General features: G+C 39.3%; 1 protein-coding gene and 2 pseudogenes across 1 annotated transcript; 1 reads left to right on the top strand and 2 right to left on the bottom strand.

The window, feature by feature from the left end:
• Positions 1-22305: 22305 nt before the first annotated feature.
• LOC127238168 (olfactory receptor 5V1) lies at positions 22306-23253 on the bottom strand. The gene has a single exon (XM_051206633.1). The coding sequence runs from the start codon at positions 23251-23253 to the stop codon at positions 22306-22308; it is 948 nt and encodes a 315-aa protein (XP_051062590.1).
• An 11912-nt stretch (positions 23254-35165) lies between these two features.
• Positions 35166-36493, top strand: LOC127238082 (guanine nucleotide-binding protein G(I)/G(S)/G(T) subunit beta-1-like; annotated as a pseudogene).
• A 15625-nt stretch (positions 36494-52118) lies between these two features.
• LOC127238125 (tRNA wybutosine-synthesizing protein 5-like) lies at positions 52119-53236 on the bottom strand (annotated as a pseudogene).
• Between the last annotated feature and the right edge of the window lie 18853 nt (positions 53237-72089).

The following is a 72089-nucleotide window of genomic DNA, read 5'->3' as shown; positions in this document are numbered from 1 at the left end:
AGTACAGAAAGCCAAGCAAAAACAATTAACCAGGTAAAGGAAACAGTTCAAGACTTGAAAACTGAAATTGAGAAAATAAAGGCAACACAAACCGAAGGAATGCTGGAAATTGAAAAGCTGGGCAAAAAATTGGCAACCGCGGACACAAGCATAACCAATAGAGTTCAACAGATGGAGGAGAAAATCTCAGGCACAGAAGATAAACTAGAAGAAATAAATTCATCGACCAAAGAAAATCATAAATCCAACAAATCCTTAACACAAAACATCCAGGAAATGTGGGACACCATGTAAAGGCCAAACCTAAGAATAATAGGCTTAGACGAAGATGAGAAAGCCCAGCTCAAAGGTGCCGAAAACATATTCAACAAAATCATTGAGGAAAACTTTCCAAATCTGAAGAAGGACATGCCCATGAAAGTACAAGAAGCATACCGAACCCCAAATAGGCTGGACCAAAGGAAAAAGACCCCTTGACATATAATAATCAAAACACCTAGCATACAGAATAAAGAAAGAATATTAAGAGCAGCAAAGGAAAAAGGACAGGTAACATATAAAGGCAGACCTATAAAAATTACACCGGACTTCTCCATGGACAACCTCAAGGCCAGAAGGTCCTGGATAGATGTTCTAAAAGTATTAAGAGAACACGGATGCCAGCCTAGGCTACTATATCCAGCAAAACTCTCAATCAATATAGTCGGAGAGAACAAGATATTTAATGACAAAACCAGATTTTCCCAATATGTATCTAAAAATCCAGCCCTACAGAAAGTATTGGAAGAAAAACTCCAACCCAAGGAAGGTAACTACGCCCACAAAAATGGAGGCAACAGATACTCCAATTACACCAGAAACCTAGGGTGAACCAGAACAAATATATTCACAATACCGCTGCCAACAACAAACCTAAATCAAAAAAGCATCAACAATCAATTGTCCTTACTCACCCTCAACATTAATGGTCTTAACTCACCTATGAAAAGACACAGGCTCACAGAATGGATACGAAGACAGAATCCATCCTTCTGCTGCATACAAGAAACACATCTTAGCTCCAAAGATAGACATTACCTCAGGGTAAAGGGTTGGGAAAAGATTTTCCAATCAAATGGAAATAAGAAGCAAGCAGGCGTAGCTATCCTAATATCTAACAAGTTAGACTTCAAACCAAAATTAGTCAAAAGAGATGAAGATGGTCATTTCATATTCATCTCAGGAGAAATCCATCAACACAAAGTCTCAGTTCTCAACATCTATGTCCCTAATACAAAGTCACCCATATTCGTAAAAGAAACACTACTAAAACTCAAAGCTCATATAAAACCTCACACTCTTACAGTGGGAGACTTCAATACACCACTCTCAACACTAGATAGGACCACAAATCAGAAACTCAACAAAGAAACAAAAGAATTAACAGAAGTTATTTCTCAACTGGGGTTAACAGACATGTATAAAACATTCCATCCAAACACAAAAGAATATACCTTCTTCTCTGCTCCACATGGTACCTTCTCTAAAATCGACCACATACTAGGTGACATAACAAACCCCAACAGACACAAGAGAATAGGAATAGTCCCCTGTATCTTCTTGGACCACCATGCTTTAAAATTAGAATTCAACAACAACACAAATAGCAGAAAACCTGCAAACTCATGGAAACTGAACAATGTGCAATTGCACCACTCCTGGGTCAAAGAAGAAATAAAGAAAGAAAGACTTTCTAATATTCAACAACAATGAGGATACAATATACCCGAACTTATGGGACACCTTGAAAGCAGTGCTACCAAGGAAGTTCATTGCACTAAGTGCCCATATGAAGAAAACAGAAGATAGTCACATAAGAGAATTAACAGCACAACTGAAAAATTAGAACAGAGAGAAGCGAATTCACCCGGCAGGAGTAGATGTCAGGAAATAATCAACTTGAGGGCTGAAATCAACAAAATAGAAACCAGGAAAACAATACAAAAAATCAATGCAACGAAGAGTTGGTTTTTTGTGAAAATCAACAAGATAGACAAACCTTTATCCAAATTAACGAAAAAGCAGAGACAGAACATGAAAATTAACAAAATCAGAAATGAAATGGGAAACATAACAACAGACACAGAGGAAATCCAGACACTTTGAAAATCTGTATTCCAAAAAACTTGAAAATTCAAAGGAAATGGACAATTTTCTGGATAACTATCACTTACCAAAATTAAATCAAGAACAGACAAACAACTTAAATAGACCTATAACCCGCAATGAAATAGAAGCAGTCATCAAAAGCCTTCCCACGAAAAAAAGTCCGGGGCCAGATGGATTCAGTGCAGAATTCTACCAGACATTCAAGGAAGAACTAATACCACTACTCCTCAAACTGTTCCACAAGATAGAAACAGAAGGTTCATTGCCAAACTCTTTTTATGAGGCCACAATAACTTTGGTACCCAAACCTCACAAAGACACAACTAAGAAAGAAAACTACAGACCAATATCCCTGATGAACATCGATGCAAAAATACTCAATAGAATACTGGCAAACCGAATTCAAGAATACATCAGAGAAATCATCCACCATGACCAAGTAGGCTTCATCCCTGGAATGCAGGGATGGTTTAACATATGAAAATCTATCAACGTGATCCACCATATAACAAAAAAGAAAAAGAAAAACCATGTGATTATCTCCCTAGATGCGGAAAAAGTCTTCGACAATATTCAACACCCTTTCATGATAAAAGTATTGGAGAGGTCAGGGATAACAGGAACATACCTAAACATAATAAGAGCAATACACAGCAAACCAACTGCCAACATCAAACTGAATGGAGAGAAACTTAAGCCAATTCCTCTAAAATCAGGAACAAGACAAGGCTGTCCTCTCCATATCTCTTCAATATCGTACTAGAAGTTCTAGATAATGCTATAAGACAACAAGCAGAGATCAAGGGCATCCAAATTGGAAAGGAAGAAGTCAAACTGTCTCTATTTGCAGATGATATGATAATTTACATAAATGACCCAATAAACTCTACCAGGGAACTCCTACAGGTGATAAACACCTTCAGCGAACTAGCAGGATACAAGATAAACTCAAAAAAATGAGTAGCCCTACTTTTTTTAGATGACAAAGAGGCAGAGAAAGAAATCAGAGAAACATCACCCTTTACAATAGCCACAAGCAACATAAAGTATCTTGGTGTAATGCTTACCAAACAAGTAAAAGACCTATATAATAAGAACTTTGTGACTCTAAAGAAAGAAATTAAAGAAGATACCAGAAAATGGAAAGACCCCCCTTGCTCTTGCTTAGGTAGGATTAACATAGTAAAAATGGCAATCTTACCAAAAGCAATCTACAGATTCAATGCAATCCCCATTAAAATCCCACCACAATTCTTCACCGACCTAGAGAGGATAATAATCAACTTCATATGGAAAAACAAAAGACCCGGGATAGCCAAAACAACGCTATACAATAAAAGAACTTCAGGAGGCATCACCATTCCTGACTTTAAGCACTACTACAGAGTTATAGTACTGAAAACAGCCTGGTATTGGCATAAAAATAGACAGGTAGACCAATGGAATCGAATTGAAAATCCTGATATTAATCCAAACACCTATGAACACATGATTTTTGACAAAACAGCTAAAATTATACGATGGGGCAAAGACAGCATCTTCAACAAATGGTGCTGGCACAATTGGATGAGGGTGTGTAGATAGACCCATGTCTGTCGCCATGCACAAAACTCAAGTCCAAATGGATCAAAGACCTCAACATCAATCCAGCCACATTGAACCTCTTAGAAGAGAAAGTAGGAGGTACCCTTGAACAAATTGGTATAGGAGACCGCTTCCTGAACATAACTCCAGGGGCACAGACACTGGAAGAAACAATTAATAAATGGGACCTCTTCAAACTTAGAAGCTTCTGTAAGGCAAAGGACACAGTTGACAAGACCAATCGGCAGCCCACAGACTGGGAAAAGATTTTCACTAATCCTATATCCGACAAAGGGCTGATCTCCAAAATATACAAAGAACTCAAGAAACTAGTCAACAAAACACCAAATAACCCTATTAAAAAATGGGGTACAGAACTGAAGAAAGAATTCTCAATGGAGGAAATCAGAAAGGCTGAAAGACACTTAAGAAAATGCTCCACATCCTTAGCTATCAGGGAAATGCAAATCAAAACAACTTTGAGATACCATCTTACCCCTGCCAGAGTGGCTAAAATTAGAAACACTAGTGATGACTTATGTTGGAGAGGATGTGGAGAAAGTGGAAAACTCCTCCACTGCTGGTGGGAGTGCAAACTCATACAGCCATTTTGGAGATCATTATGGCGGTTCCTCAGGAAAATGAGAATTAGTTTACCACAGGACCCGGCAATCCCCCTCTTAGGCATATACCCAAAGGATTCACATCCATGCAACAAAGACATCTGTTCAACTATGTTCATAGCAACACTATTTGTAATAGCAAGAACCTGGAAGCAACCTAGATGCCCCTCAATTGAAGAATGGTTAATGAAGATGTGGCACATCTACACAATGGAATACTACTCTGCAGAAAAAAATAATGGTATCTTGAAATTCGCAAGGAAGTGGATGGCACTTGAAGAACCCATCCTGAATGAGGTAACCCAGTCTCAAAAAGAGGAACACAGTATGTACTCACTCTTATATGGATTTTAGACCTAGATCAAATGATCACCAACCTATAATTCACATCACCAGACGAACTAGAATACCAGGTGTATTCTAAGAGATTCGTATAAAGTCCCTCACAGAACTGGAAAGGGACAAGTCCCCCACAGCTCAGGTGAAATGGGGGAGGACAGCGAATGGAGAGAGAAGTATCAAAAAATGAGGGAAGGAGAGGAAGGCATATGTGACCAGGAGGATTAAGCCTGGTTAGGAATAGAAGATAGGAAAGAGAGAGAGAGAGAGAGACAGAGACAGAGAGAGAGAACATAAAAGAGGGAGCCAATATTGGTTTGAAGATAAAATTGAACACAAAGAAAGGTCTAGAGAACTACAAGACTGTTCCCATCTAACAATCTCAGCTTCCGTGGAAAGGCTATCATAAATGCGCTTCCCAGAGAGTGAGATCAACAACTAAATTCTCCATGGAGCCCTCAACTAATACCTGTTGAAAATAGGAGCAAACACCCATACATAAACACTGAGTCAAACTAGAACCCAGAAGCAGATGGAGAGGACAAGACCATGCGGCAGAAGCACATAGAGACAGCTTACCTGAACAAGGAGGAGCTAACGGCCACTAGACTGATAGCTGGGAAGCCAGGATGGGACTGACTCAGCCCCCCTGAATATGGGTCTCAGCCAGAAGGACTGAGCAGTCTAAGAGAACTCAGACAGTGGAGCCAGGATGTATCCCTGGTGCACAAAAAGACTTTGCAAACATATCCCCCATGGAGGGATAACTGCCTTATTCTAGAGACAGGAGAGAAGCCCTAGTCCCTACTTCACAGGACCTGTCAGATCTACATGACCCCAACTGGATGGCATTCCCCTACATATGGAATTAGGGTGGGGGAATGGGAGGGGAGGGTGTTTAGAGTGCATGTGAGAGGGCAGAGAGGGCAAAAGGGAGGGAAGGAGGGAGGAAGGGAGGGAGGGCTGTAGGGAGGGAGGGAGTAAGGGAGGGAGAAGGAACTGGGATCGACATGTAAAATAATAAATTTTAAAAAATGCTTTGACTCCAAAATTTAACTTGAAAGACAAGTTACTGGGGAAAAGGATTTCTATTTTTGTTTCCACAGAAAATGAAAAGATGTGGATTCCCTCCAGACTAATATGGTTTGATCATGCCAGACCGCCTGAAACACTGTACAAGCTAATCCTACATTCAAAACAGCTGGACAAAACAGCCCTACAAACTACAGCCAGGATATCTGAATCTTCTTCGAATCCCCCAAGACAGCGCCCCTTACCAGCAGGAAGTAGTTTGGAAAGAACGACGCCCAAATTCCCAAATATTGTGTATAAATGTTTGTTTTCATTTAATTGGACTTTGTTATATAAAATTAAATTTAAAAAAAAGACAAAAAAAAAAATGCTTTGACTCCAAAATTTAAGTTGAAGGACAAGTTACTGGGGAAAAGGATTTCTATTTTTGTTTCCACAGAAATTAAAAGATGTGGATTCCTTCCAGACTAATGTGGTTTGATCACGCCAGACCGCCTGAAACAGAGTACAAGCTGATCCTACATTCCAAACAGCTGGACAAAACAGCCCTACAGACTACAGCCAGGATATGTGAATCTTCTTCGAATCCCCCAAGACAGCGCCCCTTACCAGAAGGAAGTAGTTTGGAAAGAATGATGCCCAAATTCCCAAATATTGTGTATAAATGTTTATTTTGATTTAATTGGACTTTGTTATATAAAATTAAATAAAAAAATGATGTTGTTATTTAATAAAAAAAAAAGATCAAAGACAGAATCTCAGGTGCTGAAAATACACTAGAAGAAACAGATTCATGTATCAAAAATAATCTTAAATCCAACAAATCCTTAACTCAAAACATCAAAGAAATGTGGGACACTGTGAAAAGGCCAAAACTAAGAATAATAGGCATAAAAGAAGGCAAAGAAGCCCAGCTCAAATGTGCAGAAAACATATTCAATAAAATCATTGAAGAAAACTTCCCCAATCTGAAGAAGAACATGCCCATGAAAGTATAGGAAGCATACTGAACACCAAAAACTGACCAAGAAAGACCCTTGACACATACTAATCAAAACACCTAACATACAGAATAAAGAAAAAATATTAAGAGCACCAAAGGAAAAGCAACATATAAAGCCAGACCTATCAAAATTGCACCTGACTTCACCATGGAAACTCTCAAGTCCAGGTCCTGAATTGATGTTCTACAAGTCCACAGATGACAGCCCGAGCTACTATACCCAGAAAAACACTAAATCACTATGGACGGAGAAAAAAAGATATTTAATGAAAAAGCCAGAATTTCACAATACATATCTATAAATACACCCTTACAGGGAAGGAAAACTCTAAACCAAGGAAGTTAACTATGCTCACAAAGACATAGGCAATAGATAATCCCACTTAACCAGAATCCAAGGATAAAGCAAGGCAAATGTATTCACAATGCCACCAACAACAACAAATCTAAAACAAAAAAGCATTAACAATAAATTGCCCTTACTTTCCATCAACTTTAATGGTCTTAACTCACCTCTAAAAGACACAGGCTAACAGAATGGATACAAAGACAGAATCCATCCTTCTGCTACATACAAGAAACACAGTTAAGCTTTAAAGACAGACATTACCTCAGAGTAAAGGGTTGGGAAAACATCTTCCAATCAAATGGACACAAGAAGCAAGCAGGTGTGGCTATCCTAATGTCTAACAAGTTAGACTTCAAACCAAAATTAATCAAAAGAGATGAAGACGGTGATTTCATACTCATCACAGGAGAAATCCATCAGCACACACTTTCAATTCTGAATATCTATGCCCCAAATACAAAGGCACCCACAATTGTAAAAGAAATGCTACTAAAATTCAAAGCTCACATAAAACCACACATCATAGTGAGAGAATTCAACATCCCACTCTTACCGCTAGACACATTACCAGACAGAAAATTAACAAAGAAACAAATGAACTAACAGAAGTTATGTCTCAATTGGGTTTAACAGACATCTATAGAGCATTCCATCCAAACAAAAAAGAATATACCTTCCTCTCTGCTCCACATAGAACGTTCTCTAAAATCAACCACACTCTAGGCAACATAAGAAACCTCAACAGATACAAAAAAAATTGGAATAGTCCCCTGTATCTTATCAGACCACCATGTTGGAATTCAACAACACAAATGACAGAAACGCTACAAACTCATGGAAACTGACCAATGCGCAATTGCACCATTCCTGGGTCAAAGAAGAAATTAAAGACTTCCTTGAATGCAACCAGAATGAGGACACAGCATAACTGAACTTATGGAACACCTTGAAAGCAGTGTTACAAGGGAAGTTCATTGCACTAAGTGCCTATATGAAGAAAACAGAGGACAGTCACATTAGAGAATTAACAGCACAACTGAAGGCCTTAGAACAAAAAGAAGCGAACTCACTCTGGAGGAGTAGATGCCAGGAAATAATAAATTTAAGGGCTGAAATAAATAAAGTAGAAACCAGGAAAACCATACCAAAAAAAAAATCAATGGAACAAAGAGTTGGTTTTTTGAGAAAATCAACAAGATAGGCAAACCTTTATCCAAACTAACAAAAAAGCAGAGAGAGAACATGCAAATTTAAAAAAAAAATCAGAAACGAATAGTGGGACATAACAACAGACACTGAGGAAATCTAGACAATTTTAAGGTCATACTTTCAAAACCTGTACTCCACAAAATTTGAAAATTCAAAGGAAATGAACAAATTTCTGGATAACTATCACTTACCAAAATTAAATCAACAACAGATAAGTAACTTAAATAAACCTATAACCCCTAATGAAAAAGAAGCAGTCATCAAAAGCCTCCCAACCAAAACAAGCCCAGGACCAGAAGGCTTCCTTAGTGACTTCTATCACACATTCAAGGAAGAGCTAATACCAATACTCCTCAAATTGTTCTGCACAATAGAAGGAGAAGGTTCATTACCAAACTCATTTTACAAGGCCACAATTACCCAAGCCACACAAAGAAACAACTAAGAAAGAAAACTACAGACCAATATCCCTCATGAGCATTGATGCAAAAATATATATATATATATATATATATATATTGACAATGTCAATAAAACACTGACAAGTTTAATCCAAGAGCATGTCATAGAAATCATCCACCATGACCAAATAGGCTCTATTCCTGGGGTGCAGGGATGGTTCAACATATGAAAATCTATCAATGTGATCCACCATATAAACAAAACAAAAAGTAAAACCATATGTTCATCCCACTAGATGCTGAAAAAGCCTTTGACAAAATTCGATACTTTTTCATGATAAAGGTCTTGGAGAGATCAGGGATAACAGGAACATACCTAAACATAATAAGAGCGATATACAGCAAACCATCTGCCAACATCAAACTGAATGGAGAGAAACATAAGGCCATTCCTCTAAAATCAGGAACAAGACAAGGATGCTCTATCCACATATTTCTTCAATATTGCACTTGAAGTTCTAGCTAAAGCAATAAGAAAACAAAAAGTGATCTAGGGAGTACAAATTGGAAAGGAAGAAGTTAAACTATCACTATTTGCAGATGATATGATAGTTTAAAAAAGCAACCCAAAAAAAGAAAAAAGAAAAAAAAACTCTACCAGGGAACTCCTACAGCTGAAAAAAACCTTCAGCAACTAGCAGGATGCAAGATAAAATAAAAAAAAAAATCAGTAGCCCTACTATATACAGACGACAAAGGGGCAGTAAAAGAAATCAGAGAAAAATCACCTTTTACAATGGCAACAAACAACATACAGTATCTTGGAGTAACACTTACCAAACTAGTAAAAGACCTATATAGCAAGAACTTTGTGTCTTTAAAGAAAGAAATTAAAGAAGATACTAGAAAATGGAAATATCTCCCATGGTCTTGGATAAAAAGAATAAACAAAGTAAAACTGGCAGTCTTGCCAAATGCAATCCCTATCAAAATCCCAACACAATTCTTCACTGACCTTGAAAAGACAATAATCAACTATATATGTAAAAACAAAAGACCCAGGATAGCCACAACAACCCTGTACAATAAAGGAATGCCAAAAGGCATCACCATCCCCAACTTCAAGCTCTACTATGGAGCTATAGTCCTATAAACAGCCTGGTATTGGCAGAAAAATAGACAGGTAGACCAATGGAATCAAATTGAAAATTCTGATATTAACCCACACACCTACAAACACCTGATTTTTGATAAAACAGACAAAAGTATACAATGGGAAGAGGAAAGCATCTTCAACAAATGATGGAGTGTAAAAGACTGCAGATAGATCCACGTCTATCGCCATGCACAAAACTCAAGTTGAAATGGATCAAAGACCTCAACATAAATCCACAATGAACCTCTTAGAAGAGAAAGTTGGAGGTACCTTGATCAAATTGGTACAGGAGACTGCTCCCGAACATAACTCCAGTAGCACAGACACTGAGATTGACAATTAATAAATGGTCCCTCCTCAAACTGAGAAGCTTCTGTGAGGCAAAGGACACAGTTGACAAGAACAAATGGCAGCCCACGGATTGGGAAAAGATATTTACCAGTCCTACATCTGATAGAGGGCTGATCTGCAAAATATACAAAGAACTCAAGAAACTAGTCAACAAAACACCAAACAACCCTGTTTTTTAAAAAATGGGATATAGAAATGAAGAGAGAATTCTCAATAGAGGAAATCAAAAAAGCTGAAAGACACTTAATAAAGTGCTCAACATCCTCATTTATTAGGGAAATGCAAATCAAAACAACTTTGAGACACCATCTTACTGCTGCCAGAATGGCTAAAATTAGGAACACCAATGACAACTTATGCTGGAGAGGATGTGAAGAAAGGGGAACATTCCTACACTGGTGGTGGGAGTGCAAACTTGGGCAGCCATTTTGTAGATCACTATAGCAGTTCCTCAGGAAAATGGGAATCTGTCTACCATGGGACCTGGCAATCCCCCTAATCTCCCTCTTGGACATACATCCAAATGATCCACATCCATGCAACAAAGATATCTGTTCTACTATGTTTGTAGTAGCATTATTTGTAACAGAAAGAACCTGGAAGCAACCTAGATGCCACACAGCTAAAGACTGGATAAAGAAGATGTGGCATATTTACAAAATGGAATACTACTCTGAAGGAAAAAAAAAATGGAATCTTGAAATTCTCAGGCAAATGGAGGGAACTTGAAGAAACCATCCTGAGTGAGGTAACCCAGTCACAAAAAGAGGAACATGGTATGTACTCACTCATATATGGATTTTAGACACAAAGCGAAGGATCACCAGCCTATAATTCACACTGCCAGAGAAACTGAGATATAAGGAGGATTTTTTAACATATCGATGATTCATACAAGGTCCCTCACAGAAGGAGAAAGGGACAAGATCTCCTGAGCTTATTGGGAGTTAGGGGGGACAGTGAGTAGAGAGGGAGCTAGGACAAAGAGAAGGGGAGGAGAGGAAAGCACGTGGGACTAGGAAGATTCAATCAGGGGAGGAATAGATGAGGAGAGAGAGAGAGAGAGAGAGAGAGAGGCCATAAAAGAGGGAGCCATTATAGGTTTGAAGAGAAAATTGACTCTAGAGAAATGTTCAGAGACCTACAAGACTGACCCCAACTACCAATTTGAGCAACAGTGGAAAGGCTACCATAAATTCCCTTCCCTGATAATGAGATTGATGACTAACCTATCCACCATCATAGAGCCCTCATCTAGTAGCTGATGGAAACAGAAGCAGACATGCACAGCTAATCACTGAGCCAAACTGGAATCCAGATGCAGAGAGGGAGGACAAGACCAGGCTACAGAAACCCATAGAGACAGCTGACCTGAACAAGGAGGAGCTAATGGGCCCCCAAACTGATAGCTGGAAATCCAGCATTGGACTGACTCAGACCCCCTGAACATAGGTCTCTGTTAGAAGGCCTGAGCAGTCCAAGGAACCTCTTACAGTGGAACCAGGATGTATCCCTGGTACAAAAAAGGACTTTGGGAGCATGGGCCCCATAAAGGGATACTCCCTTAACCTTGAGGCAGGAAGGAGGCCCTAGTCCCTACTCCAAATGTTTTGATGATTTAGATGGCCCCTCCATGAAGGCATCACCCTACATGTGGAGTTGGGGTGGGGGGAATGGAATCATAGGGTGGTCTAGGGGGTATGGAAGGATGGATGAGAGTAAATAAGGGAGGGAGAGAGGGAGGGAGGGAGGGAGAAGAAACTGGGATCGATATGTAGAATAAAAACAATAAATAAAACAAAAAAGAAAATCTATCAATGTAACCCACCATATAAACAGAGTTTTAAAACCCATATTATAATCTCACTAGATGTTTTAACAAACCCTTTGACAATATCCAACACCCCTTCATGATAAAGATTTTGAAGAGATCATGGATAACAGGAACATACCTAAACATAATGAAGGAAATATACAGGAAAGCAACAGCCAACATGAGATTAAATCAAAAGAAACTCAACATGATTCCTCTAAATTCAGTTAGAAGACAAGGTTGTCCACTCTCTCCATGTCTCTTCAATATTGTACTTTAAGTTCTAACTAGAGCAATAAGACAACAAAAGGAAATCAAGGGAATAAAAATTGGGAAGGAAGAAGTCAGACATTCACTATTTGCAGGTGATATGATAGTTTATATAAGTGACCCAAAAATTCTACCAAGGAACTCCTACAGTTGATAAACACCTCCAGCATAGTGGCAGGATACAAGATTAACTCAAATAAAGTAAGTAGTAGCCCAGATAGATGATAGATAGATAGATAGATAGATAGATAGATAGATAGATAGATAGATACACACATACATACATACATACATACATACATACATACAAACATACAGAAATTATGATAAATGGGCTGATAAAGTAATCAGAGAATCATCACTCTGCACACAAGCAAAAGAGCTGTATGACAAGAACTTTGAGTCTTTAAAAGTACAAAGTTGAAGAAGATACCATAACATAGAAAGATTTCCTATGCTGTTGGGTAGGTAGAATCAACACAGTAAAAATGGGAATCTTTCCAAAAGCAATCTACAGATTCAATGCAATCCCCATCAAAATCCTAGCACAATTCTTCACAGATCTTGAATAGTATTCAAATTTACATGGGGAAAAAAGGATAACCAAACAACCCTATACAACAAAGGAACTTCCAGAGGAAACACCATCCCTGACTTTAAGCTCTACTATAGAGCTATAGTAATGAAAGCAGCTTGTTACTGGCATAAAAACAGACAGGTAGACCAATGGAATCTAATTGAAGACATCGATATTAATCCACACACCTATGAATACCTAATTTTTGACAAAGAAACTAAAATTATACAGTGACAAAAAGAGAACCTCTTCAACAATTGGTACTGGCATAACTAGACACTGACATGTAGAAAATTGCAGATAAATCCATATCTATCACCACAGATTAAAACTAAAGTACAAATAGATCAAAACCATCAATAAAACCAACCAAGAAGAGAAAGTGGGAATGAATTGATACAGGAAACCATTTCCAGAATATAATACCTGTAGCATGGACACTGAGATTGACAATCAATAAATGAGACCTCCTGAAACTGAGAAACTTCTGTGAGCAAAGGACACAGTCAAAAAGACAAAACAATGGCCTCAATTCACTAATCAAAAGAAACAGGCTGGCTTTATGGATCAAGAAATAAAATCCATCTATTTATCTACAGTAGATAAGTAGCAGGGGAGCCTGCCCTAGGATTGGCCCACCCAGAGTCTGCCAGCATCCTGGTCCAGCCTCCAACCACAGGAGGAGTCTTGCCACCACCCACTGGAGTAGAAGAGTCATCAGAGTATTGAACCTCCTTGCACCCACTGGTAGAAAACCTTGGTCCGTATCCACCAGAAGAGGGTGAGACCCTAACAGTATGCACTAGAAGAAGAGATGGGTAGATGACAGTACAAGAATACAGTCAACAACAGAAAGATCATTATAAAGCCACCATAATCTAGGGACTCCAAACCAGCAAGACCTGAACATCCCAACACAGATAAAGCAGAAGAGGACTGTAAAAACAACTTTATGACAATAATAGAGACCTTCAAAGAGGTAATGAGAAAATCCCTTAAAGAAATTCAAGAAATGGAGAAAAGACAAGCCAAAAATTATATAAAAAAAAAAAACAATTTAAACAGTGAAGTTTTGAAAGCTGAAATAGAAACAGAGAGAGAGAGAGAGAGAGAGAGAGAGAGAGAGAGAGAGAGTCTGAGAGACCATCATACTCCTGTCAGAATAGCTAAAATTGAAAGCACAAATGACAGCTCATGCTGGAGAGGATGTGTAGAAAGGGGCACACTCCTCCACTGTTGGTGGCAATGCAAACTCCTACAGTCACTTTGGAAATAAGTATGGCAGTTCACAGGAAAATGGGAATTAGTCTACCATAAGATCCAGCGATTCCACTCTTACACATATACCCAAAAGATGCACATTCATACAGCAAGAACATCTTGCTGTTCATAGCAGCATTATTTGTAATAGCCAGAACTTTGAAGGAATCTAGATGCCCCTCAACTGAAGAATGGATGGAGAACATGTGACACATTTACACAAAGGAGTATTACGCAGCAGAATCTTGAAATTTGCAGGCAAATGCATGGTCACCTCCTGAGTAAACTTCCTGAGGTAATCCAGTCACAAAAAGACAAACATGGTATGTACTCGCTCATACATGGATTTTAGACATAGAGCAAAGGATTAACAGCCTACAATTCACACTGCCAGAAAAACTAAAAAGCAAGCATGACCCTAAGAGAGACATACATGGTCCTCTGGAGAAGGGGAAAGGGATAAGATCTCCCAAGAAAATGGAAGCATGGAAGGAGGGGAGAGGAAGTTAGGAGAAAGAGAAAGGTAAAAGATGAGGGGAGAGATGGACATGAGAGAACAGGAAGATTGAGACAGGGAAAGAATAGAGGAGAACAAGAAAAGCAATACCATAATAGAGGGAGCCATTATAAATTTAAGATGAAATCTGGCTCTAGGGAAATGTCCAGAGATCTACAAGGATGAACCCAACTAACAATCTAAGCAATAGTGGAGAGGCTACCTTTAATGCCCTTCCACGATAATGAGATTGATGATATCCTAGAGCCTTCATCTAGTAGCTGATGGAAGCAGAAACAGACACCCACAGCTAAACACTATCCGAACTCCTGGAATCCAGTTTCAAAGAGTGAGGAGTGATGAGCAAAGGGGTCAAGACCAGGCTGGAGAAACCCACAAAATCAGCTGACCTAAACAAGGAGCTCAGGTACCCAAGTGTGATAGCTGGATAACCAGCATAGGACCAACCCAGACCCCCAGAATGTGGGTGTTAGTTAGGAGGACTGGGCAGTCTATAGGGCCTCTGGTAATGGATCAGTATTTATCCATAGTATACGAATGGACTTTGGGAGCCCATCCCATATAGAGGGATACTTTCTCAGCCTAGGCCCTGCTCCAAATGATTTCACAGACTTTGAAGACTACCCATGGAAAGCCTCATTCTCCCTGGGGAGCATAAAAGGGATGAGCTTGGGTTTGGTGGGGGTGGTAGGGGAGGATGGGAGGGTGAGGGAACTGGGATTGATGTGTAAAACAACCTTGTTTCAAATTTAAAGTAAAAAAAGGAAAAAGAATGATTATGGGGGGAAGCAGCATCAGAGAGAGAGCACAGTGGCAGCCCTCACCAGATACACAGCATCAGAGAGAAAGAATATTGGTATGCTTTCAGAAAATTTTTAAGAAGTCCCTCTGGGAAAGAGCTCCTATGTCTCAGGCAATAACAAGTCTCATCCTCTGTATAAGACACTCCACCACATCATCAACCACTGGAGCCCCAGACTCACCTGCACCTAGAGCAGCAGTCACCAGAGGTGTGGCCCTGCCTGCAGCTAGAGAAGGGAATACCTGAGCCTTGGGTCCACCTGTCCCTGGAGCATGATCACCAGAGGCTCTTCCCTGACTGTACAGGAAGGAGCAATCAACAGAGCCAGAGCCACCAACTGCACCAATTGAAGGAAGAGGGACCCCTGAAGTGCAGGTTCCACTGGTACTGATTGGAGGAAGACATAGGTAGACAACAGGGCAACAATACACTCAACAACATAAAGAGAAATGCAACACCACCAGAAACTGGTGGTTCTACAACTTCAAGACCTGAACATTCCAACACAGGTGAAGCAGAATAAAACAACCGAAAAAATAACTTTATGAAGATTAATGAGGCTATTAAAAAGGAAATAAAAAATTCATTTAAAGAAATGTAGGAAAAGACAAACAAAAATTAGAAGAAATCAACAAATCCCTTAAAGTAAACCAAGAAAAGACAATCAAATGGGTGAAGGAAATTAAACAGGTGAAAGACTTAAAAACTGAAATAGAGGCAATAAAGAATACACAAACTAAGAGAATTCTAGAAATGGAAAATCTGGGTAAAAATAATCAGAAACTACAGATGCAAGCAAAACCAACAGAATACAAGAGATGGAAGTCAGAATCTCAGGTATTGAAGATATGATAGAGGAAATAGATTCATTGGTCAAAGAAAATGTAAATCCAAGAAATTTAACAAAGGTGGAGGTCAACATGTAGAAAAATGTAAATAGATTCATATCTGTCACCATGCACAAAGCTCAAGTCAAAATGGATCAAAGGCTTCAACATAAATCCAACCACACTGAACGTCATAGAAGAGAAAGTGGGAAGCAACCTTGAATGTATCAGCACAGGAGACCACATCCTAAATATAACACCAGTGTGATATACATTAAGATCAACATTTAATAAATGGGACCTCCTGAAACTGAATAGATTCTGTAAGGTAAAGGACATAGTCAACAAAGCAAGCCTCTTGTGAAATATTATTTTAAGGTGTGTGATTTTTGTTTATGCTGCATTGGCTTAACTCTATGAAGCTGTGTTAATGTGCCTGTCTAAAACACCTGGCAGTCCAATAAAGAGCTGAATAGCCAAAATAGAGTCAGGAGCAAGGATAGGCAGGGCTGGAAGGCAAAGAACATGAATAGAAGAAGAACTGAGAAAGAAAGAGAGCAAGGAGAGAACATCAGGGTCCAACCACCCAGTCAGCCACAAAGTGAGAGTGAAAGTAAGATTTACAGAAGAGAGAGATAAAATCCCAGAGGAAACGATAGATGAGATAATTAAAGATAAGAAAAGCTGGCTAAAAACAAGCTAAGCTAAGGCCAGGCATTCTTAACTAAGAATAAGCTCCCTGTGTGATTTACTTGGGAGGTGGCTGGTGCCCACCCCAAAATGTAAAAGAGCCAAAGAAATAAAAACCACTTAATATGACATAAAATAGCAGCCCACAAACTGGGAAAAGATCTTCACCAAACCCACATCTGACAGAGGGCTGATCTCCAAAATATATTAAAATTCAAGAAACTGGACACCAAAATACCAAATAATTCAATTTAAAAATACGGTACAGATCTAAACAGGGAACCCTCAACAGAAGAAACTCAAATGATCGAAAGACATTTAAGGAATTGAATTGCTCAAAATCCTTACCTATCAAGGAAATGCAAATCAAGACAACTCTGAGATGCTGTCTTTCACCTGATGATTGACTTCTGGAGAGGATGTGGAGAAAGGAGAACACTCCTCCATTGCTAGTGGGAGTGCAGGCTTACACAGACATTTTGGAAATCAGTATGGTAGTTTCTCAGAAAATTGGGAATCAATCTACCTCAAGACCTAACAATACCGTTATTAGATGTATATTCAAAGGATACACATTCATACCACAGAAACATTTGTTCAACTATGTTCAAAGCAGCATTTTTCATAATAACCAGAACCTACAAACAACCTAGATCCCCTCAATCTAAGAATGGATAAAAGCAGTAAAAATAAAAGACAGTAAAAGAGTACTAGTCAGCAGTAAAAGACAATGACATCTTGAAATTTGCAAGCAAATAGACAGAACTAGGAAAAAAAACATCCTGAGTGAGGTAACCCAGACACAGAATAGCAAATATGATATGTTCTCACTCATATATGGATATTAGATATAAAGCAAAGAATAACCAGACTACAGTCTACAACCTCAGAGAAGCCAGGAAACAAGGAGAACCCTAAGAGAAATATATGCGGATCCACCTAGGAAGGGAAAATAGACAAGATCTACTGAGTAAATTGTGAGTGTGGGAGGCAGGATGAAGATGAAAGGAGAGAGGGTAGGAAGGAAGGGAAGTGGGTAGGAGAACATGAGGAAATGGGAAGGTCAAGTTGATGAAAGGACATTGAAGGATAGCAAGGAAAGAAATATTTTGATAGAGGCAGCCATTATGAGATTAGTGAGAAATGTGGCACTATGGAAATTTCCAAGAATACACCAGGATGGCCCAAGATAAAACCCTAAGCAATAGTGGAAAGAGGGACTGAACTGCCTTCCTTTGTAATCTGATTGAAGACTACCATAATTGTCAGCATAGAATATTCATCCAGTAACTGATGGAAGCAAACTCAGAGATCCAAAACTCACCACTCATCCAAGCACTCATGGTCTATTGAGACAGAGAGAGAATCAAAAATATGAGCAAAAGGGTCAAGGCCGTGATAGGGAAACCCACAGAAACAACAGACCCAAACTAGTGAGAGTTCACTGACTCCACACTGATAGTCACAGAACCTGTATAAGACCAAACTAGACCCCCCCCCAAATGCAAGTGATAGTGGGTGGATTGGGCAGTTTATGAAGCCACTGGCAGTGTGTCCAGAATCTATCTCTAGTATATGAACTGGCTTTTTGGAGCATATTTCCTATGAGAGATACCTTGCTTAGCCTAGATACATCAGGGAGGGCCTTGGTCCTGTCTCAGTGTGGTGTTGGGACAGATTTCATTGACTCCCCCATGGGAGGCCATACCCTCTCTGAGGAGCAGATGGGGGATTGGGTGATGGGAAGGTGGAGTAAGTGAAATGAGAGAAGAGAAGGAGAACTGAAATTGGTATGTAAAATTTTAAAATAAAAATTTAAAAAGTGATTATATGGAGGGTTAACTAACATTATAGAACTTTAAGAAATCTGTATGTAAACCTGCTACTACAGAAACTTCCCAAAATATATACCCATAAAGAGTTTAAATGAAGCTACCTTGTCATGGGAGCAGCAGAATGCCCCAAATAGACAGCATTGACCATCATATATAAAGTTACAGAAATTAGTTACGTATTACTGGAGTTGTTGGTCATTTGGGTCTCACGAATCCCCAACATTGCATGTTTTAATGGCCTGGGTTAGCTTCCAGAATTGATGGTGAAACCCTACTATTCATGACATCACATACTTGAGTCATGGACTATGGAGAAGTAAAGTTGTTGCTGACCTGGAAGCTTCATCCCTACTGGTGAGCTTTCATGGTACTATAATGTGCTATGCATACTACCAGCGAGAAAAAGAAATCAATCTTAGCCAGTGTCAAATATTGTGATATATTTAATGTCCAACAGTGCATACACATTTGCCCACTGGTGAAATAGTGACATATTTGTTTTGAGAGTAAACAAATACCCTCTGCTTGAATTTAGGGACAATTTCATAAGACAGAGTCCACATGTAGCACAACTATCAGTGAAAAATTCTTGTGCCTAGAGAGTTCAAAACAGGCATAGTACTAAAACAACTCCTAATTTTGCTATACTAATATATTAGGGTATCTCTTCAACCCCCTTGTGTAGTGTTTCTTTGCAGCAGATAACTCTTCACACAGACACCCACAACTGCCCAACATGCTGGTAATAAAAGATTTGAGTATGTTTAGCTAACCCTAAATGGGGCATCTACATTGCAGCCCATCCTTTGAAAACTCAGGGATCCTGGCAGAAAAGAAAATGAAGCGATTTTTAAGGGCCAGAGTCAGTGAATGACTAGTAAAATGGTGCTTTTAGAACATAACTAAACAATTCCACGTGTGAATCCACAGTGATTGTGACAGTATGAACATCATAGGCACAGAATCAAAAATCCAAATATGGATGAAGATGGTTAGTTATGAAATCCCACACCTAGCTGAGGAGATATTGGCAACTGATGACTGGTAATAAAGGGGAAATCCAGCTGTGCATGGTGGACCACACCTTTTATCCAAGTACTCCAATTACAGAGGACACATTGGTCTACAAAGCTAATGCCAAGTCAGCTAGGAAAGTTACACAGAGAATCCAGTCATGAAAAACCAAATAAAAAAGAAAGAAAGGGGAATTTGTATTGCAGTTAAATAAGGATCAGGATAAACAAATAGGCCAAATAGATGTTTATTCAGGGAGAAATAACTTACAACCTAGACAGATGAACACCAGGAAATTCCACCCGATGTTCTCCTGTCCGAATCATGCCAGCAAGAGAGCTTTTCCTGGCTCTTCCTCCGACCTACTTCCACAAGTCACTTCCGCCAATGGCTCCACCCCCCAATGGGCGTGGTCAGTGCCACAGAAGGACTATCTCACTACAAAGTTGCTTTTCAGTATTCTTCAGGGATGTGGCCCATAATAAGTTATCCATGTTCCATTAAATCGTTCTGCACCATACACATATGGCAAGATTAAATGGAGTCAGCTAGGAGAATGAGGCATGAACTTGATCAAAAAACATTGTGTGCATATATAAATTTCTCAAACAATAATAAAAATATTATAAAATAAATATTTTAAAAACATCCTGGTCTATTTCTTTGGACTTAGTGATACATAGCTCACAAGTCACATGAAGAGAGGTCAAAATGTCTTCAACAGATGAATGATTAAAATTCATAAACATAGTTTAACATAATATTATAAACATAATATAAACATACCATAGGATGTGCTATGCCTAGAGAAATGTCATCTGTATCAACATGAATGGCTATAGATGACTAATCTTAATGCAATAATCAAATCACAGAAGGATAAATAATTCATGCTGTAACTTATATGTGGAATCTGAATGAACCAAACTCAAAGAAACAGACAAGAGGAATGTTCATTAACAAAAGGTAGGACTGTGAAGAAAAAGGAGGATTTATTGTTTAAGGCTCTGAAAACATAAAAAAGACATCTACATCAGGCTAGTCAGTACTCTTGTAGTCTCTCACTCTCTTGTACATAACCAAAATCCTCCATCTCCATTCTGAACTAAAACTATCTTGTGATAAATGCTACTGTTAGAGGACATTTTTCTGCTTCTGGGAAAGTTTAAAAAACTTTATTTATCAAGCTTAATATAGACACTCAAAATATATGTCAAAACATACATATGTGTTGCTATGCCAGGAGGCAAGCAAGGGGAGAAAAGAAGTATAAAATACTCTCTTTAGCTGAACTCAAGGCTGGATATTGGGAGTGGTGTCCCATGGGCTTGTGTTGTATATAAAATAAAACTGCTTTCTGGCTTTCAGCCTTGGGAATCACCTCCTTTTTTCATTTTCTGCATCCACAGATGCTCAATTTATCACATTAAATAAGATTTCTCACCTACGAGTGGCATTTCAATAATATATATATATATATATATATATATATAATCAAAAATTCATTCCTGGGAAAAAAATTATTTCATGAATTCTCACCACAAAATGTGAGATATTTGAGGGATGGAGCATGTTAATTAATAAAGTTTAGTTATTTCTGTGTTTTAACTCCTTAACAGTTTATAATAATTTGTCACTTAAAATTAAATTAAGGAGGTTTAGAGAGATGCATCAGAAATTAAGAATACTGACTACTCTTCCAGAGGACACATGTTCAATACCCATCACACACATAATGACCTACAAAAATTTTAAACTCCTGTTCCTGAGGATATAATGCCCACCTGTGACCTCCAAAGTCACTGAATACATATGGTACACTGAATACATAAACACCTGCACGCCTAAAAATAAACCAACATTTAAATTTAAAAATAAATAAAATTAATGGTGGAAGTTAAAAGCACTTGCTACTATTACAAAGGACTAAGGTTTTGTCCTGACATCCACATGGTGATTCACTGTTATCTAACTCCAGTTCCAGGAGATCCAATGTGATGGACAATGTGAACATTAAATTTTCACAAGATGTACATATGTACAAGCAGGCAAGGCCCATGGGCAAGGCAGATCTCTGTGAGTTCAAGACCATCCTGGTCTAAAAGAACAAGCAGGCAAGGCCCTTGTGCTCATAAATAAAAGTCTTTTAAAAATAACAAAACAAATACAAAAATAATGAAGATCTGTAACTACATGGATAAAAGTAGATTAGAAACAAAAAGAAACAGGTATTACATATGTAAAAATAATCATAGACATACATGTGAGTATAGATGTTGCTACAAAGTAGCAATAGATATTGTTACTTAGATAACCTACTAATAAGTGATATCCTATTCAGCCTCAAAAATTTTTATTTTCAATTACAAATTTTAAAGTGAATAGAAATGTGAATAATATGTGAATTTAGCATGTTTGTGATCACTTTCTTTACATACATTGTTTTATTATTTTGATATCTGCTTCCATGTATTTATTCCAAGAAGAGTTTGAGAATGTCTTACATCATGCTTTCTGTGAGCATATCCTATGATGAAAAACTTTTCTGAGTGCTCCTTTGACTTCTGTGTTTCTCAGGCTGTAAATAATGGGGTTTAACATGGGAGTAATGACCCCATACAACATAGAGACGAGTCTGTCTCTGGCAGGAGAGTGTTGACTGGAAGAAGGGCGGATATAGGTAAAAATTGTTGTGCCATAAAACAAGAAGACTACAAGAAGATGGGAAGCACATGTGGAGAACGCTTTGCGCTTCCCTTCCACTGATTGGATCTTTAGAATGGTGGACACAATGTATATGTAGGAAATCAAAGTGATCAGAAAAGCACCAACACCAAAAATCCCTCCTACCACCAAAACAAGCATTTCTGCCATGTAAGTAGAAGAGCAAGAGAGGGCCACCACAGGTGGGATATCACAGTAGTACTGGTTAACTCGATTGGACTTGCAGAAAGACAGGCTAAAAGTAGACATTGTGTGGAGAAAGGAGTTGAGAAACCCAGCGGCCCAGGTTCCAAACAATAGCTGTACACAGCGAACCTTGGTCATGATGAGGGAGTAACGCAGTGGGAAGCATATGGCCACATACCGGTCATAAGCCATCACGGCCAGCAAGAAAACTTCAGTCCCAGCCAGGGCCACCAGGAAATAGAGCTGTAGAGCACACCCAACAAACGAAATGCTGTGATCCTCTGTCAAGAGATTCTTGAGCATCTTGGGGACGGTAGCTGATGGGCAGAATATATCTAGCAGGGACAGATTTGCCAACAGGTAATACATGGGAGTTTGTAGCTTTCTCTCAGTCACTATGGCCAAGAGGATGGCCCCATTTCCCAGCAAAGTGATATGATAGATGAAGACGAAGGCCACGAAGAGAGGGTAACGCACCTCAGGGAGGTCAGAGAGCCCTATGAGAATGAACTGAGTCACTGTGGTAAGATTGTAGACATCCATCTCCTCTCTCTGAAAAGATATTTCCAAGAGAAATGAAATCAAAGAATGAAGAAAAGTCAGGGTTCGTGATGCTGAGAAAAAATGGGACAATAGATGAGTGTAGGTGAAGAATTGTCTTAGCTTTATCTCAATGATTAGTTTCTGATCATGGTGAACGGTCTTTTACATGTGTTTTTGGATACACTTTACAAGTATTTTATCGAGCATTTTTGCATCTGTGTTTGTAGGAAATTAGTCTGTAAATCTTTTACTTTGTTGACTCTTTTGTGGTTTGAGTATCATAACTGTGGCTTCATAAAATGATTTTGTCATTGTTCTTTCTGTTTCTTATTTTGTGGAATAATTTAAGGAGTGATAGCACTTACATTAACCATTATTTGAAATTCTGGTAGAATTCTCTGTGCTAAAACCATTTGGTGATGGGCTTTTTTGAAGAGGGTGGGGGTTGGAAGGTAATGACGGTTTCTAATTCACTGGGAGTTATGGGTACATTTCAATTATTTACCTGATCTTGATTTGACATTGGTAAATGGTACCTACTAAGACACCTACTCATTTCTTTTAGCTTCTGAAAATTTGGTGAAGTAAAGTGTATGCTTATGATTCTCTGGATTTCCTCAGTGTCTGTAATAATGTGAATTTAATTTTTAGGAGTTCTAAAACTTCTGTGTATCCATACTATTTCTGAACAAATATACAAAACAAAATCCCCATTCCATCTCAAAGGAAATACACTGAGTAACTAAAAACCCTTGAAAATTCATCTCTTCATTGATCCTAGAGAATTCTTAGGGTATTTTTTTTATTTAACATTTCATTAAATGTTAATCTACTTTTCAAGTTTCCTAAAACCAGACATTCTGTCAATGTTTTAATATGCTTGGTACTACTTCAGTCTACACTAAGGTAGAATTAGTCCATTACACTATTGCCTACTTCATATACTCTATTATATAATCATCATGTTATATATACATATATATTCAGTGGTAGATAAAACTTTAATACTAGGAATTATCAGATTTATAGGCAACCATATCAACAATGGAATCAGGAATGTATAAATGACCCATATACTCTACTTGGAAGAAATAAATATAAAAATGTTTCCATAACTTTAACACTATATCATTAAGATATGAACAATAGCACTTTTATTAATGCATGCATCATAATGCTATGAAGCAGACTGGAAGAAATTAGTCAAAAGCCAAAAATTACTATTTTTGTTTAATTTGTGGTTTTTGAAAAAGTTTTTTCTATAACATTATATATTAGACAATTCATAGCACAAACTGATTTAAAAAAATAAAATAAAAATTTATATTTGACATTTATAACCCTACTTCTATTTATTTTGTCTGGTGAAAATTGTAAGTTAAAATGTACAGAAAAATAATATAAATAATAAATAGTGACTTTATCCCCAAAGTGTACAAATTTTTTCACCTTTTACTCCATATAATGCATCTCTATATTTAGAAGATTACGACCAGATAATTGTGAACTTGAGGCCACCCTGAAGTACAAAGCCCACTTCAAAATAAATAAAAAGGGAGAGGACTATGGTGTGCTCATTCTAATTGCTCAAACAACAACAAGTTTGCTCAAACAACAAGTTTGGAATATATTTCAGAGAAAACAGACTCTTCAAATCTTGAAATGTAACAAAGAAAATTATTACAGCAATTACAAAATATGTGTATGTCATTATGAAGCTGATGAAAGCTGTTCCTGAGTAAATAACAATGACAAAGACTGAAAGAAAAATTAATCATAATTAATATTTAATTAATTATTAGGGTCTCAGAATTTTCAAGACCTGATGGAACTCAAATTTCATCCTATGTGTTAATCTTTGAAATACAGAACAGATGAAACTAAAATAAGACACTTTTATTGCAATAGCAACATCTTCAAGCATAATAATTCACTTTTTCCTCACAAAAATGGCTCTTTACAACAAGAACTATGAGAAATATATTTTTGAACATTCTTATTAATAAATCTACCCTATTCTTGAGATCATATAATCAATATATACACAACTAAACCTGGTAACACATTTTCATTAATTTTGCACATTATTGTTTCAGTGTATTCTATGAAGCTAATGATGTTTGCTGCATAGAATATAGCACTTGCTCTCATGTAAAGGCTCCATATAGTTATTAACCTTTTCATTCTAATATAAACATAATTTATTCTTAATAATCCATGATGTAATTAAAACGGAAGAGATTTTATAAATAACAGTTCTCAGAAACAGTTTCTAGAATCTTATGTAAGGATCAATAGTTTCTAGACTAGAGAATTAGGCAAGCTTTATTAAGTTTAGTTTCTCTAAGTGTATTTTATGGATACTTGGTATAATTGGTAATTTTAAACATATGGGTGGGAATTAATAAAAGGATTATATGGAAGGCATTACATTGTTATTGTAAATTACCTTGAATTCAGACTTTCTTACCATTACTGACATACAACTTTGCATATGGTGAATTCTAAAATTACTAAGCTGGAAATTTATCTCTTTAAAATAATCAAATTTCTGCAAATAAGAAAATATAAGGAGATATTATTTAGCAAAAATAGAATATATGTACTTTAAATCATAGCACTTTTAAGACTTATTAGCACATGTATCAATAAAAATAAAATATTACATTCAACTTAAATTAAATGAAAACATTTAAATTAAAATATGTTACCATTAAATAGTTTCAGCAAGGCAAAGCAGATGATCCAGGAACAAATTATATCAGTAGACAAAAAAGAAGTCAACACTTGTTCTTAGGACTCACACCAGGGGTTAGTCCATAATTTATATTATTCCCACTGTCCCCTTAGGGAAGCAAGATAATAAGAACTCTAGAGAAAATCATCACATAACTACCAACTTAGTAATAGGGTCACAGAGATAATCAATTAGATGCAAATTTTAACATAATTTTATATTATGAGTGCCATTTTTGCTCCTTGCAATGGTTCATGAAATCTACCCACCTGTAATGAACTTGGCCAATGCCAAATAATTGTAGTGAAAAACTTATTTTGTTGTTTCCAACAGTGTTTTCTGCAGATAACAATGACTTTTCCTGATATTTGGACTTGCTTCATAGAGCATGACAAAATAGAAAATAGTAACCACATGACCAAACAAAAGTAAGGAATACATTGGTGATAGCAAGCTACTTTTTGTGATGACAAAAATCCTTCAATGAACATATCATCACATTTTATAAAAAATCTCTTTCTATTGTAGACCAAAGAAAATGTTACATTTATTCATTAGCACATAATATAACTTGTGAAGACTGTGTGCCTTTACATGAGGAACATTAAAGAGCAGAGAACTTCTGTGTACATAGACACAAACACACTAGAATATGCAACTTACATCTGGACACCTAATGAATTGCACATTGATATTAGCTAAATATATAATACATAGACAAAAAAGTATGTAAGAGAGACATCTGTAGTTATTGAAACCAGTTAAATACATACATGTGAATGTTATAAGATTCCTATTTTCCTATGACTTTTCAAATGAAAAAGGATAATTAAAAAGACAAATATTAAACTAATGATGGATGTTTTTCTCTATTGTGTGCTATTGACCTCTTTGTCAAAAACCATGTAGAAGCATGAACTTACATCAAAATCCTCAACTCTTTTTCATATGTGTGTGCATGTACACATATGTATACACATACATGTGTGTATATAGTGTATGTATATATATATATATCAAAATTTTTATATTTTTACTAGATAAATTAAAATGTTTTACATACAGACATGAGGTATTTAATGATACTGATATCATCATCTAGTAATCATTTTAACATTAACATTATTAAAATGTGTAGGGTAAATAGAAAACAACAGGAGTACATCTTTTACCTAAGTACTCAAGAGACAGAAAGATACTCCATACTTTCAGACATTTAAACACTTCTCCACAGTGGGAGGTATTATTTGAAATATTTAGTAAATGCCATCTTACTGGAAGAAATATGTCACTGGGTGGATCTGAGAGATTAAAGCCTCACACAACTCCAAATTCCCACACAGCTTTATGGGTTAGGTTGAGGAGATGAGCTTTAAGTTCTGCTTCAGCTGTAATGCTTAACACTTTCTTCTGTGCCTCCCTATCATGCTGGATGCTAATTCCCTCTAGAACTAAAAGCTAAAATAAACTATTTGATAATTTGTATATGATACAGTGTTTTACCACTATAACAGAAAAGGAACAAACACATATCCATGTAGCTTAGTTCAAGCGACTTAGTTCAAGGAATCAAAAATAACTTTGATATAAAAAAGATTTAACCTAGTCTTAAAACAGGAATCTTCTCCACATGAGTGCATAGGTGCCATCAAAGTAAAGGTAGACAATGAAAGACTTACACATATTATTTATATTTTTCAGATTGGTTTCCTTCAGAATAATCACTGGGCCTCTACTGGAAGGCCCCTGCATCAGGAGAGACCTCCTAGAGAGCATGGATGACCAAGAGCTACAGACATAGAACTACTGACACACCAAAGCACACCGGAAAAGTAGCATAGAGACAGAGAGACACCTCACCTGCACCCACTGAAAGAAGCGATGGGAAGACAGCAATACAAGAAATTACCTAACAATAGAAAGGCAAGTATAATACCACCAGAATCTAGGGAATTCACAACAATACCCCAAAGCTGAAGAAGCAAAAGAGAACAATTTAAAATATATCTTCATAATAGTGAGAGGCCTTCAAAGACCATATGAGACAATCCCTTAAAGAAATGGAGGGGAAAAAAATGGAAGCAATGAACAAATTTCTTAAAGAAAGTAAGAAAGGCCAAGAAAAAACAATTAAACACAGGAAGGAAACAGTTCAAGACTTGAAAACTGAAATAGAGACAATAAAGAAAAAAGCCAAGTAACATATAAAAGCTAACCTATCAAAATCACACCTGATTTTTCCATGGAAGCTCTAAAGGCCAGAAGGTCCAGGTCAGATGTTCTTCAAATACCAAGAATCCACACAACACAGCCCAGGCTACTATACCCAGCAAACTCTCAATCATTATAGACAGAAAAAACAAGATATTAAATGACAAAGCCAGAATTTTACAATATGTATCTACAAATCCAGCCCTATAGAAACTTCTGGTAGGAAAACTCCAATCCAAGGAAGTTAAATATGTTCACAAAGACATAGGCAATAGATAATCCCACTTAACCAGAACAAAAGGGTAAAGCAGGGCAAATATATCCACAATACCACAGCCAACAAAAAAATCTAAAAGAGGCCACTGATCCTGCTGCTCCTGTCTCCTGTCCCCATTGAGAGCACCCTTGGAGCTCTGATACACCCCCACCTATCTGCACCACGAACCTGCCCCCCCTGCCCTGCCCTACCCTGCCCACGGTCCTGCCGCTCTGGTTGAGCACTGGAACAGAGGGTGGATGGAGCCAACAGTCCACCCTACTTCGGAGACTTCTGAGAGCAACTCTGAACAAAGGAGACATGACTATCCACGCGGGACCACCCGAAATTTCCACCTGCATGGTCTCTGACCCCCACCTCCAGTCCTCTGCTGGAGTTCCGGGCCCTGCCCAGAGATCCACCTATCTCTGCGGGACACTGCCCACAGGGGAAGTACCATAAAGAGAAGGGGAGACCCCACCAACACCTACTGGAAGAACCTATGGGAAGAAGGCAATACAAGAAAGCACCTAACAACAGAAAGACAAGCATGACACCACCAGAATATAGGGAATCTACACCAACTAGAACAGAACTCAATAAAAAAGCAGAGGAAGCAGAAGGGAATGGCTTAAAAATTACCATCATAAAAATGATAGAGGCCCTCAAAGAAGATGTGAGAAAATACCTTAAAGAAATGGAGGAAAAAACAAACAAAAAAGTGGAAGAAATGAACAAATTCCTTAAGGAAAGCACAGAAAGCCAAGAAAAAATAATTAAGCAGGTGAAGGAAACAGTTCAAGACTTGAAAACTGAAAAAAAGAAAATAAAGGCAAACAAACTGAAGGAATGCTGGAAATAGAAAAGCTGGGTGAAAAGTGGGCAACTACAGGCACCATGACCAATAGGCTTCATCCCTGGAATTCAGGGATGGTTTAACATATGAAAAAAAAATCTATCAACGTGATCCACCATATAAACAAACAGAAAAGAAAAACCATATGATCATGTCCCTAGATGCGGAAAAAGCCTTCAACAAAATTCAAAACCCTTTCATGATAAAGGTCTTGGAGAGGTCAGGGATAACAGGAACATACCTAAACATAATAAGAGCAATATAAAGCACACCAACTGCCAACATCAAACTGAATGGAGAGAAACTTAAGCCAATTCTTCTAAAATCAGGAACAAGACAAGGCTGTCCTCTCTCTCCATATCTCTTCAATATTGTATTAGAAGTCCTAGCTAATGCCATAATACAACAAAAGGAGATCAAGGGGATCCAAATTGGAAAGGAAGAAGTCAAACTGTCTCTATTTGCAGATAATATGATAGTTTACATAAGTGACCAAATAGACTCTACCAGGGAACTCCTACAGGTGATAAACACCTTCAGAAAACTAGCAGGATACAAGATAAACTCAAAAAAATCAGTAGCCCTACTTTTTTTTTTTCAGACGACAAAGAGGCAGAGAAAGAAATTAGAGAAACATCACCCTTTACAATAGCCACAAGCAACATAAAGTATCTTGGTATAATGCTTACCAAACAGTAAAAGACCTATATAATAAGAACTTTGTGGCTCTAAAGAAAGAAATTAAAGAAGATACCAGAAAATGGAAAGATCTCCCATGCTCTTGGATAGGTAGGATAAGCATAGTAAAAGTGGCAATCTTGCCCAAAGCAATCTACAGATTCAATGAAATCCCCATTAAAATCCCACAACAATTCTGCACCAACCTTGAAAGGATAATAATCAACTTTATATGGAAAAACAAAAGACCAATGGAATTGAATTGAAAATGCTGATATTAGCCCACACACCTATGAACACCTGATTTTCGACAAAACAGCTAAAATTATACAATGGGGCGAGGATAACATCTTCAAAAAATGGTGCTGGCACAGTTGGATGAGGGTGTGTGGAAGACTGCAGATAGACCCATGTCTGTCGCCTTGCACAAAACTCAAGTCCAAATGGATCAAAGACCTCAACATCAATCCAGCCACATTGAACCTCTTAGAAGAGAAAGTAGGAGGAACCCTTGAACAAATTGGTATAGGAGACCGCTTCCTGAACATAACTCCAGGGGCACAGACACTGAGAGAAACAATTAATAAATGGGACCTCTTCCAACTTAGAAACGTCTGTAAGGCAAAGGACACAGTGGACAAGACCAAACGGCAGCCCACAGACTGGGAAAAGATTTTCACCAATCCTATATCTGACAAAAGGCTGATCTCCAAAATATACAAAGAACTCAAGAAACTAGTCAACAAAACACCAAATAACCCTATTAAAAATAGAACTGAACAAAGAATTCTCAATAGAGGAAATCAAAAAGGCTGAAAGACACTTAAGAAAATGCTCCACATCCTTAGCTATCAGGGAAATGCAAATCAAAACAACTTTGAGATACCATCTTCCTCCTGCCAAAATGGCTAAAATTAGAAATGGCAACTTATGCTGGAGAGGATGTGGAGAAAGGGGAACACTCCTCCACTGCTGGTGGGAGTGCAAACTCGTACAGCCATTTTGGAGATCAGTATGGCGGTTCCTCCGGAAAATGGGACACGACCATGACTCTTCTTCAAGCAGTTTATTCAGGAACCTTGTACATCAGCTTCTGCTCCTCCCAGCCCCAGCAAACCCTTAAATATGCACTCACTGCCCAATCAGCTCATGCCACCTGGTGATCCCAGATAGGCCACAGAAGGAAGAAGCTCACTAGATCCATCAAGCACTTCCAAATAAGGCTTGTTTACAGCTAAGCTCAGACTACCTGGCATCCAGCCAGGCTCCACCTTGGGGCTGTGGCTTCCCACAGTTCTCCCTTTTTTGTTTAAAAGGCAACAGGCAAGGGAAGAGGTCTGATCTCTGATAAACAAGGGACATTGTAATGGCCCCATGCCCAGTTATCAGCCAAGCTGGTGCCACACCCATCCGATATCTTTTCTCAGAGATGGGATTACGATACTATCCCATATGCAATCAGACTTGCCCTCCATGAAGCCGCTAATAGCGGGCCTCAAGTGCAGTACTACATCTTGCATCCTGAGCGTGATGACTGCTTAGCTTTTAAGCACAGTTAACCAAGCCTGAGGTGATTGTCCTGCGTCCAGGGCTGCGAAAGCTTGTGTAATCGTGGCTTTACTTCTGTGCTGTGTAACCCTCATCCTGCAGATACACCATAAAGCAATGAGACTGACTAGGATAAGCATCCCTCCCAGGGCAAAACAAACATTTCCCTCTACAGGACTAATATCCTTATCTAAAGGCAAAAGGGGTAAATTTAAACTTAAATTGCTACTTAAAAATCTGGGAAAAACTTGGGCAGAATGCCTAATTGGTGTGGGTTTAGGAAACATCGACAGGATCCCCCATCGTGGATCCGCTTCCATCTTGTTGACCAGTACCACCATCATGATCATCAGCATCAGGTGCATCACTCTGCTTGTTGACCTTGCCGTCTTCAGAGGCAGAAACTCTCCTGGTCAGTCTTTCAGGAATCCACAAAGGTTCTGACTGATCCTGTGGATAAACACAAACAGACCCTCTCGCCCATGATAACACAGGGTCAAGACCCTTTCATAGTCAAGAAATGACATCTTACCATTTTACAAATCCAGCTACCTCCAAATCTTTAACCAAATTAACAACATAATTGGAATCACAAATTAAATTGAAGGCTTCAGAAACTTTCCTGAAAACCTCTAACACTGTTTGAAACTCCACTATTTGAGGTGAGCCTGGCATAGACAGATAATTGGGGCTGCTTCTCCAATTACATACGTGCCACACCCAGTCTTAGAACCATCTGTAAAAATGGTTACTGAACCCTCAATGGGGACTTTATGGTTAACTTTTGGGAAAATAACAGGATGTTCCTTTAAAAAGCTCAAAATGGGATGCTTGGGATAGTGGTTATCTATATCTCCATCAAAACTACATTTTAAAATAGCCCATTCAGTCTCAGCCAGAAGGACTGAGCAGTCTAAGGGACCTCAGACAGTGGAGCCAGGATGTATCCCTGGTGCACAAAAGGACCTTGTGAACACATCCCCCATGGAGGGATAACTGCCTTAACCTAGACACAGGAGAGAAGCCCTAGTCCCTACTTCACATGACCTGTCAGATCTACATGACCCCAACTGAATGGCATTCCCCTACATATGGAATTGGGATGGGGGGATGGGAGGGGAGGGAGGTTAGAGTGCATTGAGAGGGCCAAGAGGGTAAAAGGGAGGGAGGGAGGGAAAGAGGAATGGAGGGAGAGAGGGAAGGAGAACTGGGATCGACATGTAAAATAATAAATTAAATTTTAAAAAAATGCTTTTACTCCAAAATTTAAGTTCAAGGACAAGTTACTGGGGAAAAGGATTTCTAGTTTTATTTCCACAGAAAATGAAAAGCTGTGGATTCCTTCCAGACTAATGTGGTTTGATCAAGCCAGACCATCTGAAACAGAGTACGAGGTGATCCTACTTCAAAACAGCTGGACAAAGCAGCCTTGCAGACTACAGCCAGGATTTCTGCACCTTCTTAGAATCCCCCATGACAGCACCCCTTACCAGCAGGAAGTAGTTTGGAAAGAATGACACCCAAATTCCCAAATATTGTCTAAAAATGTTCATTTTCATTTAAATGGACTTGGTTATATAAAATAAATATATATTTAAAAAAAGAAAAATTTATGATTATAACATATGGTGAGACAGAATATATATGGTATCATTCCAAATGGGAGTAATGAAAACATAGTGAGAAAATAAGTTGCTTTACCAAAGCAAGACTGAAACTCAGCAGGGAAATCTCCAATTGGATATCTAATGTCAAAGAGATTAGATGACTCCCTGCTTCAGGAATGCTGCTTGCAACATACTTCTCTCTCTTGGCCTAGTTCTATTCTCTATACATCTCCTTGACAGTTGCCTCTTATCTCTGACATCTCAAACATCTTGGGATCTCTTATTTTTTATTTTACATATTTTCCCAGTTCCCTCTCCATCCCTCTCTCCTTCTCTTCCACCCTTCCATGCCCCCCGACCAACCTCCCTTCCCATCCACTCCACACTCCACATGTAGAGTGATGCCTTCCTGGAGTGTTCATCTAAATCTGTCAAGTCATTTGGAGTAGGGACTAGGCCCTCCCTACTGCTTCTATGTTAAGGGAGAATCTCCCTCCATGGGGAACATGCTCCCAAATTCCTTTTGTGCACCAGGGATACATCCTGGTTCCACTGTAAGAGGTGCCTTAGACTACCCAGGCCTTCTACCTGAGACCCATGTTCAGGGGGTCTGAGTCGGTCCAATGCTGGATTCCCAGCTATCAGTCTGAGGGCTCATTAGCTCCTCCTTGTTAATGTCAGCTGTCTCTGTGGGTTTCTGTAGCCTGGTCTTGTCCTCCCTCTCTGCATCTGGATTCCAGTTTGGCTCAGTGTTTAGCTGTGGGTGTCTACTTCTGTTTACATCAGCTACTAGATGAGGGCTCTATGATGTTGAATAATTTAGTCATCAATCTCATTATCAGGGAAGGGCATTTATGGTAGCCTTTCCACTGTTGTTCAAACTGTTAGTTGGGGTCAGTCTTGAAGGTCTCTGGACATTTCTCTAGAGTCAGTTTTCTCTTCAAACCTGTAATGGCTCCATCTTTTCTGCTCGCTCTCTCTCTCTCTCTCTCTCTCTCTCTCTCTCTCTCTCTCTGCCCCTCCCCCCTCTCTCTCCCCTTTGTCTATTCCTCCCCTGACTCAATCTACCTAGCCCCACTTGCTTTCCTCTCTCCCCGTTCTCTTTCTCTTAGGCCCCTCTCCACTCAGCGACCCCCCCACTCCCAATATGTTCAGGAGATCTTGTTCCTTTCCTCTTCTGTGAGGGACCTTGTATGAATCTCTTAGAATTCTCCTTGGATCCTAGTTTTCTGTCAGTGTGAATTATAGGCTGGTGATCCTTTGCTCTATGTCTAAAATCCATATATGAGTGAGTACATACCATGTTCCTCTTTTTGTGACTGGATTACCTCATTCAGAATGGTTTCTTCAAGTTCTATCCATTTGCCTGTGAATTTCCATCTTGGGATCTGAAACTCAATCCAGGTTTCACTTTCACAGCATCACACATGGTCTTTGGGGGACTACACATTATAATTCTCCTGCTACATACCTGGCCTCTGATGCTCTCCTTAATTACTAAGGAAATTTCCACAACTCCTTTATTCATTTTCCTTCATGACTCTAATGCCAGAACCATGTGGATGACACCACGAAGTTCTGCTGCTTGGTATAAAGCCTGGCCCCTTTGAGTCATATTTGTATAAGCTTTTCTTTGTGGTTGCTTTTTTGTTATTATGATACTTTATTTTCTAATTTACCTTTTATTGATTCTTTGTGGATTTCCCATCATGCATCTCCATCTCATTCATTCCCCTTCCCCCTACACCTGCCCTCTACCCCTGCAGCATCTCCCCAAATGGAACACAATAAATTTTAAAAGAAAAGAAAATTTTCGAGGTGAGTGTGGCCCTGGTCTGTGAGTGGCGCCGGCCCTTGGCTGAGCTGGGCCTGGCTGGGCCGGGCTGGGCCAGGCCCTGTGTCTCTTCTTCCTGCCCGGGAGTCATCAACAGCCCGAGTCATCCTGCCCTCCAGGATAGACTTACATGTGTGTGAAAACAGACCAGGAACACTTCTGAATTAAGAGCTTGAATTCTGAAGATGAGTGAGCTTGACAAACTGTGGCAGGAAGCCTAGCAACTGAAAAACCAGATTAGAGATGCTAGTAAAGCAAGTGTAGATGCGACTCTTTCTCAGATCACAAATATTGATCCCGTAGGAAGAATCCGAATGAGAACCAGAAGAACGCTGAGGGGGGCATCTGGCCAAGATTTATGCCATGCACTGGGGTACAGACTCAAGGCTCCTTGTCAGCGCCTCTCAGGATGGGAAACTCATCATGTTGGACAGCTACACCACAAATACGGTTCATGCCATCCCTTTGCACTCTTCTTGGGTCATGACCTGAGCATATGTTCCTTCCGGAAATTATGTGGCCTGTGGTGGCCTGGATAACGTCTGCTCCATTTACAATCTGAAAACCTGTGAAGGGAATGTGCATATGAATAGTGAGCTGGCTGAACATACAGGTTATCTGTCCTGCTTCCGGTTCCTGGATGACAATCAGATAGTCACCAGCTCTGGAGACACCACATGTGCCCTGTGGAACATTGAGACTGGGTATCAGACAACAACATTTACTGGACACACTAGAGATGTCATGAGCCTGTCTCTCGCTCCTGACACCAGATTGTTTGTCTATGGTGCTTGTGATGCTTCAGCCAAGGTCTGGGACATCCGAGAAGGAATGTGCGGCAGACCCTTACAGGACATGAGTCTGACATCAATGCCATATGTTTCTTTCTCAATGGCAATGCCTTTGCCACTGGTTCAGATGATGCTACTTGCAGGCTGTTTGACCTCTGTGCAGACCAGGAGCTCATGACCTACTCCCATGACAACATTATCTGTGGGATCATATCAGTTTCCTTCTCAAAGAGTGGCCAGCTTCTCCTTGCTGGGTACGATGACTTCAACTGCAATGTCTGGGATGCACTCAAAGCTGAAAGAGCAGATGTTTTAGCTAGGCATGATAACTGTGTCAGCTGCTTGGGGGTGACTGATGGCATGGCTGTGGCAACAGGGTCTCGAGACAGCTTCCTCAAGATCTGGAACTAAGGCCAGTAGCAGAAGGTGGATACCATGGTGACTAGGAGACCATTCCAACCTTGAAGCGGTACAGCAATAGCATATCCTATCCAACCATACTAATGTGGACACCCACACCTCCCCTCAGAACTTCAAAAGGGCAAGGTCTTTTTTCCTCCACTTATTGCTGAAACCAAGAGCATAACTCCCATTCAGAGAAGGATCTCTGTGCTATAAACTAAAACAAATTGTGCATTCCTTCCGGGGCCATTGTTTTTGTTTTCTTTTTTGTCTTGGGTAAATTTTAAAAGGAAATACTACAATAAAAATGTTAACCAGAAGGTTAAAACAAAATAAAGAAAACAAAAACTTCATTGTGGAGGCTGTAGTGTGTGGCACAGTAAGTCACACAGTACACCCTTTTATCCATAGATCTTTACTTGCAAGTGTTCTTTGTAATGAGTCATTGGACTGGTTTGAGGCCTCTGGTTTCTGCTACCCTATTGATGCTGAACCCTTACTGGGACTCCTTGATATCCTGTTGTTGTCCTGTGTCATAGAGAACCTGCAGCTTCTGGTCTGCAAGACTTGCCCTTCATTTGCTCCAGCAGATCATAGATAGGGTGGATGTTGGGATGGGCTAACTCAAAGCCCTGGCTCTGAGCCTGGGTGATTACTGGACTGGTCAGCCCATCAGCTCTTCTTCATCCTCACCACCAGGCTCAAGCATCACCCCAGCTAACTCAATCTTTGCAGCAAGAAGCAAGGGATGGGGCTGGTTCTCACACTCTCTGGCTGGCTCTTCTACACCCACAACAATTCTACTGTATTGCCCAAGAGAGGTGCAAGGGGCACTCTCCTGTGTACTACAGCTGGTGAGAGGCAGGGCTAGCTCCCTCCCTCTCACGACCTCAGGGCCAGCTCTCCCACCTTCCATGCATGCTGAGGTGCAAGGGGGAAACATCTCTCCTCTACCCATGAAGCTGTAAGATAAACAAGTAGTGGAGCCAGCTCTCCCATGCGCACATTCTTGGGGCTGGCTCATCCCCACCTCTGCCAATAGGGTCAGCTCTACCATGTTGCCCAGACGAGGTGCAGAGCCTACTCTCCTGAATGCTGCAGTTGGTAAGGGGGAGAATCAGCTTTGCTGCCCACAGCAGATTGCAAGGAGCAAGGGAGGAGGACATCATACCTTTGCCCACATCACCACATGACAGACTAAGCAGCAGGGAGGGTACCAGTTATCCCACTCTCACACCTTCAGGGCCACCAACAGGATCAGCTCTGTCTTGCTGCCCAGGCAAGGTCCAGGATCTGCTTTCTCCAGTGTGGAGCATGGTCAGTTCACCCTAGTTTGAAACCAATGAGGGATGAAACCAACTCCATGCAGCCCTATCCTTTCTGTCTTTTGTGGTAACAGGTGCCACAGACATCAACACATAACACAGCTACAACTGGGGCCCAGCAGCAGCAGCCCAGGCATCATCATAGCCCAGGAGGACAAGACATCACATGGCCCAGAGGGCCACATACCTCACCCCATTCTTCAATGTCTTCACCACTTTAAATTTGTCTCTCTCCACAGGACATGGGCCATTCTGTTTCTCTGTTTCTCTTTTGTACCCTACCACATATTTTATCACCATAATAGTGCTTGGACCACCCAGAATAGGCAGGCCCATGCTTTCACCTCTCCTCCCAGGGCAGATAGCCCCATGCAGGCATGTGGGTATTCCTGTGGTTGCTTTTTAAGGACAGAAAATTCCTCTGGCCTTTTCCTTTCACAAGTTGCAAGGCTAGATGGATAGAATCTTGCCCGGAGAGCACCATTCCCTTTATTGCATTTCAGATCAGGCCTCTCCTTGACTCAACATGAGCTGTAGCTCCAACAGTCTGCTGTTCTTTTTCTCCTTAACCTGTACATTTTTTTTATTATTTTTGCCTTGCTTATTTGTTTTCACTGTAGACCTTCATAAAAATGACTACTAATAATCATGTGACATTGTCAATGTTAGACTGTCTTGAAGAACCCTCTGCCAAGGAAGTTAACCAATACTTCTCAACTCAGCCTCAGGAAAACTCTCAGGACAAAAGAAGAAAGAATAGTTTCCAAGTTGCCAATATTGTTCCCCTCTGAAACCTCTTCAGCTAGGTCTCCATATTCCACATTGCTCTGTTTGCCAAGCTCCTGCTACAAAGTCCCACTAAACCTCACTTACATTGTTGAACTACCTCCCTAGTCCAAAGTCCCAATGTCCTATACATTCCTTTAGCAATCAGCATGGTCAATTCGGATACAATAGTAACCTGTTATCAACTTTTCTATCTTTTCTATGATAAGACACCATGAGCAAGGCAAGTTTTAAAGAAAGCATTCAATTTGGAGCATATTAGTTCATAGAGTTAGAGACTATGATGATGGAGCAAAGGCTCCAGGAACAGCTGAGAGCTTACATCCTGATTGGAAGAGACCAAGGAGACAACAAACACAGCATGTGATGCTGGATCAGATACAATTATTACAGGGACAAGTGTAAGATAAACTTCCAGTATCTAGCCGTAACATCCCTTTATTGCAAAAAAGAGACCAAAATATTTAACACTGACTACAGCAGAGTGGCTGCCCTAATAGAAAGCAACATTTCCATTGTAAATGTGGCCTTGTTGCAGAGAACATTCCACAGGAACTGAAAGGAGCTCTCAGTTGATGGCCAAAAGAAGTAATCTACTACTCTATAGCAAACTGAAAGATGGAAGAGAGGGAGGGAGGAAAAGGGAATGGGAAGGAATTATATACTCAGTTTGTCAAAAAAAATGATAAAATTTGGAGAAAATTATTAAAAATTGTTTAAAATTGATCATGGACTTGGCCCTCAATATAAAATGTGCAACATTTGCTATATTTGCAGCAATTTCCTACATTATTTGTACATCAATATACAATATTTGCTACTAACAACTTGTTTTATCACAGACATTGTGGCTGCACCTGAATCTACTATTGTTTCAGCTACTGACTATGGCTCTGTAATCTCTGTCCCAGAACTCAGGCCAAGGCCCAGTGGGGATTTTACATCCCACCAGAACCTCCTCTTGTCACTTCAGCCAAAGTAATTTTAACTAAATTTCTATCATTCTTTTTACCAATAAAGACTTGGAAATCAGATGCTGGAGTGAAAACCTACTAGCTCAGTGCATCCAAGCTGACTTTGCTCTTTAACTGGCTACCCAACAAGAGAGTATCCTACTGCCTAAAACCAAAACCTAACACCACAATCACAGTTCCTCCCTACTATTTCCTGTGTATCTCTTTATCCATCTTCTGGACTTCTTGACTCTCTATGATTACTTATTATCAAATAGTTGCTGGCTCCTCCTCCTGACCCAATGTTGACTCTGTTTATTACCACATTCTCAATGTTCACAGGTAATCAAAAATCCCACATTTCCCCCTTTTTCTTTATACTAAAACTATATATAATGAGAACAATAACCAAACAAAATAACATTCACAATGTCTAGTCCATATTTCTTTGGCAACTTTGAAGAAAGTAGTCTATTATCTATCCTATCTTGGTAAGTCTAAAGTTTTGTACCTAAATCACTTTCTATTATAATTTGTGTTACCAAGCTAAAAATATCTTTTTAGACATTGAAACATTTTCTAAGATAAACAACTTAAACTTTTATGTCTCTCACCTTTTATAACCTTTATATCTCTTTAGTGAGTTTATTTGTCTTAATTTGGCAACAAAGAAAACAGTAAAACTATAACTATCTAGTCTTAAACTCCATCAGAGACCTGAGAAAAATAAAATGCTACCTGAGTAAACTGTAAGTGCAGAACAAGCAACTTCCAAAACTACAGAAATGACAGACAGATAGCTGCCTAGACAATCACTCAAGGATCCTCTCAAAATGTTGAGGTATCTGTCTTCAGCATATAGACCCAGAATATCTGACAGACTTTTCTGTGAAGCAGAAATGTTGAAGGACTTCTCTACCATGCTTGGCAAAGTTTGGCAGTCAACTTCCTTTGTGTCCTGCTTTTTCAGTTTGGACAGCATACTGTCAGCAGTCAATATAAGGGCATTTTTTCTTGCCCAGTAACTAGCTTTGACACATTTGTTTTTTTGTTTGTTTGTTTTGTTTTGTTTTTATATAACAAAGTCCTGCTAAATGAAAAGAAACATTTATACACAATATTTGGGAATTTGGGCGTCATTCTTTCCAAACTACTTCCTGCTGGTAAGGGGCACTGTCATGGGGGATTCGAAAAAGATTCAGATATCCTGGCTGTAGTCTGTAGGGCTGTTTTGTCCAGCTGTTTTGAATGTAGGATCACCTTGTACTCTGTTTTAGCCGGTCTGGTGTGATCAAACCACATTAGTCTGGAAGGAATCCACATCTTTTCATTTTCTGTGGAAACAAAGCTTAAAATCCTTTTCCCCAGTAACTTGTCCTTCAACTTAAATTTTGGAGTCAAAGAATTTTTTTTAATTTAATTTCTTATTTTACATGTTGATCCCAGTTCCCTCTCCCTCCATCCCTCCCTCCCTCCCTCCCTCCATCCCTCCCTTCCTCTTTCCCTCCCTTTTAACCTCTCTGCCCTCTCACATGCACTCTAAACACCCTCCCCTCCCATCCCCCCACCCCAATTCCATATGTAGGGGAATGCCATCCAGTTGGGGTCATGTAGATCTGACAGGTCATGTGAAGTAGGGACTAGGGCTTCTCTCCTGTGTCTAGGTTAAGGCAGTTATCCCTCCATGGGGGGAAGTGTTTGCCAGGTCCTTTGTGCACCAGGGATACATCCTAGCTCCACTGTCTGAGGTCCCTTAGACTGCTCAGTCCTTCTGGCTGAGACCCATATTCAGGGGAGCCCGAGTCAGTCCCATGCTGGCTTCCCAGCTATATCAGTCTAGTGACCGTTAGCTATCTGTATGTGTTTCTGCCGCATGGTCTTGTCCTCTCCATCTGCATCTGGGTTCTAGTTCGACTCAGTGCTTATGTATGGGTGTTTGATCCTGTTTTCAACAGGCATTAGTTGAGGGCTCCATGGAGAAGTTAGTTGTTGATCTCACTCTCCCGGAAGGGCATTTATGATAGCCTGTCCACGGAAGCTCAAATTGTTATTTGGCAGCAGTCTTGTAGTTCTCTAGACCTTTCTTTGTGTTCGATTTTATCTTCAAACCAATATTGACTCCCTCTTTTACGATCTCTCTCTGACTCTGTCTCTGTCTCTCTCTTTCCTATCTTCTATTCCTAACCAGGCTCAATCTTCCTGGTCGCACATGTTTTCCTTTCCTCCCCCTCATTTTCTCCTACTTCTCTTTCCATTAGCTGCCCCCCCCACTTCACCTGATCTCTGAGGGACTTGTCCCTTCCCAGTTCTGTGAGGGACTTTATATGAATCTCTTAGAATACACCTTGTATCCTAGTTCCTCTGGTGATGTGAATTATAGGCTGGTGATCCTTTGATCTAGGTCTAAAATCCATATATGAGTGAGTACATACTGTGTTCCTCTTTTTGAGACTGGGTTACCTCATTCAGGATGGGTTCTTCAAGTGCCATCAACTTGCCTGCGAATTTCAAGATACCATTATTTTTTTCTGCAAAGTAGTATTCCATTGCATAGATGTGCCACATCTTCATTAACCATTCTTCAATTGAGGGGCATCTAGGTTGCTTCCAGGTTCTTGCTATTACAAATAGTGTTGCTATGAACATAGTTGAACAGATGTCTTTGTTGCATGGATGTGAATCCTTTGGGTATATGCCTAAGAGGGGGATTGCTGGGTCCTGTGGTAAACTAATTCCCATTTTCCTGAGGAACCGCCATAATGATCTCCAAAATGGCTGTATGAGTTTGCACTCCCACCAGCAGTGAAGGAGTGTTCAACTTTCTCCACATCCTCTCCAACATAAGTCATCACTGGTGTTTCTAATTTTAGCCACTCTGGCAGGGGAAAGATGGTATCTCAAAGTTGTTTTGATTTGCATTTCCCTGATAGCTAAGGATGTGGAGCATTTTCTTAAGTGTCTTTCAGCCTTTTTGATTTCCTCTATTGAGAATTCTATCGTCAGTTATGTACCCTATTTTTTAATAGGGTTATTTGGTGTTTTGTTGACTAGTTTCTTGAGTTCTTTGTATATTTTGGAGATCAACCCTTTGTCGGATATAGGATTGGTGAAAACCTTTTACCAGTCTGTGGGCTGCCGTTTGGTCTTGTCAACTGTGCCCTTTGCCTTACAGAAGCTTCTAAATTGGAAGAGGTCCCATTTATTAATTGTTTCTTTCAGTGTCTGTGCCCTAGAGTTATGTTCAAGAAGCGGTCTGTTATACCAATTTGTTCAAGGGTACCTCCTACTTTCTCTTCTAAGAGGTTCAATGTGGCTGGATTGATGTTCAGGTCTTTGATCCACTTGGACTTGACTTTTGTGCATGGCAACAGACATCGGTCTATCTGCAGTCTTCTACACACCCTCATCCAATTGTGCCAGCACCATTTGTTGAAGATGGTGTCCTTGCCCCATTGTATAATTTTAGCTGTTTTGTCGAAAATCAGGTGTTCATAGGTGTGTGGGTTAATATCAGCATTTTCAGTTTAATTCCATTGGTCTACCTGTCTATTTTTATGCCAATACCAGGTTTTTTAGGACTATAGCTCTGTAGTAGAGCTTAAAATCAGGAATGGCGATGCCTGCTGAATTTCTTTTATTGTATAGGTTTTTTTTTTTTTTTTTTTTTTTTTTTGGCTATCCTGGGATTTTTGTTTTGCCATATAAAGTTGATTATTATCCTCTCTAGGTCGGTGAAGAATTGTGGTGGGATTTTAATGGGGATTGCAGTGAATCTGTAGATTGCTTTTGGCAAGATTGCCATTTTTTACTATGTTTATCCTACCTATCCAAGAGCATGGGAGGTGTTTCCATTTTCTGGTATCTTCTTTAATTTCTTTCTTTAGAGCCACAAAGTTCTTATTATATAGGTCTTTTACTTGTTTGGTAAGCATTACACCAAGATACTTTATGTTGCTTGTGGCTATTGCAAAGGGTGATGTTTCTCTGATTTCTTTCTCTGCCTCTTTGTTGTCTGAAAAAAGTAGGGCTACTGATTTTTTTGAGTTTATCTTGTATCCTCCTAGTTTGCTGAAGGTGTTTATCAGCTGTAGGAGTTCCCTGGTAGAGTTTATTGGGTCGCTTATGTAAACTATCATATCAGCTGCAAATAGAGACTGATGGGAGATGTCATTCTGTATATGTATCTCATACTGATTAATGAATAAAGCACTGTTTGACAATAGGAAAGCAAGATAGGCAGGACTAGGAGGCAAGGAGGAAGGAGGGGTCAACATGGAGAGTCTGGAGAGACTAGAACCACCAGCCACCTTTCCCTGGTAAGACTACGTGAAAATACATAGAAATGGGTTAATAATTAAGACAGAGCTAGCCAATAAGAATCTAGTAATGGGCCAACAGAATTATATCAAATACAGAGTCTCTGTGTGTTATTTGGGGTTGGCACGGTGGCCGACAAGACCAGGCAGCGGGAGGAAAAACCATACTCCTTACAAGAGACAGTTCAACTTCTTCCTTTCCAATTTGGATCCCCTTGATCTCCTTTTGTTGTATTATAGCATTAGCTAGAACTTCTAGTACAATATTGAAGAGATATGGAAAGGGCAGCCTTGTCTTGTTCCTGAGGAATTGGCTTAAGTTTCTCTCCATTCAGATTGATGTTGGCAGTTGGTTTGCTGAATATTGCTCTTACTACATTTAGGTATGTTCCTGTTATCCCTGACCTCTCCAAGACCTTTATCATGAAAGGGTGTTGAATTTTGTCAAAGGCTTTTTCCACATCTAGGGAGATAATCACATGGTTTATCTTTTCTGTTTGTTTATATGGTAGATCACATTGATAGAATTTCGCATGTTAAACCATCCCTGCATTCCAGGGATGAAGCCTACTTGGTCATGGAGGATGATTTCTCTGATGTATTCTTGAATTCGGTTTGCCAGTATTTTATTGAGTATTTTTGCATCGATGTTCATCAGGGATGTTCATCAGGTCTGTAGTTTTCTTTCTTAGTTGTGTCTTTGTGAGGCTTGGGTACCAAGTTTCTGTGGCCTCATAAACAGAGTTTGGCAATGAACCTTCTGTTCCTATCGTGTGGAACAGTTTGAGGAGTAGTGGTATTAGTTCTTCCTTGAATGTCTGGTAGAATTCTGCGCTGAATCCATCTGGCCCTGGACTTTTTTTGGTTGGAAGGATTTCGATGACTGCTTCTTTTTCATTGCAGGTTATAGGTCTATTTAAATTGTTTGTCTGTTCTTGATTTAATTTTGGTAAGTGATAGTTATCCAGAAATTTGTCCATTTCCTTTGAATTTTCAATGTTTGTAGAATACAGGTTTTCAAAGTATGACCTGAAAATTGTCTGGATTTCCTCTGTGTCCATTGTTATGTTCCCCTTTTCATTTCTGATTTTGTTAATTTGCATGTTCTCTCTCTGCTTTTTCATTAATTTGGATAAAGGTTTGTCTATCTTGTTGATTTTTCTCAAAAAACCAACTCTTCGTTGCATTGATTTTTTTGTACTGTTTTCCTGGTTTCTATTTTGTTGATTTCAGCCCTCAAGTTGATTATTTCCTGGCGTCTACTCCTGCGGGGTGAATTCGCTTCTCTCTGTTCTAATTTTTCAGTTGTGCTGTTAATTCTCTTATGTGACTATCCTCTGTTTTCTTCATATGGGCACTTAGTGCAATGAACTTCCTTGGTAGCACTGCTTTCAAGGTGTCCCATAAGTTCGGGTATGTTGTGTCCTCATTCTCATTGAATGTTAGAAACTCCTTAATTTCTTTCTTTATTTCTTCTTTGACCCAGGAGTGGTGCAATTGCACATTGTTCAGTTTCCATGAGTTTGCAGGTTTTCTGCTATTTGTGTTGTTGTTGAATTCCAATTTTAAAGCATGGTGGTCCGATAAGATACAGGAGATTATTCCTATTCTCTTGTATCTGTTGAGGTTTGTTATGTCACCTAGTATGTGGTCGATTTTAGAGAAGGTTCCATGTGGAGCAGAGAAGAGGGTATATTCTTTTGTGTTTGGATGGAATGTTCTATAGATGTCTGTTAACCCCAGTTGAGACATAACTTCTGTTAATTCTTTTGTTTCTTTGTTGAGTTTCTGATTTGTGGTCCTGTCTAGTGTTGAGAGTGGTGTATTGAAGTCTCCCACTGTAAGTGTGTGAGGTTTTATATGAGCTTTGAGTTTTAGTAGTGTTTCTTTGACGAATGTGGTTGACTTTGTATTAGGGACATAGATGTTGAGAACTGAGACTTTGTGTTGATGGATTTCTCCTGCGATGAATATGAAATGACCATCTTCATCTCTTTTGACTAATTTTGGTTTGAAGTCTAACTTGTTAGATATTAGGATAGCTATGCCTGCTTGCTTCTTATTTCCATTTGATTGGAAAATCTTTTCCCAACCCTTTACCCTGAGGTAATGTCTATCTTTGGAGCTACGATGTGTTTCTTGTATGCAGCAGAAGGATGGATTCTGTCTTCGTATCCATTCTGTTAACCTGTGTCTTTTTATAGGTGAATTAAGACCATAACGTTGAGGGTGATTAAGGACCATTGATTGTTGATGCTTGTTTGATTTAGGTTTGTTGTTGGCAGTGGTATTGTGAATATATTAGTTCTGCTTCACCCTTGGTTTCTGGTGTAGTTGGATTATCTGTTGCCTCCATTTTTGTGGGAGTAGTTACCTTCCTTGGGTTGGAGTTTTCCTTCCAATACTTTCTGTAGGGCCAAATTTGTAGATACGTATTGGGAAAATCTGGTTTTGTCATTAAATATCTTGTTTTCTCCATCTATAGTGATTGAGAGTTTTGCTGGATATAGTAGCCTAGGCTGGCATCCGTGTTCTCTTAATACTTTTATAACATCTATTCAGGACCTTCTGGCCTTGAGGGTTTCCATGGAGAAGTCAATTATAATTTTGATAGGTCTGCCTTTATATGTTACCTGTCCTTTTTACTTAGCTGCTCTTAATATTCTTTCTTTATTCTGTATGCTAGGTGTTTTGATTATTATATGTGGAGGGGTGTTTTTTCTTTGGTCCAGCCTATTTGGGGTTCAGTATGCTTCTTGTACTTTCATGGACATGTCCTTTTACAGATTTGGAAAGTTCTCCTCGATGATTTTGTTGAATATGTTTTCAGCACCTTTGAGCTGGGCATCCTCACCTTCCTCTATGCCTATTATTCTTAGGTTTGGCCTTTTCATGGTGTCCCACATTTCCTGGATGTTTTGTGTTAAGGGTTTGTTGGATTTATGATTTTCTTTGGTCAATGAATCTATTTCTTGTAGTTTATCTTCTGTGCCTGAGATTCTCTCTTCCATCTCTTGAATTCTGTTGGTTTTGCTTGTGTCTGTAGTTCCCGATTTTTTGCCCAGTTTTTCTATTTCCAGCATTTCCTTCGGTTTTTGTTACCTTTATTTTCTCTATTTCAGTTTTCAAGTCTTGAACCATTTCTTTCACCTGCTTAATTGTTTTTTCTTGGCTTTCTGTATTTTCCTTAAGGAATTTGTTCATTTCTTCCACTTTTTTGTTTGTTTTTTCCTCCATTTCTTTAAGGGATTTTCTCACATCTTCTTTGAGGGCCTCTATCATTTTTATGATGGTAATTTTTAAGTTGTTCCCTTCTGCTTCCTCTTCTTTGTTGTTGTGTTCCATTCTAGTTGGGGTAGATTCCCTATATTCTGGTGGTGTCATGTTTGTCTTTCTGTTGTTAGGTGTTTTCTTGTATTCCCTTCTTCCCATAGCTTCTTCCAGTAGGTGTTGGTAGGGACTCCCCTTCTCTCTATGGTACTTCCCCCGTGGGCTTATGTGGGTCAAAGATTCAATATCTGTAGCTCTCTGTGGCCCAAGCTCTCTAGGAGGTCTCTCCTCAGACAGGGACCCAGGGATGGGGTCAAGGATGAGGATCCAGTAGAAGATGCCAGCAGGAACTCACAGTGGTCCCACAGAGATAGGTGGATCTCTGAGAGGGGCCTGGGACTCCAGCAGGACTGGAGGTTGGGGTCAGAGACCAAGCAGGTGGAAATTACGGGTGGTCCCACGTGGATAGGCAGGTCTACTTTGTTCATAGTTGCTCCGAGAAGTCTCCAAAGTAGGGTGGACTGTTGGCTCCATCCACTCTCTGTCCCAGTGCTCAACCAGAGCGTTGGGACAGTGGGCAGTGTAGGGCACAGGGTGGGGGGGGGAGGCTCACGGTGGAGATGGGTGGGGGTGTATCAGAGCTCCAAGGGTGCTCTCGATGGGGACAGGAGACAAGAGCAGCAGGATCAGGGGCCAACCTAGGAAGTTGGGGGGGGGGGGAGAGGTTGTAGGGGAGAGGCAACCCGGATTGGGCCCAGACTCACCTCTGGCCAATAGCTGGCGGAAGAGGACAAAGGATGAGCTGAAACTTGGGAAGGTTTTGCAGGATAGTTGGATCTCACTGGAAACTGGAACTCACCACTGAGGCCTCTTTCTTTATCAGAGGCCCAGATTTGGGGGTCAAGGATCTTGCAGGCAGGAACTCAGAGTGGACTGGCAGAGATGGGCCCATGTTGAACATTTTCTTAAGTGTCTTTCAGCCTTTTTTATTTCCGCTATTAAGAATTCTGTTTTCTCTTCTGTACCCCATTTTTAATAGGGTTATGTGGGGTTTTAATGACTAGCTTCTTGAGCTCTTTGTTTATGCTGGGGATCAGCCCTCTGTCAGATGTAGGATTGGTGAAGATATATTCCTAGTCTGTGGGCTGTCGTTTGGTTTTGTCAACTCTGTCCTTTGCCTTATAGAAGCTTCTAAGTTTGAGGAGGTCCCATTTATTCATTGTACATCACAGAGTCTGTGCTACTGGAGTTATGTACAGGAAGTGGTCCCCTGTACCAATTTGTTCAGATACCTCCCACTTTCTCTTCTAAGAGGTCAGTGTGGCTGGATTTATGTTAAGGTCTTTTATCCATTTGGACTTGAGTTTTGTACATGGTGATAGACATGGGTCTATCTGCAGTCTTCTATACACTTATCATCCAGTTGTGGCAGCACCATTTGTTGAAGATGCTTTCCTCCTCCCATTGTATACTTTTAGCAGTTTTGTCAAAAATCAGGTGTTCATAGGTGTGTGCATTAATATCATGATTTTCAATTCGATTTCATTGGTCTACCTGTCTATTTTGTGCCAATTCCAAGCTGTTTTCAGGACTATAACATTATAGTAGATCTTGAAGTCAGGGAGGGTGATGCCTATTGAAATTCCTCTATTGTACAGGGTTGCTTTGGCTATCCTGGGTATTTTTCTTTTTCCATATACAGTTGATTATTATCCTTTCAAGGTCAGTGAAGATTTGTGGTGGGATTTTAATGGGCATTGCATTGAATCTGTAGATTGCTTTTGGCAAGAGCACGGGAGATCTTTCCATTTTGGGGTATCTTCTTTAATTTCTTTCTTTAAAGACACAAAGTTCTTATAAGTAGGTCTTCCACTTGTTTGGTAAGGATTACCCCAAGATACTTTATGTGTTTGTGGCTATTGTAAAGGGTGATGTTTCTCTGATTTCTTTCTCAGCCCCTTTGTCATCTGTATAGAGTAGGACTGCCAACTTTTTGAGTTGATCTTGTATCCTGCTAGTTTGCTGATAGTGTTTATCAGCTATGGGAGTTCCCTGGTAGAGTGTTTTGGGTCACTTATGTAAACTATCATATCATCTGCAAATAGTGACAGTTTGACTTCTTCTGTTCCAATTTGGATCCCCTTCATCTCCTTTTGTTGTCTTATTTTAGTTAGAACTTCAAGTACAATATTGAAGAGATATGGAGAGGGCAGTCTTGTCTTGTTTCTGTTTTTAGAGGAATGGCCTTAAGATTCTCTCCACTCATTTTGAAGTTGACTGTTGGTTTGCTGTATATTGGTTTTATTATTATAGATATGTTCCTGTTATCCCTGATCTCTCCAAGACCTTTATCATGAAAGAGTATTAAATTTTGTCAAAGGCTTTTTCAGCATTTAGTAAGATGATTATGTGGTTTTTCTCTTTCAGCTTGTTTATATGGTGGAACACATTGATATATTTTCATATGTTGAATCATCCCTGCAAACCAGGGAAGAAGCCTACTTGGTCATGGTGGATGATTTCTCTGATGTGTTCTTGGATTCGATTTGCCAGTATTTTATTGAGTATTTTTGCATCAATGTTCATCAGGGATATTGTTATGTAGTTCTCTTTCTTAGTTGTGTCTTTGTGTGGCTTGGGTACCAAGGTAATTGTGGCCTCATAAAAAGACTTTGGTAATGAACCTTCTGCTTCTATTGTATGGAATAATTTGAGGAGTATTGCTATTAGCTGTTCTTTGAATTTCTGGCCCTGGGTTTTTTTGGTTTTTTTTATTGGAAGTCTTTTAATGATTGCTTCTATTTCATTAGGGTTTATAGGTCTATTTAAGTTGCCTATCTTGATTTAATTTTGGTGATAGTTATCCAGAAATTGTTCATTTCCTTTGAATTTTCAAATTTTGTGAAGTACAGGTTTTCAAAGAATGACCTGAAAGTTTTCTGGATTTCCTCTGTTATGTTCCCCTTTTTGTTTCTAATTTTGTTAATTTGTATGTTCTCCCTCAGCTTTTTGGATAGTTTGGATAAAGGTTTGTCTATTTTGTTGATTTTTTTTTTTTCAAAAAAACCAACTCTTTGCTCCATCGATTTTTTTGTATTGTTTTCCTTGTTTCCACTTTATTGATTCCAACCCTCAAATTGATTATTTCCTGGCATCTACTCCTCCAAGGTGACTTTCCTTCTTTTTGTTCTAAGGCTTTCAGTTGTGCTGTTAATTCTCTAATGTGACTATCCTCTGTTTTCTTCATATGGGCACTTCGTGCAATGAACTTCCCTTGTAGCACAGCTTTCAAGGTGTCCCATAAGTTCGGATATGTTGTGTCCTCATTCTCAATGAATTCTAGGAAGTCTTTAATTTCTTTGTTTCTTCTTTGACCCAGGTATGGTGCAGTTGCACATTGTTCAGTTTCCATGAGTTTGTAGGGTTTCTGCATTTTGTGTTTTTGTTGAATTCCTACTTTAAACATTGTGGTCTGATAAGATACAGGGGACTATAATAATTTTTTTGTATCTGTTGAGGTTTCTTATGTTGCCTAGTATGTGCTCGATTTTACAGAAGGTTCCATGTGGAGCAGAAAAGAAGGTATATTCTTTTGTATTTGGATGAAATAGTCTATAGATGTCTGTTAATTGACAATTGAGACATAACTTCTGTTAGTTCTTTTGTTTTATTTTGTTGTTGTTGTTGTTGTTGTTAAGTTACTGTCTGGTGGTCCTGTCTAGTGGTGAGAGTTGAGTGTTGAAGTCTCCCACTATGAGTGTGTGAAGTTTTATGTAAGGTTTGAGTTTTAGTAGCGTTTCTTTTAGGAATGTGGATGCCTTTGAATTTGGGACATATAGGTTCATAACTGAGACTTTGTGATGATGGATTTCTCCTGTGATGGATACAAAATGACCATCTTCATCTCTTTTTATTGATTTTGGTTTGAAGTCTAACGTGTTAGCTATTAGAATAGCCACACCTGCTTGATTCTTGGGTCCATTTGATTGGAAGATCTTTTCCCAACCCTTTACCCTGAGGTAATGTCTGTAATTGAAGCTTAGCTGTGTTTCTTGTATGTAGCAGAAGGATGGATTCTGTTTTCATATCCATTCTGTTAGCCTGTGTCTTTTTGTAGGCAAGTTAAGGCCATTAATGTTGAGGGAAAGTAAAGACAATTGATTGTTAATGCTTGCTTGTTTTAGATTTGTTGTTGGCAGTGGTATTATGAATATATTTGTCCTGCTTTACCCTTGTGTTCTGGTGAAATGGGATTATCTATTGCCTATGTCTTTGTGAGCATAGTTAAATTCTTTGGTTTGGAGTTTTCCTTCCAGAACTTTCTAAAGGGCTGGATTTGTAGATATGCATTGTGAAAATCTGGCTTTGTCATTGAATATCTTGTTTTCTCCATCTGTAATTATTGAAAGTTTTGCTGGGTATAGTAGTCTGGGATGGCATTTGTGGACTCTTAGTATTTGTAGAATATCTAACCAGGACCTTCTAGCCTTGGAGAAGTCAGGTGTAATTTTGATAGGTCTGCCTTTATATGTTACCTGTCTTTTTCTTTCTTAATATTCTTTCTTTATTCTGTATGTTAGGTGTTTTGATTATTATATGGCAAGGAGTCTTTTTTTCTTTGGTCCAGTCTATTTGGTGTTTGGTATGCTTCTTGTACTTTCATGGGCTCATCCTTCTTCAGATTGGGAAAATTTTCTTCAATCATTTTGTTGAATACGTAATCTGCACCTTTGAGCTGGGCTTCTTCACCTTCTTCTATGCCTATTATTCTTAGGTTTGGCCTTTTCATGGTGTCCCACATTTCCTGGATGTTTTGTGTTAAGGATTCGTTGGATTTTTTCTTTTTTGTTTGGCTTTTTGTTTTGTTTTTGTTTGGTTTTTGTTGTGTTTGGTTTTGTTTTTGGAGACAGTCTGGCCTCGAACTCAGAGATCCACCTGCCTCTGCCTCTGCCTCTGCCTCTGGAGTACTGTGATAAAAGGAGTGCTCCACCACTCCTTCGGTGACCATTGGGTTTTTTTGTTTTTTTGTTTTTTTTACATTCCATCAGTAGATTTTGTGTAGTGTGACTGAATACATTTTAAGTTATTTACATCTTAGAGCTAAAGAATGGTTCCACTAAGCATTCTCAATCAGTACCAAATAGAAATCACATATGTATCTCATATATAAATCTGAGACTGATTTATCCTACTTTTTAAAAAAAATCTTTAAATGGTTATATCTTGTATAATTTTCAAATACTGGAGCTGAATTTTATTTATTTTTAAATTTTTACTACATTTAGTTCAGTTTTTTTACTTAAATTTCTTGCTGTAGGCTTTGTCTTGAATATGCAAGACCATCTGGCATACACAGACGTTCCTGTATTCCTCTGGTAGTTCAGCCAGTGTTTTCAAAGCTCTGTCCCAGATTTGCACAGCTCTTTATGCTGCTACAGGGTCTTTGTTGCTATAGGCATCTGTTTAGTCAAAGCATTCCAATGGAAGGTGCTTCCAAAACACATTCACTCCCACTTCAAACTCTTCAGAAATTACATTATGTAATCATAAAGCAGGAATGAACAGAACATCACCAGCTTCAAGGGAATACTCTTACCTCCCCTCCTCGTGGAAGAGTGGTTATGTATCCAGGTCAGGGGTGTCAATATCTAGCACTTCTGATTTAGAACCTGGTAAATATAAATAGTGTGCATCTCGAGGATTGAACAGTGTAACTCGCTTCTTTCCTGTCACTTCTATTAAAAAAAAGTTATCCATTACATCATAGTGAGTCCAGAGTTGCAATCAAGATGAACTAATTCGAAAAATACTGAGAAAGAACTGCTACTCTTCAAAGAATATTGGAAACTTATTATCTCCTCCCAATGATGGAAACAACTGTCTGCTATTGTAAGGATGGAAAATTTTAGCCTAATTTTCCCTAGACTCTGCCACCTAACAGTGAGTAGGCAAAAGGTTATTCTTGACTGTTTACGACAGGGCAGTTTACGGACAGCACCTATGAGTGAATGAGAACAGGAAATGAGCCATGCCACACTACTCGGAAGCCCTAGCGAAAGCAGACTTCCTGGGCTAAGCTTGGGCTTGGATAGTTCAAATTAATTGGCCCACACTGGATGCTATGAGATGACTGGTTTATGATGCGCGGGCTTTGTTGTAACCCTATAAAAGCTGTCTGAACCCTGTACCCAAGTTTCCCAGTCCTCTACCCGATGTGGGGTATGGCTGTGGACCCCAGTGCACTGGAATATAAAAGACCTCATGCTTTTGCATCAAGACCGCTTCTCTTGAATGATTTGGGGGGGCCACCTTTCCTGAGTCGGGGCATGAGGGTTCATGCCTTCCATGGGTCTTTCACTATCTGCAACATCCTTCCTCTGGTCTTCTCCAAGTGAACATAAGTAATTTCTCATCCCTTTCTACTGATGCCCCCTGATGGCCACAGACAGAAACGTCTTTATATATTGCTCAAGACTGGATCCAGTAAATAAAGGAAATTATAAAGGTAACATAATAAGCACATGTGAAGCCACCCGTTTAACTGATACTTCAATATATACCGCTTTTTGCTTTGAGGTTTTTGTTTGTTTTTTTCTTTTTCAAGACAGGGTTTCTCTGTATTGCTTTGGAACCTGTCCTGGAACTTGCTCTGTAGACCAGGCTGGTCTTGAACCGCCTATTTGTTTTTTTAATGAGAGATAGAAGGGTGTGAAGAAACTTGGAGGAACTAGGGGAGAGGAAAATATATTCAGATTATATTGTGTGAAAAAAATCTACTTTCAATAAAAGAAAAACTTATAATTGATCATTTGTCTTCTAATTTAAAATTTTTATTGATATGCTTTGGTTAATGGCAAAGGAACAAATTTATCCATTTTTAAATAAATACTAATGTTTCACATGATTTAACAAGCATACCATCCACTTTAATGGCATCAATACATACAGAAATCATGTCTTTTGCTTGAGTTACTGTAACAGATTCCTCTGAGATTGATCCATTCTACCCTACAGGGAATCTTATAGGAAAGGAAGGTAAACAACTCAAAATAGATTCAGGAAATCTCAGAAGCTAACAAGATTCACTAAGCCCCTCCCTGCCAGAGTTATCAAGTCAAGATGCTGAGAATCACGCTCAGACAAGTCAAGCTGCAAAATCTGAGAACAGATCAGCTGTTTAAAAGAAGCAGAAACCAGCCCAGCTTCCTGGAAGAGGCTTAAGCTGAGTTATTTGAAAAGGACTTTCTCCCACCTGTTGAGCTGTCAGCTCAGTGTATCCCAGGTTCCCTGCATTTGTAATCTTGCCACCCATGCGGGAATAGGCTTTAGTGATGCAGCTGTCTTTGAGTTATTTCTGCTCCTGTAATTCCTCACCCATACCACTTTAGGAAGCCCCAATAAAACTCATTAATTTACCAAGTTGCACTTCAGTGAGTCTATACTTTGGAATACCCTGGGCTTCCTATGTGGGGTAAGGAGGCATGTGTTTTATCTCCCCAAGAAAAAGTTTCATCACACCAAAATTATAAAAAATAAAGTAAACGAAGTTGCCAACCATAAATAGTATAATTTTCCCCAGATTTCCCACTCTGTATGCAGTAAGAGTTGTGATTCTAGGTTTGGAAAAACAACTCAAGAAGGAAAGGCTGGCTGTTGTTTTGATTGCACTCCATGTTCCGGTGAATGAGATTGCCAATCAGACAGGTAAGTACATGCCTTGTGAATAAAATTCTCCACATTTGTCCCATGTTCCTCTATCCATCCAGGAAGCATAAAAGGCTCTAAGAAAGAGCAGAAGACAAGTAGATTCTTACTTTAGTCACACAGTATTTTTAACCCTTGAAAAAGCATATGCTCTATCTCTTTAATTCATTTTCTACACTCAATTAAAATGTAGTTTCCTCAAAAAAGTATCGTTCATTCAGTTTTCAAGACAGCCTTAATTAGTGGCTTTTACACCATGGTCTAGAATTGACAGTATTGCAGTGGAAACAAAACAGCATGAACTAAAGTGATGTACTCTTGGTCTTGAAATTCCATATGAGGTAATATTTACAGTTCTTAAAAGTATTTCCTATAATTCCTCACAAAGAAAGAGTGCTGGGGCTTCATAAGATGAGTGGGGTATGGTATAAATACAGCTATCAAAAGAATAAAAATAGCATGTTTTCACTTTGTTTAAAACTCAAGTAACTAAAAACAAGAACAAATGTTATCATAAAAACAGATAACATGGGGATAAAGTTTAGACCATGGTACAGAAAATCCGTACTGATGAAGTTTGTATACCATAGCTAATAGTTTAGAAATACTTCAATTTATAACATAAAATTTTAATATTTTGTTTACATCTCTATTGTGAATTTTCTAACTCGTTTCTTTTTTGGGCTAGCCCATTTTCTAGCACCATATATTGAAGATATTTTTAATTAAATATATCTCACTATAATTATTATTTATGTGTATAAGTGTTTTGTCTGCATGTCTGTCTGTACCACACTTGTGCCTGGTGTTCATGGAGGACAGAAGAGGGTTTTGGATCCCCTGGAACTGGAGTTACAGATGATTGTGAACCACCATGTGGACGCTGAGAATCAAACCCAGATCCTCTGTAAGAACAGCCAGTGCTCCTAACAGTTCTCTGTCTTGAAATCCCCGAAGATGACCCTTTTCTGAATGAATTGCATTATACTTGTGTTGAAATAAAGTGTTACTGTTTGTGTAGATGTGTTTCTGGGCTCTATTCTGTTCCATTTATATGTTGTTCTAACTTGTTTCTTAATGGCTGGTACATAATTTAGCTTCACAGTATACTCAGCCATACTTAGATTTTGTTTTGAAATTCATTAACAGCAATGCAAGAAGACACCTAACAACAAAAAGACACCACCAGAATCTAGGGAATCTACCCCAACTAGAATGGAACACAACAACAAAGAAGAGGAAGCAGAAGGGAACGACTTAAAAATTACCATCATAAAAATGACAGAGGTCCTCAAAGAAGATGTGAGAAAATCCCTTAAAGAAATGGAGGAAAAAACAAACAAAAAAGTGGAAGAAATGAACAAATTCCTTAAGGAAAGTAAAGAAAGTACAGAAAGCCAAGAAAAAACAATTAAGCAGGTGAAGGAAATGGTTCAGGACTTGAAAACTGAAATAAAGACAATAAAGAAAACACAAACCGAAGGAATGCTGGAAATGGAAACACTGAGCAAACAATCAGGAACTACAGACGCAAGTATAACCAATAGAATTCAAGAGATGGAAGAGAGAATCTCAGGCACAAAAGATAAAATAGAAGAAATAGATTCATCAACCAAAGAATATTGTAAATCCAACAAATCCATCCAGGAAATGTGGGACACTGTGAAAAGGCCAAACCTGAGAATAATAGGCACAGAGGAAGGTGAGGAAGCCAAGCTCAAAGATGCAGAAAACATATTAACAAAATCATTGAAGATACCAGAAGGAAACTTTCCCAATCTGAAGAAGGACATGCCCTTGAAAGTACAAGAAGCATACCAAACACCAAATAGACTGAACCATAGAAAAAAGAACCCTTGACACATAATAATCAAACACCTAACATACAGAATAAAGGAAGAATATTAAGAGCAGGGAAGGAAAAAGTACAGGTAACATATATAGGCAGAACTATCAAAATTGACCTGATTTCTCCATGGAAACCCTCAAGGCCAGAAGGTCCTGGATAGATGTTCTACAAGTACTAAGAGTCCACGGATGCCAGCCCAGGCGACTATACCCAGCAAAACTTTCAATCACTATAGATGGAGAAAACAAATATTTAATGACAAAGCCAGATTTTCACAATATGTATCTACAAATCCAGCCCTACAGAAAATTTTGGAAGGAAAACTCCAACCCAAGGAAGTTAACTACACTCACAAAGACATAGGTAACAGATAATCCCACTTCACCAGAACACAAGGGTAAAGCAGGACAAATATACCCATAATACCATTTCCAACAACAAATATAAAACAAACAAGCATTAACAATCAGTGGTCCTTACTCTCCCTCAACATTAATGGCCTTAACTCACCTAAAAAAGACACAGGCTAACAGAATGGATACAAAAACAGAATCCATCCTTCTGCTGCATACAAGAAACACAACTAAGCTTCAAATACAGACATTACCTCAGGGTAAAGGGTTGGGAAAAGATTTTCCGATCAAATGGACCCAAGAATCAAGCAGGTGTGGCTATACTAATGTCTAACAAGTTAGACTTCAAACCAAAATCAATCAAAAGAGATAACGACGATAATTTCGTATTCATTACAGGAGAAATCCATCACGACAAAGTCTCAGTTCTGAACATATATGCCCCAAATACAAAGGCACCCACATTGGCAAAAGAAATGCTACTAAAACTCAAACCTCACATAAAACCTCACACACTTATAGTGGGAGACTTCAACACTCAATTCTCACCACTAGACAGGACCAACAGTCAGAAACTTAACAAAAAAAACAAAAGAACTAACAGAAGTTATGTCTCAATTGACATGTCTCAACAGACATCTATAGAATATTTCATACAAACACAAAAGAAATACCACATGGAACCTTCTGTAAAATCGACCACATATTAAGTGGCATAACAAATCTCAACAGATACAAAAAAATTGGATTAGTCCCCTGTATCTTATCAGACCACCATGCTTTAAAATTGGAATTCAACAACACAAATCGCAGAAACGCTACAAACTCAGGGAAACTAAACAATGCACAACTGTGAACAATGCACAACTGCACCATATCTTGGTCAAAGAAGAAATAAAGAAAGAAATTAAGGACTTCCTAAAATTCAACAAGAATGAGGACAGAACATACCCAAACTTATGGGACACCTTGAAAGCAGTGCTACCAAGGAAGTTCATTGCACTAAGTGCCCATATGAAGAAAACAGAGGATAGTCACATAAGAGAATTAACAGTACAACTGAAAGCCTTAGAACAAAAAGAAGCAAATGCACCCCGGAGGAGTAGATGCCAGAAAATAATCAATTTGGAGGCTGAAATCAATAAAGTAGAAACTAGGAAAACAACACAAAATATCAATGGAACAAAGAGTTGGCTTTTTGAGAAAATCAACAAGATAGACAAACTTTTATCCAAACTAACGAAAAAGCAGAGAGAGAACATGCAAATTAACATAATCAGAAACAAAAAGGGGGATGTAACAATGGACTCAGAGGAAATCCAGACAATTACAGGTCATACTTTAAAAATCTGTACTAAACAAAATTTGAAAATTCAAAGGAAATAGACAAATTTCTGGATAACTATCACTTACCAAAATTAAATCAAGAACATACAAACAACTTAAATAGACATATAACCCTTAACAAAATAGAAGCAGTCATCGAAATCCTTCCAACCAAAAAAAGCCCAGGGCCAGATGGATTCAGTGAAGAATTCTACCAGAAATTCAAGGAAGAGCTAATACCAATACTCCTCAAATTGTTCCACACACTAGAAACAGAAGGTTCATTACCAAACTCTTTTTACGAGGCCATAATCACCTTGGAACCCAAGCCACACAAAGACACAACTAAGAAAGAAAACTACAGATCAATATCCCTGATGAATATTGATGCAAAAATACTCAATAAAATACTGGCAAATCGAATTCAAGAATACATCAGAGAAATCATCCACCATGACCAAGTAGAATTCATCCGTGGGTTGCAGGGATGGTTTAACATATGAAAATCTATCAACGTGATAAACAAACTGAAAAAGAAAATCTATATGGTCATCTCCCTTGATGCTGAAAAATTCAACAAAATTCAATACCCTTTCATGATAAAGGTCTTGGAGAGATCAGGGATAATAGGAACATACCTAAACATAATAAGAGCAATATACAGTAAACCAACAGCCAACATCAAACTGAATGGAGAGAAGCGTAAGGCAATTCCTCTAAAATCAGGAACAAGACAAGGCTGCTTTCTCTCTCCATATCTCTTCAATATTGTACTTGAAGTTCTAGCTAAAGCTATAAGACAACAAAAGGAGATGAAGGGGGTCCAAACTGGAAAGGAAGAACTCAAACTGTCTCTATTTCAGATGATATGATAGTTTACATAAGCAACCCAAAAAACTCTACCAGAGAACTCCTACAGCTGAGAAACACCTTCAGCAAACTAGCAGGATACAAAACTCAAAAAAATCTGTAGCCCTACATTATTCAGATGACAAAGGGGCTGAGAAAGAATTCAGAAAAACATCACCCTTTACAATAGCCACAAACAACATAAAGTACCTTGGGGTAACGCTTACCAAACAATTGAAAGATCTATATAATAAGAACTTTTTGACTTTAAAAGAAGATACCAGAAAATGGAAAGATCTCCCATGCTCTTGGATAGGTAGTATAAACATCGTAAAAATGGCAATCTTGCCAAAAGCAATCTATAGATTCAATGCAATGCCCATTAAAATCTTAGCACAATTCTTCACTGACCTTAAAAGGATAATAACCAATTTTATATTAAAAAACAAAAGACCCAGGATAGCCAAAACAACTCTGTACAATAAAAGAACTTCAAGAGGCATCACCATCCCTGACTTTAAGCTCTACTACACAGCTATAGTCCTGAAAAAAGCCTGGTATTGGCACAAAAATAGACTGGTAGACCAATGGAATCAATTAAAAAATCCTGACATTAACCCACACACTTACAAACACCTGATTTTTTTGACAAAACAGCTAAAAGAATACAATGGGGTGAGGACTGCATCTTCAACAAATGGTGCTGGCACAATTGGATGAGGGTGTGTAGAAGATTGCAGATAAGACTCATGTCTGTCGCTCTGCACAAAACTCAAGTCCAAATGGATCAAAGACCTCAACATCAATCCAGCCACACTGAACCTCTTAGAAGAGAAAGTAGGAGGTACCCTTGAACAAATTGGTATAGGAGACTGCTTCCTGAACATAACTCCAGGGGCATCAACAATTAATAAATGGGACCTCCTCAAACTTAGAAGCTTCTGTAAGGCAAAGGACACAGTTGACAAGACCAAACGGCAGCCCACAGACTGGGAAAAGATTTTCACCAATCCTATATCCGACAAAGGGCTGATCTCCAAAATACACAAAGAACTCAAGAAACTAGTCAACAAAACACCAAATAAACCCTATTAAAAAATGGGGTACAGAACTGAAGGGAGTATTCTCAATAGAGGAAATCAAAAAGGCTGAAAGACACTTAAGAAAATGCTCCACATCCCTAGCTCTCAGGGAAATGCAAATCAAAACAACTTTGAGATACCATCTTACCCCTGCCAGAATGGCTAAAATTAGAAACACCAGTGATGACTTATGCTGGAGAGGATATGGAGAAAGAGGAACACTCCTTCACTGCTGGTGGAAATGCAAACTTGTATAGCCATTTTGGAGATCAGTATGGCAGTTCCTCAGGAAAATGGGAATTAGTTTACCACAGGACCCGGCAATCCCCCTCTTAGGCATATACCCAATTGATCCACATCCATGCAACAAAAACATGTGCTCAACTATATTCATCGCAGCATTATTTGTAATAGAAAGAACCTGAAAGTAACCTAGATACCCCTCAACTGAAGAATGGATAAAGAAGATGTGGCACATCTACACAATGGAATACTACTCTGCAAAAAATAATAATAATAATAATAATAATAATAATAATAATAATAATGGTATCTTGAAATTCTCAGGCAAGTGGATGGCACTTGAAGAACCCATCCTGAATGAGGTAACCCAGTCACAAAAAGAGGAACATGGTATGTACTCACTCGCTCATATATGGATTTTAGTCCTAGAGCAAAGGATCACCAGCCTATTAATTCACACTGCCAGAGGAACTAGGATACAAGGTGTATTCTAACAGATTCATATAAGGTCCCTCACAGAAGGGGGAAGCGACAAGTCCCCCAGAGCACATGGGAAGTGGGGGTGCGGTGTATGGAGAGGGAAGTAGGAGAAAGAGAAGGGGAGGAGAGGAAAGCACGTGTGACTAGGAAGATTGAGTCAGGGTAGGAATAGAAGACAGAAGAGAGAGACAGACAGACAGAGAGAGAGAGAGACAGAGAGAGAGAGAGAGAGAGAGAGAGAGAGAGAGAGAGAGAAATACAGACAGACAGACAGAGAGAGAGAGAGAACATAAAAGAGGGAGCCATTATTGGCTTGAAGAGAAAACTGAACCTAAGGAAATGTCTAGAGACCTACAAGACTGACTCCAACTAACAATTTGAGCAACAGTGGAAAGGCTACCATAAATGCTCTTCCCTGATAATGAGATCAACAACTAATTTATCCACCATCATGGAGCCCTCATCTAATACCTGTTGGAAACAGAAGCAAACACCCATAACTAAACACTGAGTCAAACTAGAATCCAGATGCATAGAAGGAGGACAAGACCAGATTGCAGAAACACATAGAGACAGCTTACCTGAACAAGGACCTAACAGGCCCCCCAGACTGATAACTGGGAATCCAGCATGAGACTGACTCAGACCACCTGAACATGGGTCTCAGCTAGAAGTCCTGAGCAGTCTAAGGGACCTCAGGCAGTGGAACCAGGATGTATTCCTGATGCACAAAATGACCTTGCAGACACATCCACCATGGAGGGATACTCCCTTAAACTAGAGACAGTAGAGAAGTCCTAGTACTATTTCAAATGACTTGATAGATTTACATAACCCCACCTGGATGGCATAGTTCTACATGTGGAATGGGGGAGGATGGGAAGGGAGGGTGGTCAGGGTGGGGTGCATGTGAGGGCAGAGAGAGGGTAAGAGAGCAGGAGGGAGAGAAGGAGGGAGGGAGGGAGAGAGGGAGGGAGGGGGAATGGGATCAATATGTAAAATTAAAAAATTTTTAAAAATTAAAAAAGAATTTTAAAAAATTAAAAAAATAAATAAAAAGATTTGGCATTCAAAATGAAAGCTATGAAGATTCACATTAAACTTTATATTTTCAATATGAAATATATATTATCCACTTTCTAACACCAAAATATAAAAACGTCCTTGACAGAATTAGAACTAGGAAAGCAATTAATTTTATATCTTTTGTATTACATATTTTAGATAGGTTACAGACTAACTTTAGTATGTAAATGAAATGTGTAACATATATTAAAATATATAATATAAAATAATAATGATTTCTGTGAGGCTTCTTGTACATCCTTTTAGTTAACCCATCACCTACATCTTGCTCTCTTGTCTTCCTCTTCCCCATTCCCATTCATACTTTGAACCCAAAGCATCCACCCCAATCCTGGTTTTTTCATGTCACCTGAGTTCTTTTGTCCCTTCTAGTTATTTTTTTTAACTTGTGTTTCAAGGTATTAGGTTTCCATATTTCCTTTCCATAACTTGTCATTTTGGTTTAGCCTTCTCCCTCCCTCATTTCCCTATCTCTCACCCCCCAAGTCTGAACATTACTAACCCTAGTCATCCCCCTCCCTTCTTTCATTCCTGTATGTCTTACTATACCCCCTCTTAGAATAGGTCCATGTTCAATGCCTTTTTCTAGTTTCCTGACTTCCTCATCTACTCCAAGATAATCATTCAAAAGATTCAAATCTAGGATCCACACAGAGAGAACACGCAGCATTTGTCTTTTTGAGCCTGGATGCCTCACTCTATAATTTTTGCAATTCTCTCTCTCCATTTACCTGCAAATTTCATGGTTACATTTTCTTTTCAGCTGAGTGTGTACACACCCCCATTTTCCTTATCAGTTTCTCAGTTGATGGAATCCAAGTTGATTTTATTTCCGGACTATTGTGAATAAAGCACCAGTTAACACAGATATGTAAATATCTCTGTATAGTTTGAAATTTTTGTCTGCCTCGCCTGACCCTGCTGGGTCGGTTTCTCTCCCACTCATCAGTCCCTGAGGTCACTTATGAAATAATCACTCAGAGGCTAATATTAAATATAATTTCTTGGCAGATGGCTCAGGCTTGTTATTGGCTAGCTTTTACTTCTTAAAAATAACCCACTTTTAATAATCTGTGTATCACCACATGGCTGTGGCTTGCCGGTAATGTTCTGGCATCTTACTTCTATGGCAGCTACATGGCATCTCCTTGACTCTACCTTCTTTCTTTCTCTATCTCTGTTTGAATTTCCTGTCTAGCTATATTCTGCCTGTCATATGCCAAAACAGCTTTATTCATCAACCAATAAAAGCAACACATATTCTCAGCATACAGAAAAACATCCCACATCACCTCCCCTAATTAAAAAAAAGGTTTTAACATTAATATAGTAAAATTATATAGAGCAAAACAGTTATCAAGCAAGAATTATAGTTACAATATTCAGTTCATTTGCATTTGGCAAAACTAAGGAAAATACTCTATCATCTAGCCTATCTTTGTGAGTCTAAAGTTTTATATCTAATTTATCTTTTATTATAACTAAGAAAAACTCTATATAACTATCACTATCTAGTATATAACTCTAAGTATTCTAACTTTTATAACTATCTGTCTTCAATTCCATCAAAGACCCCAGAAGGATATATTACATGTTTAAATAAACTTCATGAACATACCTTAAATAAATAAATATATATATATATAAAGAAAATTGACCTTAAATTTATATCAATAGACCAAAATCCATACCAATGTATTCATTTCTATAGCATCTCTGTGATTAAAAAAAAAAAAACAAGATTATGTGGTAGGTCTATTTCAAGGTTGTTTTTTCTTCAAGTACACTCCATAATGCTTTCCAAGGTGGCTGTACTAATACACTCCCACCAACAATGTACAAGGTGAACAAATCAAATTCAAGAACGTATTATGGTCACAAACCATGAAACTCAGTTTTTTTTCCCAACAGATATAAAGTTGCTTCAACATATGCAAATCAGTATGTTAATTCAGTACATAAAGACAGAAGCCATATATAATTTTAATCAAAGCATAACAGGTCTTAAACAAAATTCAGCATTCCTTCATAATAACAAAAAGGCTTGAAGAAACTATAAACAGGAGGAATAGTTGTATGTAATATAATAAACAATGTAAATGACACACCAATAGCCAACACTATTCCAAGTGGGGAAAACTTAAAGAATTCTTCAAATTCTGGAATGAAGCAAGCAATCCCACTTTCTCTACTTTTTCTTGTCTTGTTTAATTTTTTTTTCAGAGTTGCATACATCAATGCTATATTTACATCTTTTCCACCCTCTCTCCTCCCAACTCCCATCCCATGTTCTGTCTGTCTCTCTCCATACAAACATACATACATACGTACGTACATCCCTCTCAAAGTCATGAGCTTTTCTTTAATCCTGCCTCCCCAGCTCTTTTCCTGTAGAGAACTCAGTGCTAGGTTAGTGTTCATAGACAAACCAGATGACTACTAGATGGAGCTCTAGGAAGTTCTAAGACAAAGACTAGGAGTTGTAGTCTTGAGTTGGCAGGGATTTTTCCCTTTAACTCTTCAGTTTGGTCTTTCTGGCTTTGTGGGGAGGGACGGGTCCTCCTGGCTTTTAAATCTTGAAATTTGTACCTAGTAAAGTAGAATATGCAGTCTAGTGTTCCTGGTAATTTTTTAATTATTTTTCTGACATATGTAGATACATACGGCTTATAAAATACACAGCCAGGATGACTCAGTCTTCTTAACTCTCAGGGTCCAGCTTAGCATACTTGAAAATTATTCCACTGACCTAGACCAAAAGAAAGCAGGGTTTTCAGAAGCTTCCCATGTTAGACCCCATGCTTGTTATAGTTATCACTAATAACAGCCTTTTATATAATAACAGACTAATTACTATATAATCTCAATATATCCTTTCCACTGTGGTTTTGTATATCAATGGCCTCAGAGGAACATCTGAGTTCCATCTCATCAGATGCCATTTCCACAAATTCCAAAAAGCAGAGGGACAAGTGGCTCTTTGCAGTGCCTGGCAGCATATCAAAGCACATGCTGGCCTCCAGGCTCCCTCAGTATCATAAGTACCTGCTCTTCCTACCTCCTCCCACACCAGAAACTTCCCCAGTTCACGGGTTTCATCCCCCCAGCTACCTATTCTTATAATGCTATTTCAGCTGTGCCCCTCTCCCCTGCCTGCCTCCTCCCTCCTCCTCTCTGCTTTCCTATGTTCTCTCTCTCTCTGTGTCTCTCTCTCTCTGTGTGTGTGTGTGTGTGTGTGTGTGTGTGCGCGCGCGCGCACTCCGCTCTCTCTTTCTGATCTGCTCATGCTTTTCTCCTTCCGGGTCCAATCTGCTAGCCATGTTCATGTACTACTTTCTCTCTCTGCTATGAACTCTTCCAGATGCCCCTGGCTGTTCTCTCTATCATATCAAAAATAGAACCCTTCCCCTTATCCAGCCATATCATGTCATCAGTTTATACACATCCAAGACACAACAATGGAGACTGAACAGACTATAACTGGGTTTCAATCAACCTCTTTATTTGCAACCAGTGATTAGATATAGATGCCTAGTCAGGTAGTGTCAAAAAGTCCCAGTGAGCCTTTTGGATTCCTTAATATTAGTGGCACACTCAGCAATCTTGTTTATATTGTATTATATTAATGTTTATATTAATAGTTTCTAACATGAAATGGAAGCTCAGAAAATACCTGAGCCAAAGGCATGAGAACCAAGAGTTTGAGGACAGCCTGGGATATAAATAGACCAGACCTTACCCCACCCTCAAAAAAAGGGGGAGGTAAGAACATATTTATCAAAATATCAAATACTCAGTGAGCAAAGAGTTTATCTTATAATAATAATTCTGCCTTCCTTGCTTAAACACAGTAGTTACCATCTGATCATCTCCTGTGTGGCAAGTGATGTCCTAAACCCCATACACAGATGATATCTCATCCACTTGGGCTGGGTTTAAATCAGGTTTCTACCTGATTGAGTTCTTCCCACTCTTTACCCTGATGGGCTTGGAGCAAAGCAAACGCATGGAAGTGCAAAGGGTCATGTATTAACGTAAGGCAGGAGGGTGCTGTACAGAGGCAGAGTTGCTCTGAAAGATGGGGCTCCTTCTGAAATCAGTGATCAGAAAGAAAACAAGGATTGCCTAAGAATCTCTGTCTGGTGGTGAAGAGCATGGAGATGGTGAAGTACATGGATTCAGGGTTGAGTGACATATGGTTCAATCTGTAGCGTGCGCGCGCGCGCGCGCGTGTGTGTGTGTGTGTGTGTGTGTGTGTGTGTGTGTCTGAGGTTCCTGTGTGGAAGCTAAGTAGAAATGTCCTAGAGATAGCTGACCAAATAGAATTTTAATTAACAATCTGTGCTCTTCCCCCAGGCCAGAGAGTCTAAGAGAAATGCATTACTTTTGGTTCCTAAACATCCTGAAAATTCCATCTAAAGAAAAAAGAAGAAGAAAAATGAAAATAGCAAAGTAAAATTCCTTAAGTCTGTTCCTCTCTCGCCATCTACTGGATTTATAGGTTATGGCATTATATTAGAAGGGACAGAAGTGAGAATAAGACTGAAAAATGTAGTTTTAGGGATTCGTTGTCTTGTTCATTTCTGTATTGAATATAAAATGAGCCAGTAACATATAGGTATCTAAGGGTCCTTCGAATTGGCACAGAATACACCCAGACACAAAATTCTCAGCACAAAGATTTATCTACCCCAGAAGGTTAAGTGGGCTGCCTCTGTATCTGGCAAAAACAGCATCAAGTGGCGCTGTGGGTGTGATTATTCAGGAGAGAAAGGGGAACTCCTAGATAGGATGAGTTCCTTAGTTCAGTAATTGCCTCATACAGGTCACCTGGCTCACAGAAGGGCATTTGCTGAAGCCAGAAGTCCTCCTGGAGATCATCATGGAACTGTCCCCAAGTCCAGATAAGATGTTCACGAGCCAAACGAGGAAATTATGTCATCTTCAGAAATGAGCAGTTGATAACACCTGAGGAGAAGATGATGAAAAGTTTGGTTATTTATCAGTCAAATTTGTTTGGTCAAGGAAGAGGAAGACAGAAAAGGATTAGAGGAGCAAACCATAATAGAAAAATAATGACAACAAGTGGGCCCATCAAAGGCCAGACCCAACTCATTAGGGAGGACTAGGAGCAGCTTGTGGAACTAGAGTTAATAAAGAAAGTTGCTTTCAGCAGCCCTTCAGAAAGATGAGTTAGTTTATAAACATTTTATAAATTGATGTGATAGCAACATTCCTCCCTGAGAAATAGGCAAGTTACCCCTTTTTGCTAGTAAGAGATCTACGGCTTGCTGTTTCTGGAGGGAGACTCGGGACAAAGAGGTAAGCTGTGCCTGGAGGGAGGCCAGAGACTCAGCTACGGAGTCCAAAAAAGAGTTGTAATTTGACCTCAAAGTCCTAAACTGTCAGGACAGATTGGCCCAAAGTTCCCCAGGCCACCTCTTCCACTTAAGGCAGTGGCCTTATAGTGAATCTTTTTTGTACCACCAACTCCCCAATAATTACATAGAGACTTTTATTATTAATTATGAATGCTCACCCTTAGCTCCTAACTTGCTCCTAACTACTTATTATAACTTAAATTAACCCATATTTTAAATCTACATTTTCCCAGGAAGCCTGTAACCTCATCTCTGTATTGCCAATTCTGCTTCCTCCGTATCTAGCTGGCAACTTTACCTTTCTTCTTCCTAGAATTCTCTCTCCACCCAGAAGTCCAGCCTATACTCTTCTATATAGCTATTGGCCATTTAGCTTTCTAATTACAACAATCACAGCAACACAACTTCCTTCACACAGTGTATAAATATTCCAACAAACACACTGACCATAATAGGCAAGAAGGCAGCCCTGGGGTGATGAGTTCTTGACAGGGAACAGAAAAGTCCAGATTAGCTTTATAAGTCCAGTTGAAAATGACTGCCACCAAAATACAGGGTCAAGACTGTTACCCAAGAATAGCCTTTCCTGGAGTGCCTAAGTGGACTCTGTAATTGAGACATTTTGAGACCATGGATGATTGGAGAAGCTTTTGACATACGGTGAAAGGGATAAGTAACAAAACTTTGGGGGTGATGTGGAAAGACTGAGAACCCATCTTTGCTTTCCAAATGGCAGCCTAGATGGTTGGAAATAAGCAATCAGTAGTGGATGGTGGGGGACTGGTAACTGAGGCATCTCTACTGAGAGGGACTAAGACTAGAGGAGGGTGTTGAAGAGAAGCACAAAGTGGTGGTAAACATTAAAGGAGGAAAGGAAGAAGGGATTGTTGAATGACCTCAATCTGAGTGAGGGTTGGGCCATGAGAGTGTGGGTATCAAAGAGGAGGTAGCTGAGGTGGGATTGGGTTTGGTTGAATCTAGTAATTGGGTGTGTAGGATTTATTCAGAGTGCTTGATGTCCAAAGACACCTGGACAGCCAGTGTATTTAGGGGAACCAGGTGGCAATGAACATTAATTGTGGCCATAGGTACCCACAATTTAAAGGGGTTAACCTGCTTTACATTATGAAAAGCACTTTGAACCCCAGTGGCCCATACGTCTTCTGATGTGTTTTTGATGTATATTTAGAGGGTATTAACCATGGTGGTTTGGAGGAGCACGAGTCCCGATGACTATCCAGTGTCATCTATCCATTGGGTGTTGCCAGTACTTGCCCAGTGGAATTTGCAGGTCCCTGTATTTGGGAAGAGTGTTGGCACTTTGGGAGAAATTGATCAAAGGTGAAGCAGATGAAAGGTGATTTGTTGTGGTTTGTTGAAACAGAACAGGACTGAATAATAATTGTAATAGGAGCATTACAGAAAGCCATATCAATAACCTGGGTAGTCTTTTTGGGTTGTGGTGGTTTCCCTAACCTAAAATTGCAAGATATACTGGCAGTTATGTGGGCAGAGGAGAAACAGGAGTGAGAGGAGGAGGATAAAATTCATCTTGTTCAGTGAACAATGGCTAATTTTAAGGGAATGGGGAGCTGGAGGGTATGTAAGGTGGGGGCTAGGAGTGTGCTGAGGAATGGGGAAACGAGAGGGATAATTTTAAAAAAAAAAAGCTTTAGATGAGACAGATTAATGCAATGTGGGATTTTCTGAATCCTAACCACACTCTGGGTCATAAGTACCATAGTATAGGGCACTTGCCACTTGGGTTGGAGTGGCAGAGTTGGTTGGTTGGTTGGGGAGTGCAAGGACAGCCTATATAGGATTACTTGGAGGATTTGTGAGTGATCTTGGAAGAAAGCAGTCAGAATATGTCCAGATGAGTGATCAGATTGCCTGTAAAGGAGAGGGCAGACGTTTATCAGGGAGGGGTAGAGGAGAGACATAGGACCAGTGAAAGAAGGGGTCTTCCAAACATCAACTTAAAGGGGGAAATATTGAAGGGTTTGCAAGGCATATGTGTAGATGAGCTATAGGGAGAAATTTAATCTGATTGAGATGAAGTTCCAGGGCAAATTTAGTTAGTATTTCTTTAAGGGTCCTGTTGGTGCATTCTACCTTACCAAAGAACTGTGGGTGGTATGGAATATGAAAACACCAGAGTATTTGTAGCACCTGAACCAAATCCTGGGTTACTTTAGAAGTGAATTCTGGGGTTATGTGGAGGAGCACAGCCAGTTTAAAGCAAGAGGTTATGGTAGAGAACAGAAGAGTAGTGACGGTCAATGCCCTTTTGTTTGTGGTTGCATAGGTCTCAACCCAACTGAAGAATGTATTGATGCAGACCATAGATATTTAAAGCATTTTTCAGAGGGCATATGAGTGAAGTAAATCTGTCAATCACAGCCAGGAAGCAGTCTTCAGGCCTGGTGCATGGGACAGTTCAAATGGTGGAGGTGGGTTTAGTATGTTGACATACATCACAGGTTTGAGTTAGAGTATGTACACAGGTCTTATCTGCCAAAGTGAGGGACATGTAGGTTTGGAGAAAGGCTAGAAGGTATTTGGTATTAGGGTGAAATATGTGATGTAGGTAGCAAATGATGGCCTGTGTTGAAGGATGGCTAGGTATGTTGTATTCTGGGTCATGCAATAGAGTATCTTGGAGGGAGCTGGGTGAGTCATATGGAATGAAAGGGTAGCCTGATGGGCTTTACTGACAATGGAGGAGTCAATTTGGTGTGCTTTGCAATAAACCAAGCCAATTTGAAAGGGTAAGAAAGAAGCCTCGGGGAGGTTACAAATATATGAAGAGTTAGTAATTGAATTGCTTTTTGTATTTAGAAGGCATCATTCCTTCCAGATAACCAAGTATGTTAACTGGAAAGCATATTTGGAGTCTGTATATACCATTAATAATGTATTTTTGGCAATATGGAAGGCTCTGGTGAGGGCTACCAGTTCTGCCTGTTGATTGTTAGGAGGGGGATGGGGTAAGGAAGCCACTTCAACAATGGCATTGTGTGAGACCACTGCACATCCTGCAACACAGTGACCCTCTGACAGGTAAGAACTGCCATCTGTATATAGAAAGTATAGTCAGAAATAGCTAGAGGACCCTCTTGTATATAAGAGGAATGGGGAGGAGATCAGAGGACTTTAAGCATCACAGTACAGAAACAAAGAGGGTCTGAGAAATGTTGGGGGCAAAGGGATAAGTATGGATGGGTTAAGTGGAGGACATGCAAGAAATATAAGTGATATATTTTCATTGAGAGACATTTGGAAAGACAGAATTCAAGATGGTGGAAAGGATTGGAGTCCTTTATAAGTAAGTAGTTGAGAGAGAAGTGGCAATAAATTGTGAAATGAGAATAGGTCCGAGAGTTAGTGTTTTGGATTCAGAGATAAGTAAGGCTGTGGTAAGGGTAGGTAGGCTGGTAGGCCAGCTGTGGTATTGTCCAGAATTTTGGAGAGTAGTTGACAGGGGCAAAGGATGGTCCACAAAAGTGTCCCAAGACCCCCAAGGGCATAATCTTGTTTTTCAGAAGTATAAAAATGGAAAGGTCTGCATAGATCTGGGAGGTGGGAGGGCTAGGGCAGAAAGAAGAGCATTTTTAAGTTTAAGGAACTGTTTATGGGTGAGAAGAAAAGGCTCGTGAGGAGATCCAGAAGCAGCTTGGTAAAAGTGAATATCCAGGGACCCATGAGCTGAGGAAATTGGCCATCCCCAAAAAGTAACACAACTCAGATTTGTTGAGGGCTATCCAGAGATAGGAAATGGAGATGGGCAAGGCAATCCAAAGTGAGGTATTTATATGTGGGAATGAGAGAAAATCCTTGATAGGTGACCGGGGGTGGGGGGGTTGAGAGTTGGTCTTTACAAAGTGAAACCTGGTAACCCCTAGAGCCAAGAAAATTGAGGAGTAAGGTGGTGTCAGATTGGCTATTGGAGAGGGAAGGACTGCAAAGGAGATCATTTACATACTGAAGCAAGTGGAAGGAAAAAGGGGGAAGGCTGGCTAAACCCATGATAAATAATGGCCAAATAGGTGGAGACTGTCTCTGAATACCTTGAGAAGGACAGTCCATGTTAGTTGTTAGAACTATTGAGTATAGGATCTGTGTGAGTGAAGGCAAAAAGGTCTTCGGAATGGGTATCTAGGGGTATCAAGAAAAGTGTCTTTAATATCTAGCACCAAGAAGTGAGTAATGTTGGGAGGGATAGTATAGAGGACATTACAGGGTTGGGAACTGGTACAGAGACAACAGCAGCTTTAATGGAGCCAAGGTCTTGGACCAAGTGAAAACTTCCAGTGCAGGAGGTGGTGGAATCCAACCAGGCTAACTGGCCCTACCTGGCTGGTGCCGATACAATGAATGAATGTTGCCTGTTTAACCCTTCATGGTTATTCTGTAACGCACGCACGCACACACACACACACACACACACACACACACACACACACACACACACACACATACACACACACACACCTCTTTAACTCTCACTGTAGGCTTGCAAGGTGATGTTTTCTATTATTCAGATAAAGAAACAGAGGTTCAGATTAGTCCAAGGCTGAAGCCAATGCAAAAGCAAAGAAACCAGGTTCAAATCCAGATGTGTTTTCCCAGGCTTTCTCACTCTGTTCTCCTTCACCTGCCCAAATTCCTCGGGTAATCATCTTCCTGTTCCACCTCTCCTATCAAGGTTTCCAAGTCGGCACCTATCTTATTTTGGATACAAGGCAGTTATTGATGTATGCCTCCTCTTCTCAATTCTCTGCTGCTTCAGGGAGTGGAAATCATATTTTTCTTCCCACGCGTTAAATATCTGTCACCTAAATTCACCATGCTCCGTCTAAAGCGCCCACAAGGTCTTCATCATAATAACTAAGTCCACTTCTGGAGTCCTG

This window comes from Phodopus roborovskii, unplaced genomic scaffold (assembly GCF_943737965.1).
Source record: "Phodopus roborovskii unplaced genomic scaffold, PHOROB, whole genome shotgun sequence".
NCBI lineage: Eukaryota > Metazoa > Chordata > Mammalia > Rodentia > Cricetidae > Phodopus > Phodopus roborovskii.
The sequence above is the reverse complement of the archived record's forward strand: the minus strand, read 5'-3'. Positions and strand labels throughout refer to the sequence as shown.

Excerpts from the sequence above, each read along its gene's own strand:
- LOC127238168 (XM_051206633.1), bottom strand. The coding sequence starts at position 23,253 with ATGGATGTCTACAATCTTACCACAGTGACTCAGTTCATTCTCATAGGG.